Here is a 57699-nt window from a genome sequence, read left to right on the forward strand (position 1 = left end):
ACCATCAGGTTTCTTGCAATAAATTCTTCAAAATGAGACCCCACATGACATGAATATATTTAGATAAAATTTTAATAATGAACATCTATCTTATGAAAATAGAACATTTTGGTGAGACAATGTTCTAGGTTTGAAGAACAAATGTTCCGTCTCCATAAGAAAAATATTCTTATGAAATCTAGAGCAAAAAATAAGAAACATTTAATAGAGAAAAAAATTAAAAATATCATACGAGTACTTTTCAAACATCCTAAAAGTATACTATAGAACATCATATGTGTATTAAGTGAACATCATTAAATACTTCATAAAACATCAAAAAAATATAATAGAACAACACATGTATACTACACGAACACAAAAAAAACATCATAGAACATCACTATATACTACGTGAACATCACATGTATACTATGAGAACATTACAAAATACACCATATAACATCATATTTATACCACATGAACATACAGAAACATCATAGAACATCACATTTATAATACGTGAACATCACAAAAAATATCATAGAACGTCACATGTATATTACAATAGCATTAAAAAACATAGAATATAACATTATATACCACATAACACGACAAAAACCATTTTAGAACATTACATGTATACTATGTGAACATAAAAAAATAGAACATGTTTATTACACGAGCATCGCAAAATACGGACAGAACATTACATGTATACTATTTAAACATAAATAAAAAACATCACATAAATAATACTTAAACATAAAAACATTGAACATCATATAAAAAACAATATAGAACATCCGGAAAAATAAAAAGAAAAAAAAAAGAAAGGTAATAAAATAAAATAAACACCTAAAACATAAAAAGAAAACGAAAATGAAAAAAAAAAGAAAAGAAAAACTAAAGAAAGATTAAAATATAAAAAACATGAATCAAAAGAAAAACATAGTTAGAAAAGAAACAAATAAAAGAAAATCAAAAGAAAAAGGATAAGAAAAAATAAAAATAGAACATCACATTTACGGTAAGTGAACATAAAGAAAAATAAAAAATAAACATAAAATATATAAAAAAAGAATAATAAAAAAATCATATGAAAATAAAAATGGAAAATGAAGCACAAAAATAAAAAAGATAGAAAGAGAAAAGAAATGAAAAGACAACAAAAAATGGGAGAAGAATAAGAAAGAGAAAAATAGAGAACAGAAAAAAATAAAATAAGAATGAAAAAACATAGAAAACTAAAAAGAAAATAAAACGATAAAAATAAAAAGAAGGAAAAAGAATAGGAAAGAAAAAATAAATACGAAAAGAAAAATATAAGAGAAAAATGGAACATTACGTACCTACCTGTACTTTGTACTGCCTCCCACGCGTGGCCTCCACGTAGTGACGTTGTACTTTGTATTGCCTCCCACGCGTGGCCTTTCTCCCACCGCAGCGCGCGGGAAAACATGGTGGGAAACTATGGGACGATGTCTCCCGTCCGAACGTTTGGACCGAAAGATTTCCCACTAAACAGGGCCTGAGCCCTACTGGGATGATTTGAATTTTTATTCACGAATATAAAATGAGTGGAGCACTGTCTTTATTCGTTTAACGAAATATAGTTATAAATGTCATCAGGAGGCTCCAAAAACTAAACATGTCTACATATTAGTAAATTTACAGAGCTTCTAGCTAGAAGATGTGCATCGATATTTGAACTCCGTCCATCGAAAAATTAAATCAATCCTTCAAAGGTTCTCTATTCTAGATTTTATTTCTAAGGGCATGTACAACCCACAGACGGGGGGTCGTCTGTAAGAGTCTCGAATTTGACATATAGACAACTAAAAGAACAAGTCATACAACCCATAGACAAGAGGTCGTCTATAAGCTATTTAATGCTTTGTATGTAGCTAAGATCAACTACGAATACATTTTATATACCATTGTGTTGCTATCATAATTGATCAAGTCAAATAAGATTAACATGATTACATATTTTTTTTTAAAAAAAAATCATCAATATAAATGATATACTATATAATTGTAACATTTTCTTCACGTAACAAAGAGCGTTCACGGGTATTCCAATTCACACTAACAGCACTTATGCTCAATCAAGCATAAACCATATTATTTCAGTAGACTGCACCTTTGTTGAAGCTCCATGTGATTGCTTTTCCATAGGCATGTGCTTTGGTTGTTCCACCGAAGATGTGTTTGGCTTGTTTGTGATCATCCGAGAGAAGGACGACCCAATGGCTCCGTTCAACAACTTGGAGCTTCAAGATCAGTGGCTAATATGCAGCATCGACCCAATAAAACTTAGTTGATTTCTCCAACATCAGCCTCGACGGATTGGAGACCTCTGATGAAGAGCAGATTTTAGAGAACTTGCTGCAGCCAAAAATAAACAAGACATCATCACACCACTCTTCTGCTAACCAAATACACTGGTACTATAAAGCTAGGCTCAGCTGCATAGTGCATATTTGTACATTACATTGTCTTAATGCAGGATGCTCTATATCTTTCTTCAGAGAAGTTATCAGTGGCAAGCTCTATATCTTTCTTGAATACTGCCCTGCAACTTTTGCTCTCTGACAAAATAACATCAACATGTTTAGCATGTCATGGAAGCAAGCAAGTGCATCTCAAGCGTGCCAACTGAATTGCGGCAGCAATAATGTTAATGTTGATTATACTTAAACAATTGAGTTAAGCATACCAGATGCAGAAGCTGCCGCCGAATCAGCAGTACCAGTCTACCAGATGCAGAACTATGAATCGATTGAGGTCATTGAATCAACCATACCAGATGCAGTTGCACATGCGGCCATGGAGGATGTTGTCGCCGAGCCTTCCGCGACCAAGGGTGCGACCCGCAGCATCTGCCCCCAACCCGGAGCCGCCACCATGACCGAGGGAACGTTCCGCCGCCGTCGAGCCGCTTCCATGACGGAGGTAAGGGCCAAGGCTGCAACAGCATCCGCCGCCTCTTCCTAGCCGACGAGGACATCTCGAGCGACGCAAGCGACGAGGATGCCGGTGGTCGGCGCTGAAGAAGGACAGAAGCTGCAGATGGATTTTGGCGCGCGCCCAAACCAGAAACCGCGAGTGACATATGGGATCTGAGCGCGCCGTCGACTTGTGACGACGAGGCCATACAGCGCAGCTCTCCCTGTCGATTCAGCCTCGGAGCACGGGCCTTCGCTGTCGCCTCGCGAGACGACGGGGAGGCCGTCTCCAGCCTAAACAGAGGACGTTTTCGCAAAAATGGCAAGTTGGAGACGGGAAAGCGACGACGTTGTACGTGCCCTAAGATGATGGCACCGTACCTGTCTATCTCCTCGCCCTGCCTTGGATACTTCGAACCACGTTGGCATAATCACTGGTCTGCCTCACTGTCTGCAAACCAAGGCCACTAGCTAGCCAGGGCTAGCTCTTTGCCGTAGGCTAAGGTCATTCGCAATGGTTATCAAATAGCTAGCTAAGAGGAATTTTATTGGCTTTCAATAGCACTTTACAAATAGCTAGTGAGATGACGTATAAAAATAATTTAAAAATAGCACTCTTATTGGCTATCGAGGAGAGAGATCAAATAGCTAGCGACTTCCTAATAGCTAGCGACTCATAAATAGCTAATCTAGCACGATCTTCTAGAAATAATTCTCTCACAATACTCTCCACAGTAGTTAGCGACTCCCTAATAGCTAGCGACTTTCTAAGCTAGCTATTTGCAAATTGCCATTGAGAGTCCATAACATTCTTTCTAGAGATCAAATGGTTAGCGATTTGAACACCATTGCGGATGCCCTAACGCCTTGACCACCTCCGCATCAGTGTTTTCTTCTACTACCAGTGTCGAGGCTCCCAAGAAGTTTCCTCCTTCATCATGCACCACAATAACCGATGTCGAATGCCTCAAATTCTCGAAGATTGTCGCATCCATGTTGATCTTGCCCAGCCCAGCCGACGGTCTGATCCAGGCTGCACCTAGGGGCGGAGGCTCGTGGAGGCGAAACTGGGCCTCCGCCCCCTCTTCCTCTGTGCTTTGGTGCCTACAAATTCTAGTTTTGGTAGACTATAATCTCTTAAATACTTACAGACTACAGGAATAATCATATCTAAAAAGCTTTCATAGCTAGGAGCAACAATGGTTTTTTCTATTTGCTCCTCCTTAATCTTGGTTCACCCTCCGCCACTGGCTGCACCCCGTGAGCTGCCTCTGGCCTAAAGATGGCAATCTTTACCCAAAACCCGAAACTCGATGGGTAATTACCTCATTAGGGTAAAGGTATGGCTATTTTTGTACCCATAGGTAAGATAATGAGAAAAAAATGTTACCCAGCGGGTAAGAGTATGAGACTGCATTGCTCATACCCGTTAACCCATGGGTAATTTTAACCCGATTCAATAAGTTAGAATCATGGGTCAAAATCACTATACACAGTCCAAGCCCAATAAAAATCATATATAATGCTGTCAAACCTTAGGCCCTCACCCATCCGCTCCCTCCCCTTTCCCCTATCTCCTTGCGGCGGCTGCACAGCACGGGAACTTATGAATTTTGCCACTTGATATCTAGTAATTACTTGATTAGGTGTTCATGGAGCTTGTATATTTGATGATTTTATTTATAACTTGTGATGCTTTGGCTGAAACTAGGAGCCTAAATATTTAAATATGTATTTATTTTTTGTAAGTATTCTTGGAATCATGGGTAAGGATAACCCATGGTTACCCGTTACCCGCGTAGGTAAGGGTATGAGAAAAAACTCTTACCCGTACACGGGTATGGTTAAATTAGCGGATAAAATATTTTCTCGTGGGTAAGGATATAGGTAGCATATACCCAACGGCTAATTACCCATTGTCATCTCTACTCTGGCCGACCATGTTTCTTCTCCAACCGGACTTCCATGAGCTCACCAATAAATCGCTCAACAAACATATGGGTTGACAAAGGGTTCTGAAAATAATTCTCATGCTATCACCTTGCGTCTCGCACCAAATCGCTCACAAATGAACGACAACCCTTGTAAGCTCTTCATGCTTAAGCGATCAAATCACCTCTGCAAGCCAAGCCCGAGCATCCAACCATTGCACTTGGCATAAGAACTTGGTAATCTCCTCCCTTTCCAAGGCCCAAACACATCTGGCTAGGTTGCACTCCACTACTCTAGCAATGTGTGCCTCCATGAATCAGCATCTGCGCCGCATAAGGAACAACACCCATCAGTAGCCATATTCCTATATGACATCACCCGTTAGAATTGAGTGCCTAGCCAGTCTCCATATAGGAACACCCTGATCTTGGAAGAAACCTTGATCTTCCACAGCTCGCTCCATTGCTTCTCATGTGATCCAGCTTCCGAACTACTCGGGCGATCCTCCTCCTAAGCTGAATTCGTCTCCCAGCTTCGCACCAGCATGCAATAAGCTAACCTGATCATGAAGACGCTAGATTTCTCATAGTGTCGTGCCTAGAAATCTTCTTGCGGCATCGTGCTAAGAGGAATACCCTCGATGATCTCCCAGTCCATCAGCGTGAAAAATTCCCTTAGCTTCTAACTAACCTAGCACCGCGAAGTCGAGTCAATTAGCTCACTGACCAATTGTGGCAGATTGGGTTTTGTCGCTCCAAGTGGCCGTAACAGTATAGATTTCCATATAGCATTAACCCAATGGGCCGGCTCGAGCACGATACTAAAAAGCACGATCCAGGTACGGTACGGCCCGGTGGTAGTGTCGTGCCTGGGCCGTAACTTCGGCCTGCAGTGCCGTCACGGGCACTGCACGGCACGGCTAATAGGCTGGCACGACGCTAGCCCGATTATTTCCATCGTCTGATGCTTTGAGGATAGATCATGACCATTAGATGTATTCTGAGCCACGTATATAAATATCAGACAACCCTTCCAAACCCTAACTCCTAACCGGTGGCGCAGACGCATCCTTGCCGCGGCCACTCTCTCTCCCGCCTGGCTATACGACAGCGGTGGCGCCCGTCTTCTTCTTGAGGCGGGACACAGTGAGCTTCTCGACTCCTCCCGAAGCCATGGGCCGGCACGGCACGGTTAAGGAGCCATAGTGCCGTGCCTAGGCCGAGAGCTTGGCACGATGACCCGAGACGGTATGGCATGGTAGGACATAGTGTCGCATAGTGCCGTATAGTACCAGAGCCGGGCCGCCCGTTTGGCCAAGTATAGTAACAGTCCATCTCTTGGGAGCCATTGCATGTCCCAAATCCTCGTCGTCTCACCCGAACTAGTCCTGCGGATCATGCGGATTAGGCCTTTTTTTTGGCCTTGACTAACCTTGGAGAAGTAGGTGCCTTTATATATATGGGCTGGACATACATCCACGTTATTATACTACAATTAATAGAGAAACAGAAGTCCCAGAACACTTGGGAGAATGCTACCGTCCTTTTAAATCAAACAAGAAAGAAAGATACAATCTGATGATACAATAGATAAGTAATCAGACACGAAGTGCAGGGGCACCTAAAAGAAATGAGAAGGGTATGTACCCAGTGTGATCCCCAGACAAATCAGACATCATGTTCCTTTGAAAAAAAATGTCCAGCGTGAACCCAGCCAAGTAGCGATAGCATCTAAAATCTTCTGTAAGCCCAGCAGTAGCTGGAAAAACAGAGAACAAATTTATGTAAACAGATATACTGCTTAACATTTCTTGCATATTGGCTAAATCAACAATTGACATTGCTTTCTTCTGCCACAGAAAATGGTTCACAGTCTGAAAATTACGAATTCAGGAAAGAAAACACAGCTAAAATCGATCAGGCAATATTTTTTCCCCAAAAAAACAAGAGGTGTAGCTCCTACTGGTTAATATATGTATAGATTAATAATAGTGTCCAAGCAACAGAAATCAGGAAACAAAATAGGACAAACAATATAAAAAAGATCAAAATTGGTGCTCTAGCCATTCTTCGATAAAAGGAAAATGTTTCTTATTCGCTCTTTGGATAAATAGAGCAAACTCTTTCTTGAAAATGGCTCGGCAATTTGATATGCCTAAGCAGCAGAAATCAGGAAACAAAACAGGACACAAAGGATATAATAAGATGACAATTGGCTCTCTAGCTATTTTTCTATAAAAGAAAATATTTCTTCTTCTCTCTTTGGGTAACCAGAGGAAACTCTTCCTTGAAAAAGGCTCGGCAATTTTGATATAGGCGACAGAATTCCTTGCAAGATGTGGTCATTCCTTGAGACCCAAATGCTCCAGCTCAGTAGTATGATAATTTCCATGTAGAGAGGGACTCCCAACTATTGTTTGAAATGTTCCAAAGTGATAAAAGGTTCAACCCCGGTGTCAACACTAAGATTATGACTGAGACATCAAGCTTGCACGAAGACACACTTAAAGAAGAGGTGTTCCAAGGTTTCCTCGGTAGTTTAGATGCATAGGACACCAAGGAGATCAGGCAACATTTTGCCAACCCAAGAATGAGTAGGATTGAATCACACTCTAACAGATAGGGACAGCAGATACAGAAAACTAGGGAGGGGGGTATAAACAGGGGTCTACATGCATAACCTATTTAGCAAGCACTTTCCTTGTTCTCATTGGTTCTTACTAAGCAGTTCCAGTCTTCCAGTTGAATTAATGAAGACCAACAGTTAACGATAATCAATGGAGGCCTTGAGATCCAGTTATCTATGTACAAATTTCCATTTGGTCACCTTCTTTCAGGAATATATGTATGCAAAACTCATGTTCTCCAAGAAACCAAATTAAGCATCCCCACAGGCATAGAGTTCAATGATCCAAAATTCTTGGGCCCATATATGTTGATCCAACAAGATAAAAATCTCGTGGTGGCTCGCTCTCCTCCAGCCATTCATATCTGTCACCTCCAGGCACTATAGTTGAGCCTGCTGTAAAATGCACCTTTTCAAGTTAGCCGCCAATAGTTTAGTTTTCTTCTAGTACGCTTACAAGTTACAATGTATAATATGATCAGGGAAATGATACAGAAAATTAAACTTAAGGTGTGAGTGGACAATATTAAGAGTACAGTCTTAGCATTTTCAGTTGGGTAGGAGCCTGATGATTTAGAAATAAACAAGGGCATGATGCTTGTTTAACTAATAGAGTATTGTATGGGATTGCAATCATATAATTTCAGGGGGCAGACATACGTAGATTTAATAGATGGGGAAGTACGTGTGTAAGCCTGTAAGGATATGCATATAAATATCTGATTTGTTCTATACCTTTATATACATATTTTTTTGGATCAAGGATAAGTATGCTGAAGCAAAAGACATAAACATATTATGTCGAGGCAAACAGTTGGTTTACAAAACAACAATATTCCAATACTGTGAGTACTAATATATGAGCCATTTAACTCAGGTAAAAATCTTACCAACAGAAATTGCAGAGGAAGCGACATTGTAGTACTGACAGTGCCTTCCACTACCATCATCATATGGAGGGCCAAGGACATCAAGCACTGCACAAGCATTTTGTGCAGTAAAGCAATGCATATTACCACCATCTTCTGGATATAGTACCAATGTTTCATGGGGTGCAGTCAAGATGCCATCAACCTTCACCTTTGCCAAATGTGGTCCTTGCAGTTGATCTATGATCAAAAGAGAGAGAGAAAAGAAAAGGCAAATGTTAAGCTATGTGTGAGAGTGTTAAGCTTAGGGAAATGAACCAACAATACCAGGTGTATCTTGTTGAGCAGCAGCCCAGTCATAAGATTTTATATGCATGGCACCAAACAAAAGCTTGCTGAACACAGTCATGCCAGGGTGATTATGTAGAGGAATGACACCCCTTGAAGGCAAACAAAAGATGCCAATCTGTACAAATAAGTACAACCATGTACACCTTAGCTTACAAATGTGGTAAATTATCAAGAACTGTTGTTAGTAGTGGTTAAGCATACCGAGAAAGCTTCACACTTGTATAGGTGCAAGTAAGTGATTTTTGGAGTACCATGGGGATCAACACGTCGGAAATATGACATGTTGGATGTTAGACGAACATCTGCTGCTGTGATACTATCTGCAGGACATAAATGGTGAAACAAATATCAGCAAAATCGAAATTCGTTTTCATTAGGTGTAACATGATTGCATTGGCGGTCTCTCAAGGATATGAATACCCGTTAGAGAGCATAGGTCTTTGAAATATGAAGGTCTAACACATGTATGAAACTTGTAGTACAACTCTCGTAATTGCAGTTGCAGGCCTATATATGTCAATGAGGTACAGAAGTTGCCACATTTTGGCATGAAACAAAATAGATTGAGGACTTGAGGTGAATTTTAACTGGAACTTGACTAGAAAAAAATAAGCTATATCATTATGAATATTTGCTAAAGTCAGCATGAAAAAAGTTTTACCTGTGGAACTCAAAGAAGGGCCATGCTAGCTCGTATGCAAGGACTCATACTAATTAGCTGCGCACGATAGATCATAGAACTAAAGATAGTCCAATATGTGGGATTGGTTGGCATAAAAGGCCTAAGGATAACACTTTAATAAACTACAGAGACAACAATGAAATGCTCTATCGCCTGGTATACTGCAGGGATTAACGGTGCAGCTTGTCAGCTATGCCGCATAGAACAACTAAAATATAGTGATATGATGTGTGCTAAGGTGTACCCAAAAAGAAAACCAAAGAACCAATTAGCATGCATGTAGACGTAAATATAACACCTTGAGCATCTTTCGCCACAAACATCACGGCAGGTCAATGATGGATATAAACAAACATTATCAAAAGGATGGTACAACAGCTTCCACCGTTGACCTCATCATTCGAGAAATGTGCTCAACAGACTTGGCGAGTTGCCATTAAGTAACTATATTCGTGGTAGTACCTCGCAAGGTTTTGGTGGCCAAATGAAATAAAAGACAACCCTAGCTAGCTAGCTAGTGCAACTCCAAGATGGACGTATAGTCTTGACTGCATCCCACCCTCACACAAAGCGAGACAATACCAGCAGTTACATCATATGTGTATGCATATATACCATGGGCAGCACATGGTTTCTGTTCTCAATTGCCCATCTTTATTTCCACCAGGAACACAAGTAGCACAAGTCAGGTATATAAGTATATTTCGTATTTCATTCTCACCAATAGCATGTTGCTTGCAAGTTGCAATAAATTCATGACATAAATTGGCATTGCACATTTGTATCTAACCTTGGTAATTATATCAAAAGGAAATGTGCTATTCCGATCCATTGGTTGTTTGTTAGTTTACTTGCAGAAAGATTCTCTTCGTGGGAAGAAAGCAACGAGTCTAAGTTAATTAGCAACTGCATCGCATGCAGTTCCACATTTATTAGATGAGTATAGAAAGACCCTCTACATTTTTCTTTTCAGAGGCTGATGAATGTGATCCTTATTTAATTTCCACCAAAGTGTAATTCTCAAAAATCAAACAAATCTAGTTGAGCTATCACAGGATCCACGACGTTCCCCGGCCCAACGAAAAACTACGATGGCATATAATGTCATGTGGGCATATGTGGCTACACAGCTATAACGTCGAATACAAACCACGCATAGTTCACAGCGCACACAGCAGGCCAATGGCCACATGCACAAGACGGGTACGAGTACGATCTCTGATACGGGAACGACGATGATTTGGATGACAGACGTCGGGAATCAATCAGTTACCTAGAACGGACTTGATCCTCTCGACGCCGGCCGGCGGTGGAACCGCGCCTGGACCAGCTCCGGTGAAGACCTCGCGGCACGCCTCGAAGAGCCGCTGCACGGCGGTGGCGGGCGCGGCCATCGGTTGGGGCGCCCCCGCGCCGCGCCGCGGCCGTCGCTGCCGCTGCCGCCGCCGGCCTTGCGCGCCGGCGTCTCTCGGCGCCCACCTGCTGTCTTCCAGCTCAGGGACGCCGCCGCTGGACTCCACCCGCATCAAAGCCCTCGCGGGACGGCGGGAGTGTGAGGGGCAAGGGCTTGGACTTGGAGAGAGCTCTAGACGACGGCAGCCAAAAGTGCCGGCATTCTTGCACTGATTGAGCTGGGAAACTTAGGAGTACCCGAAGATTTTTATAGTCGTCGAAGGTCGTGGCCGGGGAGTATTCTATTACGAAATAGCAGTGCTTTTTTTTAAAAAAAAAATACTAGTGCTTTTTGCTACACGCCCCGGATTGTACCAACATATATACATATATACTCCCTCCGGCCAGACATTTTAGATTGCGTGCAACCGATCACTTTAAATTTTGACTAAAAAACTTTTTGTGTGTATTCATTTTAAACATCTAACTAGGAATGGTATGAGTAGATTTGTTTGAAAAATAGTTTTATAAAAATATAAATAAACACATCCAACAACAAATTTAAGTAGGAGTACTAGTCAAATTGTGTAATGACAAATCAACAACAAAAATGCATGTACTCCCTTTATTCTAAAATAGTTGACACTTTAGCTATAAATCTGGATAACTATTTATCTAGATTCATATCTAAAGTGCCAACTGTTTTGGAGAGAGTATATGTCAATCCACGAAAGACTCAATGTCGATGAGCACATCGCTTTTGAGCAATATGCCAATTCTAGTGCACATACACATCATTAGTGTGTAATCCCGTTCACAGATAACGTTGATCATGTATAAGTTAAACTTATGAATATTATTTTAACCGTCAATGAACATTCAAAATATTTGGTTTCGAAGCACAACGTAGGTTTGGAAACATTCAAAAATAGATGTTGTTAGTAATTAAGAGCTTAGTAGCTGCCGGTAAGAATGCTCGGTCCGCTTTGTTGCCGCCGGTGTACACCAAGGAAATTGGGTTCCCTCTGAAGTTTTATAATAAGCTGCTGCCGGCTGCTGGAGAGGAAGAGAAACCAAACCAGAGACCATCGCATCAGATATTCCTGTGGGCTGGGCAGCCAAGCCAAACAGCTCTGGAAAAACTTGCAGGGGCCTGGCCTGGGGTCCTTTCTGCCTTCTTGTTGCATGCCTATTTTGTCATACAATGCAGAACGAGGATCCGCGTGCCCATGGCCGTGAGTGCTCGCTCTGCAACAAATATATGCCGTGGCTCTTGTCGCCTTCCACACAGGATTCCAATGGATAAAAGGCCTGTGACGATGACCTGTCTGTGTCTGTGTCAATGCAAGATATTTCCTCCATTTCAAATTGTAAGTCGTTTGATTTTTTTTACCCCAAGTTTGACCACTCGTCTTATTCAAAAAATTTGTGCAAATATAGTCAAATTTAAGTCATTTTTAAAGAACTTTTATTAATAAACCAATACACAACAAAAAAAATGATATTTTGTACAAAACTTTAAATAAGATGAGTGGTCAAACTTGATATTAAAAAAGTCAAACGACTTACAATTTGGAATGGATTGAGTACCTTTTTTAAGCTATAAACGTTTTTGCATTTCTATAAAAGTATTTTTGCTGCATAGTATAAAGCATAGGCATATTGTCTGATTGTTCCACGAAGCTTTGGAGTTGCAGGCATAAACAAAGAGCAAAGCGGAAGCGCATTACCAGTAGGCAGTAGCATTAGCATTATCCTCACCAAATCCAAAGCAACACAAACACGACACACAGAGCGGTATACTTATCAACACCTGCGGCGCCCATGGTAATGTAACCTCTGGTATTACTTCTAGCATCTTGTAGTACCCTGCAGACGTGCACGCATGATGCAAGCACGCCGTGAGCACTCAGGCCCAGTTGACAGATGCTCACTTCCTTTTAACAAGGGATGCCCCACTTCACTTGGCACATATATATAATACTGCATTATCTGCATAGTCCAGGGGCCAGATGTATGTACTCCACTTATTAATCTTCGCAAAAGAATCAGAAACCACGCTCACATACAACAAACTTATCTCTCTTGTAATACAAGTTACAACTGCAGGAAACCAAAACTGAAAGCTCAGAGAGAGAGAGAGAGAGAGAGAAGAGAGAGAGAGAGAGAGAGAGAGAGAGAGAGAGAGTGCATAATTAATCAATAGTCTTCTTCCTCACTATCGTCCTCGCTGTCCTCGGATTGCTGGGGTCTCCAGAACCTGGAGACCTCCTTCTCCTTGCCCGGCAAAGATACAGGGGCAGAAGACGTCGAAAAGTCACGGTAGTGCAACACGCTGCCTTCTGGAGACCTGCCCGCCATGGCAATCCTGCACCCATCCACAGCCATGGCTGACACTGTGCTCCGCACGCCTGCAGGTTCGCCAAAGCCCAATGTGTTCAGCAAGTCCCCTGTCTGGGTTTTCCAGACATGGACCTCGCCGTCCGACAGTACTCCGGTCACCACCTTGTATGGATCCAAGTGAAGCAGTGTCACTGGGCCATTTGATTGCATTTCCGCCACTGTGTTTGGGAGTTCTTGAGCCTTACGGATGTCCCACAGAAGAGCCCTGGTCAACAAACAATGATGAGTAGTAATTTAGGTTTAACGTTCTCAATCAAATCTACAAGGATAGATGAAGTCCAGTGCTTACAAGGATTTTGCGAGCTTACTTGTCTTTCGTGCCAGTACATATTAACCATTCAGAAGGCAGCATCTCACAAGAAAGTATTCTATGGTTGTGGAGTGAAAGAACAGAAGCCTTCTTCATTGTCCTCAAGTCAATCGCTGTCACTTCAGGTCCAGCAGCGATATAGCAAAGGTATTCATGGCATTTCATAGCAATTGGTGGCCCATTTGAGATGAGGTGAGTACTGCCTACACATGACGATGAACCACTGGAAGGAGCCACTGTGTCCCAAACTTTAACCTGATGCAATATACCAGCATGAAAAGAATGTAAGTATGATTCCTAAGGAAAAAGGACTTGCATTGGCATCAAACCACTGTCTGAGATGATAAACATACTGCTAAGGTAAAGCCAGTCAAAAAGAAGAGAAGAGAGTCATTGACAAATTTATCTTCAAATTATTTTTTTCTTATTGTGGTTTGCTAGATATATTTGCGACAGATGTCCCATTACCTTTGAGTCTTTGGAACAGCTCACCAACAGGGAGGACTTATGCCTGGAAGATAAAAGGAAAGGAAAAGAAAGGTTAAAACTAATTTGTTTTCATGACCATGTTTGAGGATGTCATAGCATACTATGAATAGCTTTTCTCCTTCAACATATAATGGTACGTGAAGCAGTGTGAAGTAAGAAACATATGCTGAAGGCAACTATTATGAGAATCAAATTATATGAAAATTATTACTTGAAGCAAAGTAGCAGAACATGTATGTTCTGGATAGCAGCACTGTACACATTGTAACATAGTGAACTTCATTCAGATAGTTTGACAGTGCATACCACGCAACAGATAAAAATGACAGTGCCTTTTCATGCCCATGAAATGTTGCTATAAGTGGGTGATTTTTCGCCCTCGTACTCATAGACCATAGCCGAATGGTGCAGTCTTCCCCTCCACTTGCAAGTACTTTAGATTCACCATCTATAAGCAATCTGTCAGCCAGAGCAGTGACAGGCGCTGAATGGCCCTTGTAACAGCGTGAGTAACCCTACGTTAAAAAAAAATGTTGAAGGCCAATCTAACAGCAGTTGATGTGTCCAATGAGGATAAATGTGAACTAAAAGGCGTGTATGCAATGCACTCATACTATGCAAATTGGACAATGTTTTAAGTAAAATCAAGTAGAAAGCTTGTGATAGCCAATCATGAGGGTTTGCATTATATATCACATCACAATGGGCAAAACCTGTATCAGAGGGGATAAACCCATACCAGAGGCTAAGAAAGGAAGCTTATCATAAAATATAATGGAGATTTGAAAAGGGAAGCAAAAAAAAATGGAAGCAGTATCCACATTCATCTGTGTACCAGTGGGATTTGGAACTAGAATCGTGTCTCGAAAGAAAGAAAAGGTTTAAAATATATTCTTTCAAAACCATGGAGGCATAGAACACAGCAGGTGTGCTTTTATAACTTTCTCTGTCCAAAATTCATGCTACTTTGGAAACATGTATATGGGCATTGTTATGCTTTCAAATAGTACTTTGATGCCATGGCAGATCTACAAGCACCTAAGCATACTGGGAAGAGGCTCGAAGCAACTAAGCATACCCTGTAAGAGGCTAATACTTAAAGGAGGAAGAAAAGATGTCATACAAAAGCAAGACCAGCATGTTCACATGGAATGCTGATAAGGCGAGGTGAGGAAGCACAGCAGCACAACTTTATATAATAGCTACCAGAGCTGGTGCAGAGTGAAGGTCCTCACAATGTTGTACTCCCTCCGTTCCAAATTATAAGTCACTACTTTTTTTGGTACATAGAATTTGCTATGTACTCCCTCCGCCCACGAAAGAATCAATTTCTAGAGTTGTCCTAAGTCAAACTTTTTAAACTTTGACCAAAATTCTAGAAAAAAAATGCTAAGATTTATGGTATCAAATTAGTATCATTAGATTCATCATAGAATATATTTTCATATGATGTGCATTTTATATCATAGATATTATTACTCTTTCCTATAAAGTTAGTCAAACTTAAAAAAGTTTGACCGACATGGATTCTAGGAATTGATTCTTTCGTGGACGGAGGGAGTATCTAGACATGCATTATATCTAGATATATAGCAAAATGGATGTACCAAAAAGGTCAAAGCAACTTATAATTTGGAACGGGGGGAGTAGGAAGAAAAATAAGATCACAGTATACATACAAATACACAACAGAAGCCAGGAATTAAAAGGAAAATAGCATTACAATATGTGAGGTGGATGCAAATTAATCTCACTTATTTAAGATTTCAAAACTGGGATGGCTTTCTCGTTGTTGTTTCGTCATTATGGGGATATCCCTTCAAAGCATGTTACAAATTGCAGATGTTCATAAGCAAATGCACATGCTGTAGCCTGTAGGCAAGGAGAGCAGTGCCAGTGGGGTACTGTAATGTTGAAATGAGGTACCTTCCAACAAAGACGGATTGTTCTGTCTGTGCTTGAAGTGACTAATGCTTTTTCATTTTTTTGTGTATCACTTCGAAACAGTGGGGTATCAATCAGAGAAAATAACCTGCACAATTAATAAATAATACGTTAGAGATCTCAACCGCTGCTATTTCAGCTATTAAAGGAGTGAATCTAAGTAGCAGTATAGCATTGTCTGCACTAGCAGCTTGGTCATTGTTTTATAGTTGAATAAAATCAAGGGCTTAATTTTCAACCCTTATAATTCTCCTCACAGGTTAAGAATAATTATGATTACATGAGAGTGAGCAATACTGCAGCAGTTATTTGTTTTTCAGTTACCTCAGACAAGTGATCCTTGCACTATGATTCCTGTGGTTTTCCGTCATTTCAGTTTCTGGCCAATTAATATTCAGTTTTTTGGCAGCTGGACCCTGCAAAGAAGAAATTACACATCGTGTGTAGGTTCAGACAAAAAAAAAGTTATATTTCAACTCACTTGACAAAACCAGATGGAGTTCCTATCCAGCATTAGATGGCTTGGTGTTGTTTCCGCAGAATCTAAGTAATAAAGAACTGATACGGGGTCACCAAATTTCATCTGATGTATATCAGTGTGCCTATGGATGTATAGTTCTCTTATCCCCAAAGCATCACAAGGCACTTTCTCAAATGGCCATTGATCCCTGAATGTTTAAATAATTATACGAAGAAATATAAGTAGGCTATAAGATGAACATAGCAATTTTTATGAGCAACAACAAAGCCTTCCATTCCCAAGCAAGTCAACAAGAGACACAAACAATGAGGACATAAAATCTAAAGCGATATAGATAGGTCGATTTGCTATGAGTGATGCACCCCCCCCCCCCAACGGTGTTCTTGCTAACATATGTCACTATCAAATTTCATGTAGCTTAGAATTAAAAGTAAACCGTGTGCATAGTCATTAAAAATAACATCATAACATCTCAACCCCTGGACAGAATTACATAATCCATTTGACATTGTTCACTGCTAATTTGAAGCTTCAACATCCTAATTTGTCATGGACGACAGCATTGTCATTCCCTGTCCCCAACATATAGGTACTTCGCAACAAACTCAAAATGCATGGTCAGTGCTGAAAGACACCAAAAACAACTGATCTTGTTCTGGCACTACAAAATTGTGTACATTTGCTGAAGGTTAGAGTTGTGTCCTAAAATAAAGATCATGTTAGGACACTTAATTGTGTTCGATAGCAAACATATGTAATTCTGTAGTGTCCAGCAGCAAAGATCATGTCTCATGTGAAAAAACACTGGATTATGCAACACTGAATTCCAACTTAATTGCTCAAAGAAGGCATGCTAATCATGAAAAAATCGCAAGTTTCACAAGGATGACCCTCTACAGCTACAATAGTACAATGCTGAAATTTAAAAAATGTGGAATTGAAAGATTTCTCCCACTACATTTTATGAACTGCAAATTAGGGATTAGCCGATCCAAACAACTAAAAAATAAGGAACCCAAATGATTGTCCTCCCCTCCATGTTTGTGCCTTCCTAGGCCCAGCTGCCACCAGAACAATTAGCATAGGACTCGGAAGGTAACAAAACTCTGCCCAAGATTCAACCCTGCTCCATCTCCAAAGTCCAAATAACAATCACCGATAACCCAAGCGGAAACCATGCTCCCTAGATTTTGCCCTAGGCGAAGGCAAACGCGCAGCGAGATGTACCAGCGGATGATGAATCCCAGATTCTGAATCATATACAAGAGGGGAGCGTCAGAGTCACGACCTGAAGAGGCGGTACCAGACCGCGTCGCAGTAGGCGGCGGCGCGCAGGGGGCGGCAACACATGGAGAGGCTGGCGACGTCGCGGGCGCCGAGGTAGCCAGCGCAGTGAGCCAGCACGTCGCCATCAAGGTCGGCGAGCGTCCGCACAGGCGGCGCCGACATCGCCGGCGGAGAAGACGAGGCCTGTACAGCGGTGGGCCGATGGCCACAGTTCCAGGCGGCGCGGCGAAGGCTCGAGCGGCTTTGGAGCTGGGCTAGTTGCGTCCTCTCATTCCCTGGAAAAGGATACATTTTTTTAACATGGAAAAGATACAATTACCACCCTTCGAATAAATTCTAACTCTATTCTTAGTCAAACATTATAAAGTCAACCAAAATTATAAAAAAAATACAACACAATATATATTATGCTATAAATATATCATAAATATTGAATTATAAAAAATTTACAACACAATATATATTATGCTATAAATATTGATTTTTTATAAACTTAGTCTGATCAAATACTTTCACTCAGTAGTTACTATAGTAGATTTATATTCTTTTTTCGTTTGAAGACCGGAAATACCACTTGTCACTTAGTACTCATTGAAAAAAACAACAACTAAAAAAGCCCAAAGAACATAGTCTTACAATCATTCATCACAAGAAACAGAGTACTAGATAAACTGAGGTCTTGTTTAGTTCACCCCAAAAACCAAAAACTTTTCAAGATTCTCCGTCACATCGAATCTTGAGACACATGCATAAAGCATTAAATATAGACGAAAACAAAAACTAATTGCACAATTTATCTGTAAATCACAAGATGAATCTTTTGAGCCTAGTTAGTCCATAATTTGATAACATTTGTCAAATAAAAACAAAAATGCTACATTAGCGAAATCCTAGTTAGTCCATAATTTGATAACATTTGTCAAATAAAAACAAAAATGCTACATTAGCGAAATCCGAATTTTTTTGGAACTAAACAAATCGTGAACCTTGACATAGAACACACTAAGAAAGATTCAAATCATCGCATCAAAAGTCAATCACTACATCATGGTGGTCCGAAGAGACCTATTTAATGCATGTTGTCTTCACCACCTCGTTAATATCACCAAGTCCGCAATGGTGTGTTTAAATCACTAGCTATTTGATCTCTAGGAAGAATGTTATTGGCTTTCAATGATAATTTGCAAATAGCTAGCTTAGGAAGTCGCTAGCTATTATAAAATCGCTAGCTATTGTGGAGAGTATTGTGAGAGAACTTTTTCTAGAAGATCGTGCTAGATTAGCTATTTATATGTTGCTAGATATTAGAAAGTCGCTAGTTATTTGATCTCTCTACTTGATAGCCAATGAAAGTGTTACTTTTTTATTATTTTTATACGTCATCTCGCTAGCTATTTGTAAAATGCTATTGAGAGCCAATAGAATTTCTTCTAGCTAGCTATTTGATAACCATTGCAGATGGCCTAAGGCATTTTTTAGTTCACCCAAAAAAATCAAAAACTTTTCAAGATTCCCCGTCGCATCGAATCTTGCGGCACACATGGAGCATTAAATATAGACAAAAACAAAACTAATTGCACAGTTTACCTGTAAATCATGAGAGTCCATGAGAATAATAATTATCAAACAAAAACAGAAATACTACAGTACCTAAAATCAAAAAAAAATTCGAAACTAAACATGGCCTAAATCAAATTTGTACTCCTGATGAAACTCCAGTGCGCTTCTACGTAGTAGACGATCAATATTGACTAATTACAATAAAAAAAATGACTAAACCAGAGCTCCGACTAGCAAATAAGCACCAAAATGAGCTCACTAAAATTCAAGCAATTCAAGCTAGTTACCACAAGAACATGATTTTAGGAAAAACCTGAAACTAGTTTGATAATTTTCTTTGGTAAAACAAAATTTCTATGAATTTTCTAAGATTAAACCAGATTTTAGGATGTTTAATTGTATTACTTTTTTATGTAAAAATGTTTGGATAAAATTTTGAACTTCATTTTTATGATTTTTTTGTTAAATTTTTTAAAAGCAGTCTAGTACCTCCTTAAACTTTTAACATAGTCCGATTTACCATCAACGTATGATGTGGCGCCACGTTAGCAAGACCACCATCAAAGTCATCCAAGATACAAGGTGCAACAGCAAATGGTCGAAAAAGTTAAGGAATGGTTAAAAATGGATTTGTAGTTTAATCAGAAAAATCAGACGGCCATAATAGTCGAGGAAAGCTTGGGAAAGGTAAATTGATTTTCTTTTTCTCTAGCTTATCGTAGCAAGGTTCGAGACATGACACGGCCCAAAAATTGATCGCGACGTGCCGTCGTGCTGCAGACAGCCCTAAAATAATACGACGTCGATATTTGTCTGTTCTATAAAATTAGGCCTTGTTTAGTTCGCAAAAATTTCCAAGATTTCCCGTCACATCGAATCTTTGGTCGCATGCATGGAGTATTAAATATAGATGAAAATAAAAACTAACTGTACAGTTTATCTGTAATCTGTAAGTTGAATTTTTTGAGCCTAGTTACTCCGTGATTGGACAATGTTTGTCAAATAAAAACGAAATGTACAGTAACCAAAAATAATTTTTTTTGCGAACTAAACAGGGCCTAGTCAATATTGAGTTTCTACAATTTGTGCCTAATATTTCTCTGTTCCAAAAAATTGATTGATTGAGTGAGTTTCTACAGTTTGTGCCTAATATTTCTCTGTTCCATAAAATTGTTGTACAATACAAGAAAGATCATCAAACAACCGAAAAATGGACAGTATACCCTTTTTATTGTCTCTGTCTCATATCAAATGGTACAAATTAAGATCGAATTTGCTGTCTAAAGTAGTACTGTATTGACCAAGATATAAAGTGACAAATAAATACAACCAAAATTAACAACAACATTAACCAAACAGAAGCATCTTTATGTCACCATTCATCTCAGTTTCCCCGTCTCATCATGGATCAGCTGTATGATAAGCAACATCAAAGTGTTATTCAGGGCAGGTCTTCCTTCATGCCACGGGCGAACTCGTCGGAGTGCTCCTTGGTGACGCAGCTGGCGAGCATCCTGGTGCCGTCCAGCGGGAGCGGCGCCTTGAGGATGACGACGGAGGCAATGAAGTCATTGTTGACAAGCGGGCCGGCGAACATGGGCGGGCCAAAGCCGTAGTCCACGTCGGAGAAGCCGAGCTTGCTCCAGTCGGAGACATAGATGGACTCGTAGTTGAAGGTCATCTGGAACGGGTCCTGGTCCGTCTCCTCCTTGGCGAAGCGGAAGAACTCGACGGCCATCCTGTCCTTGGCCTCCCGGATCATGTCGACGACCTCCAAGATGGAGGAGGCGAGCACCTTCTCAGCCGGCGCGGACATCTTCACGGGGAAGATGGAGTTGCCATAGTACCCCCTGTCGAGCTTGAGCAGGTGGCGGACACTGGCGAAGAAGCAGAGCTTGACCTCGGTGGCAGGGTCCAGGGCGAGCGCCCGGGTGCGGCACTGCCAGAGCTTGGCCGTGAGCACGTCGAAGCCCGAGCAGAACTTGCCGCTGTGCGCCTTGTACTGCCTCTTGAGGTCGTCGATGTAGGGCGTGGGGAAGTCGAGCACGACGTAGTCCAGCGCCAGCACGGGGAGCTCCGGGAGCGGTCCGGGCTTGATGTTCGGGTTGGGGAACTTCTCCCGGTGCCACACGGGCAGCACCTTGGGCTCCGTCAGCCCCCGCGCCATGTCGCCCACGGCGTTGATGAACTGCGCCGCGCCCATGCCGTCCGCCGACGCGTGGTTGAACCGCAGACCCATCACGAACCCGCCGCAGGTGAACTTGGTGATCTGAGACAGACGATGGAACGCAAGAATGTCATTCAGCACTGAGCTTAGAGGCAAGCAATGGCATGGTAATAGTAGTTTGTAAGGAAATTTTTGCTTGGAACTTCAGCTAAGTTCCTGTAAATCATACCCAAACATAATTCTGTAGGCAAGCATTTTTATTTCTTCCTACAGGTTATCTTTGTCAAATCTGAAGTGCGCAGCTTAATCATCTGTCAGTGGCAATCAGTTACACACAAGTACACAACAGTAAAGAAAGAGTATGTAATCGGTGGCAACTACTCGTCGGAACAGTAAAAGGTGTACTTGAAAGATCTATACGAGGATCTCACACATGACACAGCTGTTGACCAACTACCTACTCCCAGCAAAGCTGTCGGTGAGCCGGTGGACGAAAGCAGGAAAGAAGCCAAAGCCTTGGCTCAAAAGCAACATCCATGTACGAGTAAACTACCGCTAGTATTCTGGCAACGACAACAACCGGTCGGCTACTGGTCATGCCCGGTCGGCATCACCCATCACCACAGGTACAGTTTGTGCGTTATGGTAAGATCACCACTACCAATCTGGAGTAATACCATGGCAATTGGAACGTCGTGGTCAGAACATGACCAGTTCAGTACGCCTCTCCCGTTCTTGCCGCATCCTCCTCCGTGGTTCACATCGTGGGCGCCACTTTCGGGCACCGAGTCCGGACGCCGTCGGTCTACGCCAGTGCGGACCTGCCTACCAGCCCGCCCTCCCCTACCCACCCCACCACCCAGCCCCGTGCGTAACGACACAGGCACACCGAGGATCGGAGTCGACGCAAAGTCACGCTGCTTGTGATGCAGTGGTTTTTCTGTCGGCGGAATTGGTCTGGTCGCCGTGTTCGGACGGCAGCCGCATGCGCGGCGTTGGCGTGGTCTACTGGCTATCCACGCTAGTACGCTACAAGTTCTCATCTGCCCACCTGACGCCATGTCCGACGACCAGCCTGGGGCTCGGGACGGGGAACACGGACGCGAGCCCGCGCGGATCAGCCTCACCGCCGCATTCAGTACGGGGCCGATCCACTCCAACCGCCAACAACCACCGCCCACCGCCACCGCCACCGCCCGCCGCGGCGCTCTCATCACACAAAGAGCCAGTGCCCCGTGCGAAACGGAGGGAATCTCCGGCTCCCCAACTGATGACTGCAGCTAGTGCTACCAGAGTACCATTAGCCGTTAATCGTTCCCTGCATTTTAGCCGACCCCACGCCGCGCGGTGCTAATTCTAATTTTTAGATTCGAGTGAGGAAAAAAAAAACCCAAAAAATTAGGAGAGGGCGCGAGGTGATTATTATGCGACGGCGGGAATCTGGCAGCGTTGGTCCCACTTGCCAGCCTCATTAACCGACACGGTCAACCTCCCCCAAATGACCTGGCTATGGCGAACGCGCCTTCTCTGACCCTGCAGGGGCTTTTGACCTGTCGCCCGCTCGCCCCTGCAGCCCTGCTGCAGTGCTCCCCAGATCTAGCGCGCGGATCTGACCCGACGAACAAGGAATCAATCTGCAATCGGGGCAAGCGAGAGAATCGGTCGAGGCGAGGGGTGGGGATGAGAGTGAGACGGCCGGCCAATACACAGTACCTGCATCATCATGATGGTGTTGTGCGGCTCGACGGTCCAGCGGTCGTCGCCGGGGTAAGGGACGAGGTCCTCCTTGGGGAGCAGGAGGGGCCGCTCCAGGAACCGCACGTCCTCGAGGCTGCAGTCCGCCACGGCCTCCGCGAAGTAGACGCCGTCGGCGGTGCACCGGATGGCGGGGCACCCGGGCTGGTCCCCTTCCACGATGCGCCCCGCCAGCGGGTAGAAGAAGGCCAGCGCCTTGCCCAGCGCGGCGCGGATCACGGCCGGGGCAGCGTCCGCGCCGGACCGGAAGATGTGCATCGACTCCACCAGCCCACGGTGCGTCGGGTACCGGTCCACCCACGCCAGCGGCAGCGTCTCCTCGGGCGTCGATGACGCCGGCTTCACCGGACCCTCCGAGATCCGCGTCACCTTGAACCCCGCCATGCTTGCTTGCCTGCCCGACCGCCGCCGACGACGACGATGCTCTCTGCTCTGGTGGTGCTCTTGGGTTTGGCTTCGTGGGGATGGTGAGAATGGCCGGCGTCTATGGAATTTGTTGGGTGGAGGTGGAGGTGGTGGCTTCGATGAGCACCGTGATGAGCTGGGTGGGCTTAAATGGAGGAGGAGCTGGAGCTTGCCTTGCAGGCTGCACAGTGCAGCAGTGGAGTCTGGCGCGTGTGTCGCTGGCAGGCGGGGCCCGCGTGGGACAGCGCGTTGAATTTCCGGTGCCGGTTCGGTGGCTGCGACGGCCGAGATCGGCCGCCGGATGCGCGGATCGGATGGATGGAGGGATGTTTCACGTACACACGCCGCTTGCCGAACGTGGAGGCAGTCGCAGCTGCTGTTGTTTAGTTCAGACAAAGGCCTTGTTTAGTTCGCAAAAATTTTCAAGATTTTCCGTCACATCGAATCTTTGGTCGTATGCATGGAGCATTAAATATAGATAAAAATAAAAACTAATTGCACAGTTTATCTGTAATTTGTGAGATGAATCTTTTGAGCCTAGTTACTCCATGATTGGACAATGTTTGTCAAATAAAAACGAAAGTGCTACAGTAGCCAAAAACTAAAGTTTTTGCCAACTGAACAAGGCCAAAATTTTATTATTCTGGAGGAAGTGAATGGACGTTATTCAGTTATGGATTATGGAGAAGTGAATATTCCGTGCCTTTGCTAAGATAAAATTCAGAGGGAAGCCTTTTGCTAGAGAATTCAGAGCAGAGCGCGTCAAGCTGCCAGTTACATCACTGACCACTCTAGCGTATTGTATCTTTTTTTTCATCTTATTATCTTCCATAGCACCAACTTGACCAAACATTGGAGCTGACAAAAAGGACACTGGAATCTCCCAATGAAGTCTCTCCTTTTCCTAATCCTGTATTATACGACATGATACCATCGCAAAGTGCTTTCATGTGCTTCCCTAGTAGTAGAGTATAATGCCTAACCACCAGTCGATTGTGCATACTTTACGACGCGATTGTATACCTAATGCGCCGAAAGAGGTAAAGAAAAAACAGGGCTTTGGTTCCTTTTCACAAATGCCCGTTAGGCACGACTGGATCGACACGACAGTGCAATCTACTCATGCAAGACAACTTGCAAAATTCTATTATTTTTTTCAGAAAAAAACGAGGAAATTAAATAAAGAATGGTTCCGAGGAAGTGAGCAGCATGCTTGTATTGTAGCTAGACGTATGCATAAAGGGTTGGTCAAAAAGTTTTAACATATGATAATTTAGTGTAGTTTAATTGATTAGATTTTTGTTCCAAGGTTAAGCTATATTTTTCTAAATTTATTATAGTATTTGATGATTTTAATATGTTTCTTGTTTTTCCTTTGATAGATGACTATGTCTATCAACATTTGAGGCGCATATGATGATTAATGAATATTAAAATCTATCGACTGAGTATTTTGAAAATCTTCATATCTATGGTAGTTGACTGTTCTGTCGATAACGTGGTGCATGTGATGACTCGTGAATTCTAAAATCTATTGTCTTAGTAATTCAAAAGTGTTCATAGTGGAATAGGATGTTTGTTTATTCATAGAAGTGAATGTGTGTGCATATTATGAGCGTCTATATCTATAATATGATTCACAATAAAAAAGAATGATCACCAAATTGTTACTGCTAGTCGAATATGCATAAGTAGAATATAAAGTATAGTGAAACATAAGTATTTTAGTAGAGCCAAAAAGTTCAATAGGTGTATATCTTCTAATTTGGTAGACGAACAGTTAAAATAAAATCAAAATATTTTATTATAATTGTATTCAATTGTGTTGTCTAGAAGATATTAGAAGACATATATAACAAGATTTTATTTATTATACCTTTCAATATAAACATAGACTATTAAAATCTATATACATTATAAAAACAAGTTTATATTGTTAGGGGGGCCATGGCCCCCTAGCTCCGGCAGTGAAATTGACATTTAATCGAGTTTGCAAACTTTTGGTCAAATTTGATACAATAATATATCATATCTGGCGGCCTTCGCTCGCTTCCTTTTTGAGCTTGGCACGGATCACCGGTATTGGCTTAGCAGCTTGGAGGTCTTCCTTTGCGAGGAGTCAAAACTATCTCATGAGAGCAAAGGCGATACTCTCCGTATATAACTAGTGGGTTCTCGAATCAAATTGGTGCTAAAACGAAGAAGGGAAAAAGGCTGGGAGAGGAAAGAGAAGGTAAGTAGTGAGTAGGTTGCAAACTTACACGGACCCCAAAGAGACATTATCTCAATAAGGAATTGTCGTGTATTAATGGTGTGGTATGTAATAACATCTACTAACTATTACTTATATGAGTGGGCTACTATTATATTGACTTAGCTAGAAACATACTAAATTAATATGGTTGCCAAACAATTCACTCTGGGTAGTATATGCATTTAACTATATCTATATCTAATTGTATCTAGGTAGCTACTAGGTCATACTTCATCGTTAATATATTGGCCCACTATATTAGCTGGCATGTGCCCGAGTGACAGTAAGCTTTTATATATATGACTAAATTTTTGTTATGGACAATAAATATTTAGATTCATCTTGCGATTTATAGATAAATTATGCAATTAGTTTTTGTTTTCATTTATATTTAATGCTTCATGTACGTGGCGTAAGATCCGATATGACAAAAAAAATACTACTCAAATAATTAAAACAAGGTATTTAGATCGACTTGTTAAAAAAAATTGGAAACTAAATGAGGCCTTAGCATACGACTAAATACTGCTCAAATAATTAAAACAAGGTCGTTCTTTACGTGTTGCATGTTTGAACGTCGATCGACTTGTTAAGGGTATGTTGCAATACATATGACTAGTTACTAGTTAGGTTAAAAATTTGTTCAGATTAAGTGTGGTTAGCTAGCTAGTTGGTTAACAATTAGTTAAAGATTTAAATGAACTGTTAGCCCACCTAATTTGTTCGTTTGAATTTATCTGTCGAATCTGTTAGCTATTCATCAATGTTTTTATCTCACAACAAATCAGCGAACAGTATTTTTAATCATGACTTATCATCCAAACGAACAGGCTAGCAGCTCTCCCATTTAGATACACTAGAACTAATTTAAGCTAAAATTAGCAAGCTAACAACTAGCCTAACTCATGCTTATTGGTATCGTGCAGGTTGGGTGAAGTAGTTTTCTCAGATGATGTTGGCACGTACGGTCTCACTGCCTGCACTGTAGCACGCAACAAGTCGCGGATTAACTAGCTAGCTAGTACCAGTTATATAGATCATATATATATAGTCCATCGTTAGTTTTAGGCTATATATATGCATCATTGCAACGTGCGCCCACGCATCCTGTCCTGTTATGTCCTTACCCGCTAATTAATTGGGAGTGCTAATCAAACAATCAATCGTCTAGCCATTTGGTTAGGTACATGTATGGCAACCACTCTCCATGTGATCGAACGTACGGAACGGGACGAACCAATGCAAGCAAGTTAGCAACCACCGCGACCGGACCGCGGCAGCAGCTTCCTCCGATATCCGATCCGCCGTTTGCTGTCTCATCCGATCGCAACGTGACGAATCGACGAAGCCGTAGACGTGCCATTATTTCAAGTGATGCCAATATAGTAAACAGTGCCACGCAAGCGTCGCGGTGCGTGCGTGTGTACGTGAAACTTTCTTTCCTTGCTGGTCCAAATCCTATTTTCCTATATATATAAATAGCCACAAGGGACGACGCAGCAAAAGCAACGAAGACCAAGTTCCAGAGGAGAGGGGCGACCGCGTGCGTGTGTCCATGCACGCACACACGTACACGCGCAGTTGCGAGAGCCAGACGTACGTTGCAAGGGACGTTGACTACTGAAGGATAAAACGACACATGCCTTATCCCTGTGTCGATCGTGTGATGATAACGGTACGTGTCTGCTGCTGCCGGTTGCCGTTTCCCTTTCGTCTTTTCTTTCTTTTCCCCCCTTTTTTGTTTCCAGCAGCAGCAGATGATGTAGCACTGGCAACGACCAACGAAGCTACCATTACACTCCATCACACGACTGGTCCTGATGATATGCGGTCTATTTGGTTATTTATTATGCCTTTTTATCTATATATGCTGAATTGCTGATGATAACTGGTGCATGTTTACGTTGATATGATGCGTATGTAACGTGTTGCTTTTGGAGAAAACAAACATGCATGCTATGCTACGCTTCCTAGCTAGGACCTACGTACTTTGCTACCTACCATCGGTCGTCAATCGTCATAGTGTTTATTTAAAAATTGACTAGCACCTGAGAGCTCCTTGTCCTTGGCACCCGCTAAATACGTTAGGTGTTTATCCTAGTCTGCTGAGAGCGACTGAGCGAGTACAATGATGGGATTATAGCTAAAGCTAATGTTGATGTAGAGGAGAGAATAGATAAGAGAGATGATAGCTTGATTTTAATCATGTAAACACCAAATTAGCCACGAATGTATATGTAGTGGTGGGACCAAATAGTAAGTGTTGTAAGAAGAAATATGAAAAAGAACATTTTCTAGAGACAATAGAAAACAACTATTGTATGAGTTAGCTCTTATACATAAGCTAAGTACTTGGACTCTATTATATTAACCTTGCTTTGAGGTAGCTTAATAAGCTGAATCACACACGGTCTACATATATATTAGCATGTCGTAGCCTGAATGTCAGTGTAGCGCCATATATATCTTCATTGTCATTGAGCAATTTTTGTTTCACAATGTCTGGAGCTATATATTTGATTTTTTATGAATTTTACAAGTTCATGCAAGCATATGAAATGATTACTGTGTTTGTAGTGACGGACCATCTGACCCTAAGGGGCAGACTGAACACAACAGCACGTACACAATTTTCACGGGCCATCCCTAGGGGATCAAAGACATCCGTCAACACGCGTCCAGAACTCCGGTGAGGTCGTTGAAGATGATAGAGAGCGCTCCCTCCTATTTTCCTTATATTTTCTTCTTCTGTTTTGGTGGATAGAGAGAGAGAGAGAGAGCAGGACTGCATATGACACCTAAACCCATGTGTAATAGTATAATTTTATAATCTTATTTAGACAAATATTTTAGTAAAATACAAGTTTAAAAAAATAAAAATAAAAAAAGTTCTTTACATTTTTGGGTTCGGCTTATCTCCTTTCTTTCCTTCACAGCCGAGCTTGGGCCTGACTTCTTTTTGGGCCAGCCCGCTAACCGCCGAGCAGCAGAGCCCGTTATCTTCATCACGTATTCACGTCCCTCCGTTCTCCTTTGACTCGCTGTTTTGTGGGGCCCGGTGTCAGCGCCCCAACTCCAGCAGAACAACTCGACCCGGGTCCCGGGTTCAGTCCGTTCTACTCCGCCGTGGCCTCCAGCACCAGCAGCGGCGGCTCACGCATCGCTCGGCGCCTGCCCCGGGCACCGGAGCGACGACCGGCACAGCGCAGCCCCACACCGCCGAGGAAAGGAGAAAGGCGCCGAGTCCAGGAGCGCGTCGCCGCGGGGGCTCGGGAACGCGGTGTCGCCATCGCGGAACCCTAGCGAGATCGCCGGGAAGGTCCGGAGGCCAGCACGTTGTTTCTGTGTAACCTTTCTTCCCTTTCTCCCTTTGCCGGCCGGCCCTTCAGCGGCGACGAGTGCCCACCAAGGTATGCTCAACGCCCCCCGCTTCTCTTCCCTCCCTGCTGTTCGAAACCGTGCTGCCAAACCCTAGTGTAAACCATTTGTATTCGGATCTGATCTAATTACATGTGTTATGCCTACTAACTTCGATTTTCGTCGGCTCCTGCTTCGGATGTGTAGGCGGTGGTTTACCGTGAGCTGAGGAAGATGTCTGGAACTGTGAGTCGCTCTTACTTGGAGCAAGAGGGGAATCTCTTTTGATGTGTGGAGGTCCGTGGCGCATTCCATCTGATCTCTTGTATGCTGTGTGCAGCCAGTCGGCGTCGACAACACTTCTAGGAGGAAATTTGACAAGGAAGAGTACTTGGAGAGAGCTCGACAGAGGGAGCAGCGGGAGAAGGTTGTAATGTGTCTTGTTCGTTTTAAATTTTGTCAAGATTGAACAAAACTATGATCATACTTATCTTTGCCTCTATGTATTGCTAACTTCACTCTGCATTTGTCTGTCGTTGATCCAGGATGAAGCGCGGAAAGGCAAGGGTATGTGGTCCAACTTTTAGTTCAATAATAAACCTGTAGTTGTACTAGTTTTTGGTGATATGTGAAACTTCACTCATTTCATATGAATGCAGAAAGGGGTCCTCCTGTGCAAAGACAGCCTTTGAAACACAGAGACTATGAAGTTGATCTTGATTCTCGTCTTGGCAAGACCCAGGTTTGTAAATATCTTACTATATGCTTTGTACATCTAGGCCGTGTTTAGTTCCTCAACCAAAACATTTCGTTACACTGTAGCTTTTTCGTTTGTTTGTGGTAATTATTGTCCAACCATGGACTAACTAGGCTCAAAAGATTCGTCTTGTCAATTTCGACCAAACTGTGTAATTAGTTTTTATTTTCATCTATATTTAATACTCCATGCATACATCTAAAGATTCGATGTGACGGGGAATCTTGAAAATTTTTGGGTTTTTGGTAGGAAGTAAACAAGGCTACCATGCTTTTTCTATGTTACTTCAATACTTCATGCTGTAGGAGCTACTTCATCAATTAGTTATGCCCTGGTTTTCTTGCCTCTAGTTTCATCATTATTTTTGTGGGTTCTTTGCTACCATTAAATGAGTTGGAAAGCTGTGTAGTGTGTACAATTAGAGGCAGATATGGATTCTGACTTCATTCAGTCCTTTACTGTGAACAGTTTGCTTTCAGGAAATGAATACCTTTCTGTTTTTCAAAGTTAATTAACTGCGCCTTTCATTATCTATTTTTCCAGGTGGTGACCCCGATTGCACCGTTGAATCAGCAGGTTTGTGCATAAATCCCATAAGGCATGTCATGTAGTGTTTACAGTGATCTTTTATCATTTTCATCATATCTTAATTCTTGACAAAAACTGCTAGAATGTAGTTGCTTTGCTCCTTCCATGTAAAGTAAATCTTAGTAGAAGATACTTTTGTGTCTTACCTCTTATTCTTTTATCATGTTGGCTTGATTTCATCTTTTCCCAGTTCATTAGTGTTCATTTCAGTCTACTTGTTCCTACGTGCATTTCATACCAATGCTATTTACGGCCTTAGTGTTTGTACAGAAATGAACCTCTCTTACTTTGACAATAATTCAATACATAAAAGTTTCCTTTGAAGTTTACCTACTTTCTGACAGGCTGGGTACTACTGTTCTGTATGTGAATGTGTTGTTAAAGATTCAGCCAACTATTTGGATCATATAAATGGCAAGAAGCGTAAGTGGATGAGGCTCTAGTTTATGCTCATTTAGTGCATTAAATTTTGCTATCATCATCTTCATGTTTCATGGGTCATGGTTTTAACATTTGACAGATCAGAGAGCGCTGGGCATGTCTATGCGTGTTGAAAGGGCATCACTTGAACAGGTAGTACACTTGAGCCTGGTATTGGATCTGCAATTGGAAGTCATAATTTTATTCTTGTCATATGTAGTAGCAGACCCAAATTCTTGTCATACACTGGCTCCCTTTGGCACAGCTTCTGGTTGTGCAGAATCCAGCTTGTAGGAATAGTTTGTGAGAAGCAGAAGTTCAATTTCAGCTCATAAGCCGCTTTAGAATCTATTCGTTTGGTAGTACTCTGCCTTTTGTTTTTCCTGTTAGATGGTGAAGCAGAAACTATGCCAAAGAGGCACATCATGTCGTAACATTATTCTTATTGGTTCATGCAAGGCTAGTGAACAAATGCTTGAATAGGTTTGTCATCCAATTTTCAGCCAGTGGTATTGTTTTAACCATCTGCTATTTGTTTTCACTCAGAATTTTCTGGCTGCAGGTTCAGAAAAGGTTTGAGGCACTTAAGAAAAGGAAGGACCCAAGCGCCTTTACTGAACAAGGTGAGAAAGAAAATCCCTCATATATGGTGTCAGTTTCGTCATCCCATTTAATTCAGAATGAAATTTTTCCACAATATAACTCTAGGGAGTAAGGAGTATAACAGGGATCATAAGAAATTGCAAGCAAAATCATCCCATTGTTTTCATAATATTTACAGATTTGGATGAGAGAATAATGAAACAACTGCAAGAGGAGGAGGAACGGAAGCGGCAACGCAAAGAAAAGAAGAAAGAGAAGAAAGTAAGTGCAGTCATGCAACACAGATCCCAACCTGTTGCCAATTTTTTCTTTTCACTTTGAACTGAAAATTATAACTGACAGTCCTTTGGGGGTTTGCGAATCAGTACAATTCACACTCGCTATCAAATGGTTTCAGAGAGAACAGGCAGCCCAACATGAACCTGAGGATGTTGACCCTGACATTGCTGCCATGATGGGTTTTGGCGGGTTCGGTTCCTCAAAGAAGTGACCGCTCTGTGTGACCTTCATGGCTTCGCCCCTGAAGATATTGCTCGACCCCATAAACACCTTGCTACAAAGAATCATTTTGACAGATCTGCGATAAGATTTGAATGGACTGGATGCAAGGATACTGCGTTTTGACACTGGGATATTGAACTTTGTGCATGGGAGTTGATTGTCAAATGGAGCATCTATGGGTGTTTTGGAGTAAACATGTTTATTTGTTACTTGGGGGATTCCGGCCATAGAAACCGTTGGCAGTCGTGATTATTTGTTGTGGCAATGCAGATGTACCAAGTAGAATAACCAAAAAAATTGCTCTCCTTTTCAACAAGAAAAAACTTGTGTGTTGCACTTAGCAGGTCCCTTGATTATGAATCTTAATTTTCCAAGACGCCTGAACTTGTGTAGTTGTGTAATGGGTCACGCTCCGGTGTTATGACAGCATGGTCTGGTTCTGCTACCCTCGTGTGTGTCGCTGTCTCGCTGAAGAACCAGTGTTATCATTGCAGTCTTTGGTTATCTTCATTCAAAGCATTGGCTGAATGGGATTTATGCTGAAGAGCTGTGGTGTTCGATCTAGCTTCCACTGCATGCGTGACTTTGGCTGACAGTATATGCTACGGAGTATCTCGTGGCACTAGATAATCACTCCAAAGTATGAGTATAATAGTTGGAAGTATGATGAAATGACACTTAAGTGGCTCAAGATTAGATGGAGGCTGCCGGCCTATATAATCGTTGTACTCCAAAGTATGAGTAAGTGAATTTCGGCCCATTGTCACTTAGGCCCAGTCAGATAATTTAGCTCCGAGCTGATCGCCACTTCCCTGCTCCGTCTTTGGATGGGCATTGGGCATTGGGCAAGGAGCCGCCTCCTGGCCTTTTGGAGCATTTGGTAAAGCATTAATTCCTAATTTTAGCTTAAACTCCTTAATTAATTCTCTTGATTTGGGCGGGGGCGCAGAGTCAAATGAGAATTTGGAGCATTTGGTAAAGCATGAATTCCTAATTGTAGCTATTCTAGTTGATTTGGGCGGGGGCGCAGAGTCAAATGAGAATCGATTGTAGAGTGATTATGGCGGGGTCCGAATAGGGAGGGGGTGACAAGTGGATCTTTTTTAGCTCTCTGTTCTCACTATAAATGGAGAAATGATTCTTGTCTTCCTATCAGAATCTGCGTGGAATTTTGTTATTTGGCTGAAGAGCAGTGGATCTTTGGAGATAAGATCACAACAACATGCGCTGATATCTAATTTGAATGTAAGACCGCACCCCTAAGTTCTTGAGTGGGGATCGATACGCATGGCTATAGAAGGGAACCAAAGATTTGGATGGTTTTCTGAATAAGGTTCATATGTTTGCTATACTGGAACAGCAGGATTCGGTGTCCTGAAAGGCTTGTTCTTAAAAAAAAATATCTCTGCTGAATCAAAGAAACCAAGATCAGGGGATGCACTGCAGGAATCATTAAATCATCTCAAAATTAGAAAATAGTTTGGACATTCAGGAATCATTAAATCACCCTAATTTCAAGTTTTCAACAAATACTCCATCCAACCAATCAAACGAACCAGCAAATCAAAGATTACACAAGATGACTGCAGACGGCTGGATGTGTTGAAGGCCCTGGCTGCTGGACCCTCACGGTTGGCTGCCGTTCTCGTTGTTCCCAAAAGCATAAGGGCAAGTTTAAATGGAAGTAAGCATATAAAAAAGGGTTTTGTCATTGTCAACTCCAATCAAACTGTAGATACAGTCCATTATTGGATGGTAGCAACTTGTTTCTAGTGAGTCACACAACTAACATCATCTTATCTTATCCTAACTCCATCCATTCACATCAAAGTTGCATAATCGTTGTCTAGTTCGTGATTGAAACAGCAACTGATTACAGATTTAGCTCTACTCCTTCTATCCTACGTATAATACGGTGCGTTCTAAAAATTTTAAGATAATTTAAGGCAACAATCAAATTACACATGTACTCATAGATTATTCGAATTATAGAGTTTCTCCTCAAATCATGATTTCTTTTTTAACAAACCTTGCCAAATCAAAATATTGTCATTACGTAGAATGTATTGTATTTCAATACAAATTATAAAAGTCACGATGCACTCAATTTCAAAACCGAGAGAGTATTTCCAAAACCCATGACTAATTTTTGGCACTGAGTTCAAATGCTCCCTTAATTAGTTCTCTTTACGTCACTGTCACTGTGCACATCTTGTACTCTTTGGTTGTGGCGATGGAGACCCCGGCCGGCCCCTTCGATGTCTCTGGATCGAGATCGCGCGATGCGCGTGGATCACGTGTGTCGATCGGTATCACACCATACGGTATGGCCGTTGTTTGGGTTTATCTGGGAGCGCGCGGCACAGCGCTAGCTCAAGCTCAACCACACACATGCATGGGCGGCATATTGTCGTCCTTGATTTCTTGCGTACGTTGGGCCATGCAGCATGTGCAACTTGGCAACAAGCACAGCCTGCATTATATTGCCGTATATCATTGGGCATTGGAGCGGCATTGCTCGCTACGATCACCAAGGCGACCCCACACAGTACGTGACTACGTGAGAGCTCCTCCGATCCAATTTCCAAAAACCTATCAGTGAGCAAACTGTTGCATTGCATACTGTTGCATAAATACTACCACAAGCCATACAGGGACGTGTCTTGTTGGAGAAGTTTCCCACCAAAAAAATTTCCATCCATCCCATCGAATCTTTGAACACATACATGGAACATTAAATGTAGATAAAAAAAATAAACTAATTACACAATTTAGTTGAGAATCGCGAGACGAATCTTTTAAGCCTAGTTACTCCATGATTAGCCTTAAGTGCTACAGTAACCCACATATGCTAATGACAGATTAATTATGCTTAATAAATTTGTCTTGCAGTTTCCTGACGAGCTATGTAATTTGTTTTTTTAGTAGTTTCTAAAAACCTCTTCCGACATCCTTCCGACACATCCGATGTGACACCTAAAAATTTTTTATTCCCAATCTAAACAGGCCCTAAGGCGCAGTCCCCCGTGTGGGCCGTGGCAAGTGGCATACTGGCACAAGCTAAGCTAGGCCTTGTTTAGTTACTGAAAAGTTTTGCAAAATTTTTCAGATACCCCATCGAATCTTTAGACATATGTATGGAGTATTAAATATAGATGAAAATTAAAACTAATTGCACAGTTTGGTCGGAATTGACGAGACGAATCTTTTCAGCCTAGTTAGTCCATAATTGGACAATATTTATCAAATACAAATGAAAGTGCTACTATTCCTATTTTGCAAAAAAATTTGGAAGTAAACAAGGCACTAGTATGCCACTGCAGTTGTCGTGGCGCATGCATTTCCATGTTTTTTCGAGTGTATATAAAGCTCTCTTTGAGGAACGAACTCAATTAAAGATTGATCGGATGTTATTTAGGCCAGTCTTAATGCATGTTTTATAAGAGTGTTATGCACATTAAATAGAGTGCCACATAAGTAAAATTACTGACTTAGCAGGGTTATTAAATAAAGGAGTTTCATCATATGAGAGTTTTATCAGATGAGAGACGAATTTCATCCCCATAAAACTCATGTGGCTCGGTTACCTAGTTTATAGTTTTGGTAACTGTGCCATAAAACTATGCATTGGGACTGGTCTTAGGCCTTGTTTGGTTCGCAAAATTTTTGGTTTTTGGCTACTGTAGCACTTTCGTTTTTATTTGACAAACATTGTTCAATCATGGAGTAACTAGGCTCAAAAGATTCATCTAACAAATTATAGATAAACTGTGCAATTAGTTTTTATTTTCGTCTATATTTAATACTCTATACATGCGACCAAAGATTCGATGTGACGGGGAATCTTGAAAATTTTTGCGAACTAAACAAGGCCTTAGAGCACTCCCAATGTAGAAACCATCATGGTTTCTATAGATATTAGTTGCAGTGTCACCTAAGCATTTTGCTGATGTGGCAAGAGAATTATTGAAGAGAGAACAAAAATCATAGAAACTGGGTCTAAGTTAGAAACCATGTCTACACAAAATCCAAGACATGAAGTGATATGATTGGTTAAGAATGGAGAGAGAATGAATGTGATTGGACAAAAAAATATTCTATAGAAACTATCCATTGGGACCATAGTTTCTATATATATAGTGTCTATAAAAATTAATAGGTACAAAAACTACATGTGTGTTTCTAGCATTGGGAGTGCCCTTAGGGCATTTACAATGCAGACTCCATAGAGTCTAAAGTTATTTATTACCTCAAACAATGTAGACTTAAAGTCTAAATAAGATTTAGAAATCATTTATATTCGTTTTCTATAATCTATTTATATTTTAATTAACACCATAAATATTATCCCGTCTTTGTCCAATTGAATAGGCTTTATTTACCTATACTCTGTATAGTAGTACATATACTTCTCCATCCCTCTGTTTTTAGCTATTACACACTGTCGTGATGAGTTGAGTTTACTGAGCCAACGTCTTTTTGTTTTGGGAATTTCTAATATTAAACTTTCTTCTAACATGGCTTGTGAGAGTTACTTCAACAAGAATCTCCAATTGACAACAGTAGGCACTAGCTTATTAACCTTACAATGCAAGTTACAATTAGGCATAATTCAAAGATGCTACAAACAAATATACAAAAAACATGACCATAAATAAAGCATAAAGCGCATTGGCTACAAAGGATCGAGCAGCTGCAACTTACCCCATCAGTACGTTCTCATCCCATAAAGGCATATATATGGATGGATGTATCGATGGCGAGCTGCTCCTCCTCCGAGCTACGAGCTCAAACACGCCAAGAAAGCAAGAAAACTGTAGCCACCGCGCGCACGACGGCACGACTAGCTAGGCCACGTTGACGTTCAAAACAAGCATAGCGTCGTCGTCTGATCTCTGATCGCGTCGACGACAACGTTGAGTCGGTGACCACACCAAGCAGGCGGTGATGGCAGCCACCATATCTTCCTGCCTGAGCCTCCTGCCCACCGTGCACCACCGGGGCTTCCCCAATGCGGCACTGACGAACACGGTTCAGCGCCGTCGTCGTTCTTGCCGCTATGTCGTCGTCGCCTCGGCGTCCACAACCAACCGGGCGGCCCCTGTGATCGGGGAGACGGGCAGCGGCTCTGATCAGGCAGCGAAGCCGTCGGGGCATTCTGACGATCACGGGGAACTGGCCGCACGGTGGCGGGAGATCCATGGCAGCAACAACTGGGAGGGTCTGCTGGACCCCATCGACGACGTGCTCCGCGGCGAGCTCATCCGCTACGGCGAGTTCGCGCAGGCCACCTACGACAGCTTCGACTACGACCGCTTCTCCCCCTACTGCGGCAGCTGCAAGTACCCTGCCAGGACCTTCTTCCACGACGTCGGCCTCGGCGGCGTCGGCTACGAGGTGAGCCGCTACCTCTACGCCACCTGCAACGGCCTCAAGCTCCCCAACTTCGCCAACCGGAAGCACACGGCCGCCGACGCCAAGCTGTGGAGCGAGTCCGGCACGTTCATCGGGTACGTGGCCGTGTCGACCGACGAGGAGACGGCGCGGCTCGGCCGCCGGGACATCGCCGTGGCGTGGCGCGGCACGATCACCCGCCTCGAGTGGGTGGCCGACCTGACGTCCGACCAGATCCCTCTGCGCGAGACGGGCGTCCCGTGCCCGGACCCGGACGTGAAGGTGGAGAGAGGGTTCGCGGCGCTGTACACGGACAAGGACGCCGGCTGCCGGTTCTGCAGGTACTCGGCGCGGGAGCAGGCGCTGGCCGAGGTGCGCAAGCTGGTGGAGCTCTACCACGGGCGGGGCGAGCAGGTGAGCGTGACGGTCACGGGCCACAGCCTGGGCAGCGGGCTGGCGATGCTGTGCGCGTTCGACGTCGCGGAGACGCGCGCGAACGCGTCGCCGGACGACGGCAGGGTCAGGGTGGCGCCGGTGTGCGTGTTCTCCTTCGCCGGCCCGCGCGTGGGCAACGTCGGCTTCAGGCGGCGGTTCGAGCGGGAGCTCGGCGTGCGTGCGCTGCGCGTGGTGAACGTGCACGACAGGGTGCCCAAGGTGCCCGGCGTGTTCTTCAACGAGGCGGCGTTCCCGGAGCTGGTGCTGCGGGCGGTGGGCAGGCTGGGCGTCGGCGGCGTGTACACGCACCTGGGCGTGGCGCTGGAGCTGGACCACAGGGCGTCGCCGTTCCTCAAGGAGACCCTGGACATCTCGTGCTACCACAACCTGGAGGCGCACCTGCACCTGCTGGACGGCTTCCGCGGCTCCGGCGAGGGGTTCGAGCTCCGAGGCAGGGACCCCGCGCTGGTGAACAAGTCGAGCGACTTCCTCCGGGAGGACCACATGGTGCCGCCCGTGTGGTACCAGGCGGAGAACAAGGGCATGGTGAGGACGGAGGACGGGCGGTGGGTGCTGCCGCCGCGGCAGCGGGAGCTCGACCAACACCCGGAGGACACTGACCATCACCTCCAGCGGCTCGGCCTCACCCTCACCGCGTGAAGGTGAAGCTAAACGATGCGAGGCCTGCACGCTACGGAGTACCACTACTACTGTAGTGCGTGTACAAACATAGCGTTGGCAGCTCGGTGGCGATGGCGCGCTCCAGAGCGCGTCGATGGCGTGCATGATGCGGGTGACGTGCGTCGGCAGTCGGTTACTCTGTTGCCGTGCGCGTTCGTGCAGTGGCAGCAGAAAGGTCGTGTGGTTCGATTGTAATTCCCTCTACTTGTGTTTGCAAATTGTCAGAAAAGCTGCTGCTTGCAGCGCCAAAAATCTCTGCGATTTCCACCCGTTCTTCCGTTCTGTTTGCCGTCCGACTAGAGTTAGGGCGACAATTGGCATCAAAGCCGAGGCTTGGGAGAAGGCAGCGTTCTGTTTGCACGGCAGCTAGTGTTAAATTGTTACTTTTGCAACATGAGATGCTTTGTTATCTTGCCTGTTTATGTGATAAACACTACGCTAATGTTTGTGCAAATACAGATTCCCAATGAGGAAAAGACACATCGTAGATCATTGGTCCTCCGTTCTGCAAATGGCTAGAGCAGGGCAAGGATAGAAGATAGAGGCATTCATTTTCTAATTTCCTTTCTTAGCGAGCTATCTCTGTTGGTCCGGGTTGAAACCCCGACAGCAACATGGTTGACTTGAACCAACAGATAGTGGGCAGGGGTTCTCAGGCTCGTTCCCTGAAGGCTCGTATCAGATAAAGTGGCAGGCCTGCTGTGTCGACGAGAATGTGTCCTATTTTAGCCTCCTGCCCCTGAACGATGGCTCCATGTTTTCGGTCCAGAAGTCCTGACTGAATGGCTGCTGCAGTGACCCGAATGGAAGATGGAACATACTCTTCTTGCTCGCAGTGTCTGTTCTTGAGTTCATTTGTATGCCCGCAAAAGGCTTGTGTGTCTATGATCCGCCTATCTGGTCTGGGTTTGACATGCTCACTCTATTGCCTGTGTTTTTTTTGAAAGAACTGGAGAGACCAAAGGCCTCTACAGGAATTTATTAGAAACCAAAGTAAGATCTCTATGGTATTGGGATTAGCATAACAATTTGTATTTTTTCTGAAAGGGGTTGAGTGATGCTTTCCCCCATTAACTCCTTGATCTTTGTGATAGCATCCTCTGATCACTATTTTTATTGTCATCAGGATGCAACACAACAGCTGTACTTTTTCTGCTAGCCAACAATGTTTTTATCAAAATAAATTAATAAACAGTACTTTCAACGATAACTTTTTAGACTAGCGAAAAACATTGTCAACTGGCAAAAAAAAATATAATTTATAAGACGAGCGAACGAAGCCTTTATAATGTTGGAAGCAGAAGCTGCATTCATGTATTGTTGTGCTTCTGAAAATGCCAATTCTTTTGTAATCAAAATTTGTGATCTTGAAAACTGTGCGGTAAGGAGATACAATCATGGTAAGGAAGTCTCGTGATATTAGTAACCATTTACTGGTACCTCCTTATGCAATATTTTTTGTTCCTTCAGATACATGGTTTTAGTTTTTTTGCTTGTTTTCTGTTGCTTGCTATCATGATCGATCCTGCAAACAAATCGCCAAATAAGATGTCCCATGATTGGATCGACTTCATTTTGCAGATCAAGTGCTCCATCCTGTGCCCCAAAGGATCCTCACAACGTTGGTTCGTTAAACATCAATCAAATGCCCCATGTTTTTGACCGGAGAATTTTTTTTAGGGAAAAAGAAATCAGAATGTTACTTTTATAGAGTATGTTACTTTTCTAGAGTATAAGAGAGTACTTGGTAGTACAAATTACGCTAATACAAAGGACGTTTTCGCTTGTTTCAGTCAAGCGGCAGGCTCACATCAGTCGCTTTCAGCTTCCATAGCACTCTGGACGCGAGACAAGAGATTCTGGCAACGTGGTGGATGGATTCCAGAATCCGATTCCGGTCCGACAGATTCCGTGGCAGCCAAGTCCTTGATCTGGTCCACACTCATCCAATTCCTTCGCAGGTCAGCCACTCCCGCGTATAGCAGAGCAGTATCTTGGAACTCAAGTTTCGATCCATTTCGAAAACAAATTTCAAAAATATCCGGACGGCCCAGATCGCACGAAGCAATACCACAGTAGTCAAAAAGATACGATCCCAGCCGTCCTTTGCGTCACGGAAAGCGGAAGCCAACGGAATCCGTCGCACGCCGTGCCGCTGACGCACGCGCCCCCGGCTTCCGTCCTCGCTGGTGGGCCCGGCCTGGACAAGTGGGCCTCGATATATACCACTGGGGTGCCCTTCACTTGGGTTTAGTCCAAATCCAAACCCACATCACACCCTTCTAATCCCAATCGCAGCACGACTCACGAGTCACGAGCTCCTCCACCGCCGCTCCGCTGCGCCTTTCCTCCCGCCGGAATCCTAAACCCTAGGGAGCGCGAGGCGGCGGCTGCGGACGAGGACGAGGGGAGGATGGGCACCGGGGGAGACGGGGACAAGGCGGGCCCGGCGCTGCCGCTGGAGGCGCTGCTGGCGCTCGGGCTCGACCAGCGCACCGCCGAGAACGCGCTCGTCAACAGCAAGGTCACCGCCAACCTCGCCGCAGTCATAGCCGAGGTGAGCCCTCGCCGTCCGTTCGCGCTCGCCGCACTGGGTGTCTCGGCGGGTGCTGGGTTTCAATCGTTGATGCGGAGTTTTGGGGTGTCTGATTTTGATTGTACTAGCTTTGTTGCTGGTGTAGGATTTGGCGCTTTTATAGTTCTGGATGCAGACTAGCTGCACAAGTGTTTGGTGCGCCTTGTATATGTTATATGTTGCTTAATCCGTGCTGCCCAATTTAGTTACTCCCAGCTCCGATCGTTATTAAACTGTAGCGTGTAATTTTTGGTTGCTCATTCTGCAAGTCTGCTGCCCGCTTCACAGGTTCTATCGCAGCTCCATTTTGTCCACGCTGGCTTAATTTCGTCACTTTTGTTTCTATGATCAGCTTGATGTTTAAAGCTACATACATAGGAATTCAGACATTATGTCTAGTTGTTACTGCCCCTTTCTCCATTGAATTATCCTAACCCTAGCTTAACCTTGCTGATATTATTTTAACATTTTGTTACACTGAAAATATCTTCAAAATGTGCAGCCTTCTTCCCTTTAATTAACTGGTCTTGTTTGCCTGTCGACAGGCTGGTATAAAGGAATGCGACAAGTCTGTTGGCAATCTTCTATATGCAGTAAGCACCTAGACCATTGAATCATGAGAAATGTAGCTGAAGATTTTTTTTCATGTGTAACTCAGCTTACTCATGGGTGCAACAGGTTGCCACCAAGTACCCAACTAATGCGCTTGTTCATCGTCCTGTCCTTATTAGCTATGTCTTGTCAACAAAGGTAAACCCCTTTACCCCTGTTCACTCTTGACTTCTATGAGTTGATTTTGCTGGTGCTGACATAGTGTTTTTCTTGTTTCACCACCCATTGCCTTGATGATCTGAAAATTGAAAAATTCCCCTTTTCAGATAAAGAACCCTGCACAGCTAGATGCTGCTCTGTCATTTCTTACTAATACTGGTCCTGATTCTCTAGATGTGGGCAAATTTGAAGAAGCATGTGGTGTAGGTATGTTTCCTTTGAATGGCTTGTATCAATATGCTTCTTTATATTCCATGCCATGCATAGTTCTTAGAATTTTCTAATACGGCTTGGCTTATCTGTTCTTTTGGTACAAGGAAAAGTATTTGCTAAGCTCTCAGGAAATAGTTTATTCTTAGTCTATCGGTTTATTTCATCTGAAAGTTATCGATGCTAAGGGAATATTGGCTTTCGGACAAGAAATAGACACTACTTTTGTTAATAGTTTATCCTTAGTCCATATCACTTGGCCATCTTATAACTACCACAATGCTGTGCCTGCAGGTGTGGTTGTTTCCATTGAGGAAATTAAATCTACTGTTACTGACGTTCTTGAGGAGAATATGGAAGCTATAAAGGAGCAGCGGTATCACATAAATGGTTCGGTCTTTGAACTTTGATTCAACTCACATGATAAATTGCAAGCAATTTTATGAACCAAAATCCACATTATGTTTACTGTTTTATATCCTATTGAATATATAATAACTATGCTCATAGTTCTTAGTTTAGTAATTTACTGATGGATGATTGTTGAACCTAATACTTAATCCTATCCTTTTGGCTTTTCTTCAGTTGGTATGCTATGTGGACTGGTTAGGAAGAGACACCCCTGGGGTGATGCTAAGGCGATAAAGGTACAAAGCAATTATCTATACAAACCACACGATTTGTTTTGGTTTTCTTTTAGTTGTTTTGAACATCTGAATATTCTGCTTGTACAGGAGGAAATTGACAAGAGGCTTGTAGAAATCCTAGGTCCGAAGACAGAAGCTGACAATATAAAACCAGTGAAAAAGAAGAAGGAAAAACCAGCAAAAGTTGAGGTTGGCAATCATATGTACCATTCAAGTTTAAACTAGTGCAGTTTTATTTATTGGACCACTTGGTTATGGTTTCTGTAAAATGCAGGAGAAAAAAGTTGCAGTGGCCACTGCTGCACCACCAACTGAGGAGGAATTGAACCCATATACTATATTTCCTCAACCAGAGGAAAACTTTAAGGTATGCTCCACTATTCTCTTACATACAAGTCATAGTTGTGGCACTCACATTGATCAATATTCGTTGATTTGTTTCTTTTTTTCATCATATAGTAAGTTTTGTTCAGTGATTTTCTGATATCTTTTTATGATTCTAGGTTCATACAGAAATATTTTACAGCGATGGGAACATATGGAGAGCACATAACACAAAAGAAATTTTAGAAAAACATCTTAAGGCAACTGGAGGAAAAGTGATGACCCGTTTTCCACCGGAACCTAATGGATATCTTCATATTGGTCATGCCAAGGTTTTCATAATCTCCTTCCTGAATGCATTTCCTTGCACACCAAATTTTTAAAATTGATGTATATGCTTACAAGCTTCATTACACAGGCTATGTTTATTGATTTTGGTCTGGCTAAGGAGCGAAATGGCCATTGCTACCTTAGGTAATAAGATTTCTTTTGGGAATGGTTTGCTCTAGCTAACATACCTTTCTACAAGCATTCATGGCTGTTAGTGCTGCTTTAGGTTAATCTTTGGTGTAGTTGTAGTATAAAATAGATTAGAAGAGTTTTCCTTTCATTTTTGTTTCCTCCTAATCTTCTGTTGGTAGGTCTTGGAAATTTTTGGTTGTCTTGTTTATACGATATTTATTTACCCCTACATTCCTGTGAGACTTGTGCTCAGTTCTGCTTGATTTGTTTCTTTTTTGTTACTGTTTGAATATTTGAACAACAGGTTTGATGACACAAATCCGGAAGCTGAAAAGAAAGAATACATAGACCACATTCAGGAAATTGTCCATTGGATGGGATGGGAGCCCTACAAAGTAACATACACGAGTGACTATTTCCAAGCTTTGTATGAGCATGCTGTTGAATTAATACGGAAAGGGCTAGCCTATGTGGATCACCAGGTATATTTCACCTCACCTGTTCATTATCTGCTCCAGCAGTGATTGAAGTGCACATAACTGTGGTACCATGGAAAGAAGAATATTGATGTTGAGTCCTTGAGAAATAAAATGCCTGCATGCTGACTTGTATATAATTACCAGACCGCAGAAGAAATCAAGGAGTACAGGGAAAAGAAGATGAATAGTCCATGGAGGGATAGGCCAATTGAAGAGTCACTGAAACTATTTGAAGACATGAGGCGTGGGTTGATTGCGGAGGGTACAGCAACTCTCCGAATGAAGCAGGACATGCAGAATGAGAACAAAAATATGTCTGATTTAATAGCATATAGAATAAAAGTAAGCGACAGTGCTCACTGATAATCTATTGTTCATAATATATATCATCAGAACTAATTGTTTATACACATACAGTTCACCCCTCATCCACATGCTGGTGACAAGTGGTGTATCTATCCGAGCTACGACTATGCTCATTGCATGGTGGATTCTCTTGAAAACATCACACATTCGGTAATTTCTTTTCTTTTTCTTTTCCAAAATAATTTTGAGTTGGTTTAACAATAACAGGAACTAAGTCTTTTATTTCTTTTTTGTTAGCTGTGCACACTTGAGTTTGACATACGTCGCCCTTCATACTACTGGCTACTTGTTGCCTTGGGCCTTTATCAACCATATGTGTGGGAGTATTCAAGGCTAAACATATCAAATACTGTGATGTCTAAAAGAAAGGTATATATGTTATTGAAGCTAAATGAGGAGATCAATTCTATGATATTTGTTGTTATGATGTACTCCCTCCATTCCAAATTATAAGACATTTTGGCTTTTCTAGATACATAGTTTTTGCTATGCACTTAGATATACACTATGTCTAGATACGTAGTAAAATCAATGTATCTAGAAAAGCCGAAATATCTTATAATTTGGAATGGAGAGAGTATTATCAATAATTTCATTGTTCATTTGAACTTGTTGTCATGTTCTGCTGCAGTTGAATCGACTTGTGACAGAGAAGTGGGTAGATGGGTGGGATGATCCCCGCTTGTTGACATTGGCAGGACTCCGGCGACGGGGAGTATCATCAACTGCAATTAATTCGTTTATCCGTGGAATTGGCATAACGAGAAGGTAGAAATACATATTTGCTGTTATGGAACACTTTATATAGACATGCCCTGTCATCTATTATTCTGTTTTTTTTTTCTGATGTGTCTGTTGTATTTTCTATGCAGTGACAATAGTTTAATTCGCGTTGATCGTCTAGAATACCACATCAGGGAAGAGCTTAACAAAACAGCCCCTCGAACCATGGCTGTTTTGCGCCCTCTAAAGGTTTGGCTTTAAGTTCCTGTTCCAGATCAAGTCATCCTTTAGTAGAACACTATCACTCATTGTGCTACCTCTTTTAACATAACTTTAGGTTGTAATAACTAACTTGGAAGAAGGAAAAGTACTAGACCTTGATGGGAAAATGTGGCCTGATGCTTCTGATACTGATGCTTCCTCCCACTATAAGGTACCTCTCATTTCCAGTTTAGGATACAAGAACACTCTCATAAACTTAAATGCTGTGCGAAATTTGCAATAATTAATAATTCATAAGTTCACTGATCTTTGGACATCAAATATTCATACTGATTAGATGTATCAAATTTTCTTATATTGCAGGTTCCGTTCTCAAGAACTGTCTACATTGAGAAAACTGATTTTCGCCTGAAGGACTCAAAAGACTACTATGGGCTAGCCCCTGGCAAATCTGTCATGCTAAGGTACTTTTTTCAAGAGAGATTTGATCAGAATCTACCTGCTTATCTATCGTAGCCACTCAATATAATAGTGACATGCCATGTTCCCTTAAATTACTAGGTATGCATTCCCCATAAAATGCACAGATGTTATCTATGGTGATAGTCCTGATGATGTTGTTGAAATTCGAGCTGAATATGATCCTTTGAAGACTTCTAAACTTAAGGTATCAGTTTACTGGAATTTCTTGAAATCTGGGTTTGATTCTGCTCTTTGGAGATTTTTTAAGTAAAATAAATCTAGTTGGGAGACTAAAAAAAATGCAAATCTAGATGGCTGACTGGCTCACGATTTGTACAGGGTGTTCTGCACTGGGTTTCTGAGCCAGCACCTGGTGTCGAACCATTGAAGGTGGAAGTAAGATTATTTGAGAAATTGTTCATGTCAGAGGTATTGTACTCCTTAATATCATACTGTCATTTCAAGGGCTTGCTCCACTGAAATAAAGCTTTACCAACATCTTCATTGCTCACCATACAGAATCCTGCTGAATTGGAGGATTGGCTTGGTGATCTTAACCCTCACTCCAAAGAGGTGATAAAGGACGCTTATGCTGTACCATCACTCGCCACTGCAGTTCTGGGTGACAAGTTCCAGTTTGAGCGGCTTGGTAATTTCAAAGCTGAAGAACCTCCTATACAATACGTCATTCAATTGGTTTTCACAACTCAACTAATTGTCCTAATTTGATGTGGATTCTAGGCTACTTCGCCGTGGATACGGACTCCACTCCTGAGAAGCTCGTGTTCAACAGAACTGTTACCCTCCGTGATTCGTTTGGGAAAGCTGGACCCAAGTGATGACTCCAGTGTAATTTAGGGAGGGCATGGTGTTTTGATCGGTTGCAGAGGCACACCGGAGCTATACACTCTTAAGAAGAAAATGATCAGTTTAAAGGCCTTACTCTTTGTAAAATTTACATGTGACTGCAGCTTGTTTGCTTTGAATGAATCAGATTTTGTATGATATAGTGTTAATGTCCAGGTTCGCAATCAGGTTTGATGATGTCAAGGGCTACTCGTATTGTCATGATGGTAGTTCTGTTGTCTTCTGCGTCCAGAAACGAATTGTTATTGTTCTTTTTTTTTTGGCACGTCCTTAGTGTATGCCTATCGGCACGCTCACGTGGATGATGCCTGAGGCACATATTAAAATGCCGATTAGTAGCCTATCGGCTGCTGGTTTACCGATTAGTGGCCTATCGGCTGCCGGTTTGCCGATGGGCGGCCGATCAGCTTCTAAAATTTGCAATTTCACTATTACAGCTTCTAGATCTGCAATTAAATATTAAAATAATTTTGATCAAACTTAAAAATACTTTGACTTTCTAAGATTTTTGGAATGACTTATAATTTAGAATGGAGAGAGTATTATTTTAGAAAAGAATTCCGTCAAAACCAACTCTAGGTGCAATCTCGTTTAGATCTAGGAATGTTCTGCCGCTTTCCCTGCTTGGAGCATCATCTTCTCTACAGGCTACAGTTGTGGTTGCTCCTTCAGCTCCTCATCCGGTTCTACTTTATTTTCTGCCAAAGCGTGGCACTTATCCATTTTATCACTCACATTATTACCATTTCCATCATCAGGACTATCCTCCTCCTCTTCTTCCTCTTGCTCGACACAAATGTCGCTAGCCCCGTATCACATTCTCGGCATTGGAGCTAGCATCAGTACCTGATGCATCAGATTTCCTTGCTTTTCCATGCTCTGTATCCAAGTCCAGAAAGTCATACTGGCGATAGTAAATACGAGGACGAGAAGAATGCTTGCTGCGTCTGAGAGCTGATTTCATCAACAGATCTCAGCTTGGTACCTCGCCAGTCACGAGTTTCCAGATTTTTTTTATGCCGTTGTGGCTCTTCTAAATCCTTCATCATCTTCTTCCAACCAGAACTGTTCATCCTCTTCAGAAGCACTCAATATCTGCTGCTGTTTGCGACTTCTCAGGTTTTCCTCATCATACACTGCTTCTCCCATGACATCATCATTTCACACCAATATTTTCTTCCAGGTACGCTATATTCAGTTCAATCCAGGAAGCTAGCCAACCTATACATGATTATAACTTGGCTGGCATGAACATGGCCATCAAAACAAGTGTTCCATACAGCAGTGAAACACTAGATGGCACCGTGAGGAATGGTTCCAATAAGTTCAATTACTAGAGTACCAGTATTACTAGTCATGAATGTACTCTGTCCACATTGCTCCTATAATGTGTTACCCTATATATATGACAACCGGAAAGTTTTCCCTTTATCTTGCATATGAATCATGGTTGGAACCTATGTAAATCGTCTTGCGTTGAAGGAAATGCTGCATATGAGTAATAATTAAAAAGAAATGTTTCAGGTGGGTATTATAAGATCTAAGTGTGTTGGGAAACAAATTGCTCTAGTTCAATACAACAAAGGAAAACTCCAGGAAAACATATAGTAGCATATTTCGTTTAATTGTTGTATTTTCTGCTGATTTAGTAGTGCTTGTACAGACCAACTCTAAAAATATGAATTCTGGCAAACACAGCATGGTCAACCTCCACTACTGTTCCACTGTTTTGGTCATCTCCAAGCTTTCCACAGTAATACAATTTTGAACCGGAAATGAACCAAACAAAGTATTACAAACAAACTACTAAAGAAACTTTACATTTGAGGATATCTATGTATAAACTATCAACAATAGTCATTTTTTTGGTAATGGCAGAATAAAACCAATTTATAATCATCATATCTAGCATATAATTGTCCACATGTTACATGATGAAATGTCAATACATCATTAGCACACAAACAATCAACATTCACATCAGCCTTTACAATAATAACACACTTTATGTTTTCAAGCTCTTATCTGTGGTAAGAAGTGCAATGTTGGGGTCTTAGGGGAAAACAAATGGCACTAATAATTCACTCTACGCCTCTATGGGAAATAAAAAGTCAAAACTTATTGCAACATCATCAAACTCGTCAAAGTTGAAGCAACAGTTTCCCGCTGGTAGGACACAACTGAAGCAGCTAAAAGTTCTCCTTTAGATATCTTTCCTGGCTCCTTGTTGACCTGTTCAGCTCGTCTAATTTCATGATACAATCTACGTCTGAGAACTCATCACCATACAGTCATACCTGTCTTGCATGTGAAACCAAAATAATGGAAATTCTTCGCACTGAAGATAAATAATTCGGTACCAGTATGAGGGGCTGTTTGGATTAAAGGAATTTTGGAGGAAAAGTACAGGAAATGCAAAATGAAGGGAAAAAAAAACTTGGAGAGAGTGTTTGGAATGGAGGAAGGATCGTTTCCTTTCCTTTGGAATACTGTTGTCAGCCTACCATTTCTAACAAGATATATTGGAACATTACAACAACATATCTTTCAGGAAGATGTCAAGTTTTTAGAAACATCTGCTGCATATCCTCTTATATCAGGCACATAACCTTTCTCTATCATTCCTGAGTTTATTATTTCATAAGTGATCCTGTTTGGAACTAGGCCTTTCTCCAACATCTCATTCAGTACCACATTAGCCTCATCCATCTTCCCCATCTTGCAGAAGTACTTGAGAAACACATTGCATGTGACCACATTCGCCCGTTTCTTACATTTCTCCATCCTAATCCTAATGTCATGGGCACCCTTAGCATCCCCCTTCTCACAGAACCCATTTATAATGGCATTGTACGTCCTATGTTTTGGCTCCAAACCAACCTCTACCATCTCATCCAAGAGCTTTACTGCTTTCCGGACCTCACCCTTGCAACACAGCGCACCAATAAGCACATTATAAGTTACAAGATCTGCTTTCACACCTGTCTCCTTCATCTCATCGAGAAGCCCTGAAACACTCCTCCAATCCGTACTAGTGGTAAACCCTGTTATCAAGCAATTATAAGTTTTTACATCTGGACTAATCCCTTTCCCTGCCATTGCACCCTTGGCCGCTGTTGCCTCCTTCATTTTTCCAAGCCGTTGGTATCCATCGATCAAGGTATTGTAAGTAACCACATTGGGTTTCATTCCCTTCTGTGCCATGCCATCAACCCAACCCTCAGCTTCCACCATCATGCCTTTCTTGCAAAACCCATTCAGCACACTGTTCAGGGTAGGCAGGGTTGCCAACCCCAACTCCTCCATCTCTTCCACCAGCTTCATGCTGTCCTCCACCTTCCCCTCTCTGCAGAGCCCCGAAACAAGTGAAGTATATGTCACCATATTCGCAGGAATCCCGTGTTGCCTCATCTCCTCGAAGACCTTGATTGCAGCTGTAATGTTGGACTCCTTACAATACCCATTAATCAGCACGTTGAATGTGACCACATTAGGAGAAATTCCAGCTTGGTTCATCTCTTTCAACAGCATATCCACATGGTACATCTTTCCAGCTCGTCCCCACTTGTAGTAACCGTCGATGAGGGTGTTGTAGGTGACCACCGAGGGCATCAGCCCCCACCCTCTCATGTCCTTGGCGACGTCACCGGCCTTGCGGAGCTGCCCAGTCTTGCAGAGGCCGGAGATGACGATGTTGAAGGTGAACTTGTCCGGCGACACGCGCCGCCGCAGCGCCGCCCTGAACGCCCGCTCGGCGAGGTCGACCCGGTCGGCGCGGACGAGGGCGGCCAGCAGGGCGTTCACGGAGAAGGCCGAAGGGCGGTAGCGCGGGTAGTCGGCGCCCGCGAGGAGAAACGCACCGTACGCGGCCAGCGGCTGTGAGGCCCGGGCGAGCGCGAGGACGAGCATGTCGGCGACGAGCGGGCGGGACGAAGCGGGGAGTGCGCGGAGGATGGACGCGGGCGAGTGGAGGCGCCCCGCGGCGAGGGCGTGGAGCTCAGAGCGGAGGAGAGAGTGGAGGCCGCCGCCGGAGGCGAGGCGGGCCAGGAGGAGCGTGTGGAGACGGAGCGGGAGCGGCGCGCGGAAGTGGGCGCGTGACCACCGCGCGAGGGCGACGAGGCGCGGGAGCGGGGGCGGCGGGGAGGTGCGGAGGAGGAGGTGGAGGACGCGGTGCGCGGCGGACGCGGTTGGCGCGCCGCCGCTCGTGAGCGCCAGCACGCGGTCGAAGCGGCCCGCCGCGAGGTGCGCCAGCAGCGTGGCGAGCGCCATCGGGCATCGGGGTGGGTTTGGATGCGGGGGTGGACTGCCTCGATTTCATGGCCGCCTCCGGCTCCGCGCCGTAGGAAGGCGGAGGCGGGGCATAGTGGATCGAACGGCGCGGCTGCTGTACCTGTACGGCGACGACCTCTTAGAGGGAGTAGTGGAGCCCGTCCCCATCAATTTTCATTGGAGGATTTGTCCTTTACCAGTTCACTTAAACACTCTTTCAAGAATACTTAACAAAAATTCCTTTAAAAATTAGAAATGCTATACAACGCTCGGTTGTTATTCTCTCTCTCAACACTCGATTTCTCTCCTCATTCTCCTCAGGCTCTGTTTCGTTCACCCAAAAATCCAAAAATTTTCAAGATTCTCCATCATATCGAATCTTGCGGCACATGCATAAAACATTAAATATAGATGAAAAAAAATTAATTACACAATTTATCTGTAAATCACGAGACGATTTTTTTAAGCTTAGTTACTCCATGATTGGACAATGTTTATCAAATAAAAAACAAAAGTGCTGCAGTATCGTTTTTTCAAAACTTTTTGGAACTAAACAAGGCCTACATCTAGCACTCTTTCCCTCTTCATCAACAAATCGGGTGACCTTAGAAAGAGAAATCGGGGGAGGTATGACGACAAGGCAGTGAGGACTGAGGACGGTAGAAGGGTGTCGTTTAGGTCACCTGGGCTAGGTCGGGCAGGAGCACCCATAGGAAGGAGGTCAAGGAAGGAACCGTGAGCTCAATCGCCTTGCTAACCCTAGCTTTCTAAAATACCTTATATTTCATAAAAACTTTACTCTCTCGGTACTGATAATTCAAGTCGTTTTAGATAAGACTTGGTCTCGTTCGCTTGAGCTTATCTACCGAATCTAACAACCATTCAGTAGTGTTTTCTTTCACAATAAATCAGCAAATAGTATTTTCTGCCATAGTTTTTCTACCAAGCGAACAGACTTTTGGTAAAAACATTGAAAATATAAATCATGAATAGCTTTTAAGTTGTTGAGTTTGAAAATGTGAAAACTATATAAATAGATTTAATTTTAAAAGTATTTTTATAAAACTATACATATATCATTTTTTAATAAATACTTTTTTTTAAAAAAAGTTAAAGTTATGATTTGGAGACCATATCGCTCCCTAAAACGATTTGAATTACTAATACATGGAGGGAGCACTATTTTTGGGTTATAATTTACTCTAGTGCCAAATCACCATGCTAGTTTGTGCATCAAATACATAAGAGATCTGAATTGAAAGCTTGGAAACATCGGTCAGCAGCAACGGAATGAGTATAAATAATGCTTAAATCAAGCATTGTCTATTCCTAGCGGGAAACAAAGTAGCACAGATGTCCTACGATGCTCGAGGTCACACATACGTAAAAAAAAATAAAAAAATTAAAAAAACAGCCAGTGACATCAGGTGTGTTGCTGGAACCAAAATTTTTGGGCGTGGCAAAACGACCCTTAAAATTAGGAAATAAGTGTTTTTGAGAAACATAAACACATCATCATTAGAACCTTTAAAGATAAAAAATGCGTGAAAATAGATCAAAACTAGAATCCGAGATTCAACTGGCCAAAGCGGCAAAATAAGCCAGTGACGCAGAACTGGGCTTTAGTTCCTAAAAATTTTTACAAAATTTTTCAGATTTTCCGTCACATCACATGCATGGAGTATTAAATATAGACGAAAATAAAAACTAATTGCACAGTTTGGTCGAAATTGACGAGACGAATCTTTTGAGCCTAGTTAGTTCATGATTGGATATTATTTGTCAAATATAAACGAAAGTGCTACAGTATCGATTTCCCAAAATTTTTTGGAACTAAACAAGGCCTTAGAAAGACGGAACACGCCATCTAATCTAACACCTAAAAAACAGTCACAGATAATCTACCAGCCTCCCTAAATCAAGGTGTTTCCCTGTACAAAATTTCACAAGGCGTCGGTAAATGCATCCATGCATTGCTTGATCTCTCTCACCGTCAAGGCAGAATCAGACGTGCAGAGTTCAGGCCTGCTGATCGAAGCATTCTTCTACTGCAAGGGTTTGCTGATTCGGTGGACAGCAGTTGCCCGAACCCCCCCAGCCCCTGTCGAAAAACAAAGATTTCCATATCAGCCTCCAGCAAAATGAAGTGATTCCTTCTATAATTTAGACGTCGGCCATTTCAATGAAACAGTTCAACTAAGAAGAAACAAAGTGACAGGACTGTACCGGTGGCAACTCTGAGTTCTTGTATCCTATACGCTTTACTGTTTGTTGCAATCCTTCCTGGGAAAAAGAAAAAAGAGAGAAGAGAATCAGATGAAAATGGCCTTCGCATACCAGCAATGCTATTGAGGCAAACAATGACCACCACTTGGAAGTTAGAATGCATTGCTTATGCTCCAGGGATCCTATCCCTCAAAAACATCAACACCAAATTTCTTCTCCTTGGTTTCTTTCTGACAGTTTGGCATTTGGGTTTGTCATGGAGGCAAGGGGGTTTCGGTATGAAAAAAAAGGCTAGAGATATATTGAAATAATGTCATGTTTTAGTTCAGGTGGGATTAGGAAGTGCAATGTACTGTCAACAAAATATACATGAAAAATTTACTAGCTCAATGAGGTTTTTATATTGGCCATAATATAAGTCATTTACCAAGAAACATTTACAATACTTACTATTGAAGTATATACCTATAAGATTGATACACTTACCAGCTGTTCCGGCAGCTTGTCAACCCTTTTTTCTATGAATTGGCAGAGATAATCCACGGCCACACGTGAATAATTCTGTTGATAAGATATTGTTAGTCATCATGGAAGAAGACAAGCACTTTATTTGTATCATGCATTGAGGAAGAAAGACAATGAAATCCTCTACTTCCACTATTGTATAAGAAAAATTTGGATCCATGATCCAAAACAGAAAAGCTTGACACTAAATTTGCGAATGTTCAACTCGAGAAATTTATGCTAAGACAACTGGAAAAAGTTTACCTGTTTTGCTTCAATTGAATCTATCTTCTCATTCTGCACAACAGATAAATTTATGTTAAGACAACTGGAAAAACTATAAAACTAGTATGAAGCAAATGCAAGTTCAATATAAGCTCACCAGGCCCGTAACCATATTTTTTATTTTATTCATGTCTGATCCAATGTTCTTGATTTTCAACTTTGCACCAGTAACCTGAATGAAGAAAGGCGGATATATGAGACTATCCACAATATACACTAAAGACTCCATCGTCTAGCTCATTCGCATTAGTAGTTGAGTTTGTATAATCAATGAAATATGCAAAAATCACATATCAACATTTCAGTTCACTATAAGGTTTTGACAGTGTAGTTCATTGTATAACTCATGGAAACTAGTTTCGCAGCAGTACATATGTTTCCAAATCTGTTCTTGCTGTTTGAATGAACATTGAAACATCCGGGGGTTCTCTTTCAAGCAAAGAAGTACTCCTACCTGATCTTTTATTTGCACCGAAATCTCCTTCTGCTGTTCCAATTTATCATCCACGCGCTGAATGCGCTGTGATAATTGCTTTTTAGCAGCCTGCACAAGTTGTGGCATTTAATACACTTAAATCATTTGAAAATCCCACAAGCTAGTTAAGCAAAGTGGTATACATTCAAACAGGGCAGCATTTTTAAATCCGTGTTGGAGACCCATTTGATCATAAAAATGTGCATTAATCAAAGCAAAAATTGAATCCTATCCTTCAACCATAGGGTTGATGAAAATATCTAATCATGCAGCTATTTTTGAGTAAACAATTAGATCAAGGCTTGTTTACAACTGAGACTACAAATCTCCAAAGTTAGTTCAAAAGAATAATATAATTTTTATTTGTTGAGATTACTTCAGTTAAATTGTAATTTAGCATCCACCTAATTTACTAGACATAGTTGTGCGGTTCAACATTCAAGTCACCTAAATTTATTAGACATAGTTAGGCCTCCGTCTGCCGTTCTTGAGTTGCTCTGTTGTTGGTTGTTCATGATATTTTCAGTGGCACATGGTCTATTTCAGAATTAATTTTTTTTTAAAAAAATCGCTTTGGGTGCTTTGTAGTTAAACTTCGTTCTTCCTTAATGCAATGAGCCACAACAGTCCTACACGTTCAAGAAAAAAAAAACAGTCACCTAAATATGAGCATAAAGAGTATCATTATCTATTTCAGAGAGGGATATGCTGTCATCCATTTGACAGTAACAGTGAGTACAAGTTGTGGTACTGCTGTCTAGACTCTAATCTAATCAAATAATGTTCATTCATTCTGAATAATAAAGGAAAATGAGATAATGACTTTGCTAGGAAAGGGATGCTGGTAGTACTTACGGCAAGAGAGCTCTGCACTTGTTGCAGATGCTTAGTCATGCTTGCAACAGCATTAGCCATATTGCGTTTAGTGACATACATCAAGCTAGAAAAGGAGATTCCCTGAAAGGCAACAGAGAAGTTACAGTTAATCAAACAAGCCCTTTTCAGTGCTTGTAGACAATCAGAACAGGATAAGCTCAAGTAAATAGCAAATGGCCTAACACATTTTTTTAGCATTTTTATCTGTCTATATGACATTTAGCTATATTTTGGGATTGTAGTAGACTTTATATAGTTCAACAAAAATGGTATGACTTCAGAATTAGATCACAAAAAAAAAGGAATTAGATCACAGTGGCCGGAAAGCAGGCCATTAATTGACTGTAGTGACACGCATAGATACTGCAACTTGGAAGAAGGCAAAAGCCAATTTCCAGTTTTTATTTTATTTCTAAAAGAAGAGTAATCGTATTGTGCCTGAAAACATGGGTGTTCGGAACATCATGTTGATTTACTTAAATACAATGGGATTATATCACTGATGAATGAAAAAAGATCAACATCAATTGGGACTTACTTTCCACCACATGTAACAGTAGCCGACTGTTCCTACAGCAGCAGCAGGTACTATCAAAGCTGATCCAGCTGCAAAGAGGTAAGATTAATATACTTAAGGAGGGACCATGTTGACACAACAGCTTAAATAAAAAGATATATCAAATTTACATATAAAGATCTGAAAAAGCAATCCATTTGTAGGCTTACTTTAACACATGTTCGCACGTGTGCGTACAATGTTTGGTACCATGCATATATATTCTAGCAGGTGGTGATACGCAAAGTAGCGAAATTACATGACTTAGGTTTGACAATTACTACTGTATACTCATAGCAGTAGCAGGGAGAACAAATTGATCTTTTGTCCGATCAAACCGAATGTTTGGACACATGCATGGATCATTAAATATAGATTAAAAAATTACTAATTGCACAGTTTGCATGTATTTTACGAGACAAATCTTTTAAGCTTAATTAATCCATAATTAGACACTAATTGCTATAGTTACAAATGTGCTACAGTATCAAAAACTTTCTTTTTACGAAGTAAACAAGATGCAAAAGGCTGGGTTGTTGTTGTTTTTTAAATAAAAGGCCGGGTTGGGTTTAGTAATAAAGCATAAAAGCATGCACACGCCACATGAACCCAACAACTAGCAGAACAGCAGTACGTGACAGACCTCCGTTTCCTGTATCCACCTGAATAATAGGTCTTGTCCCAATGTGATGAATCTCCTTTTCCAATAGAGCAAGTGCTTTAGCCACCTAAATAAAAACAGATTGGGAGTTAAAAAAACCCAGCATGCTACATTAATTATGCTAGCACACAAGGTACACGCATGCATGCTGCGTCTTCATCATATACAAAAAGCAGCAGTCTTCATATAAAAAGAAGAAGAAGAAGAAGCAGCAGCAGGGCGTTGTTGATTGCGCAATGCACGGTGCACGCATGACGTACTATGTTGTTAGTGTCGTCGTTGATGGCGGGCGATTCCACTCCTGCCCCCTTCTCTGTAAGAGACTTCTGCGAAAGACGGCCGGGCATCATCAGGAAATCAGAATTCAGAGTTGAAAACACAGAGGAGTAGATCGATCGGCCGGAGCGGTGCGCCGCCGCCACGCCACGCACCTGAAGATCGCGGAGGAGCTCGCCGAGTTTGCCGTTGCGGGCGGCGATGGGACCGCCGACAGCACCTGCACGCGACGATTGATCCAATGGTAGATGAGAAAAAGGAGGAGTAGAATTGGAGGAGGGAAAAAAAAAAGAAACAAAGGCACGAGCGTGGGATCATGCATGGGTAGCAGCAGATGGATCGACGGGCCAGTGCATGCACAATGGGAGTATGCATGGGGCGGCGGCGGCTGCGTTACGCACCGATGCCGACGAGGAGGACGAAGCGGGTGAGGCCCATGCCGGCTTGTACCACAGCCATGGTGTTGCGTGCCCCGCCGAAGCGGCGGTGGACGGAAGCGAGGCGGCGTGTGGTATCTTTGGCTGCGTGCGCCCACCGCGGCGGCGGCGGCGGCGGACAGGAGCTCAGGCGGCGTGGAGGGGAAGGAGCGAACAATAAACCCTGCACCCAGGCTTAGGCGAGCGGTCAACGATTATAACCAGCGGGCTGGATTGCGCGCGAGCGGTCACGGTTATAACTGTGGACTTCAACCATAAATAAGGGCCTGTTTAGATTGGGGATGAAAATTTTTTGGATGTCACATCGAATATGTCGGAAAGATGTCGGGAGGGTTTTTTTGAAACTAATAAAAAAACAAATTACATAGCTCGTCAGGAAACTGCAAGACAAATTTATTAAGCATAATTAATCTGTCATTAGCATATGTGGGTTACTGTATCACTTATGGCTAAT

The 57699-nt window shown here is 42.5% G+C and overlaps 8 protein-coding genes across 9 annotated transcripts; 3 read left to right on the forward strand and 5 right to left on the reverse strand.

The window, feature by feature from the left end:
• LOC8084369 (plant cysteine oxidase 2) lies at positions 6936–11066 on the reverse strand. Of its 2 annotated transcripts, none has more exons than XM_021455835.1 (5): positions 10663–11066; positions 8909–9027; positions 8684–8822; positions 8378–8596; positions 6936–7880 (listed from the first exon to the last, which is right to left on the reverse strand). In XM_021455835.1, exons 1-5 carry the CDS (start codon positions 10913–10915, stop codon positions 7765–7767), a joined length of 846 nt encoding a protein of 281 aa, XP_021311510.1. In that variant the 5' UTR covers positions 10916–11066; the 3' UTR covers positions 6936–7764. The 2 variants fall into 2 exon arrangements, with proteins under 2 accessions (XP_021311510.1, XP_021311509.1); XM_021455834.1 differs by having other exon boundaries at positions 6936–7883; positions 10663–11064.
• LOC8084370 (katanin p80 WD40 repeat-containing subunit B1) lies at positions 12799–17965 on the reverse strand. The gene is made up of 8 exons (XM_002457168.2): positions 17697–17965; positions 16409–16595; positions 16252–16343; positions 15910–16015; positions 14290–14498; positions 13963–14005; positions 13493–13749; positions 12799–13389 (listed from the first exon to the last, which is right to left on the reverse strand). Exons 1-8 carry the CDS (start codon positions 17855–17857, stop codon positions 12981–12983), a joined length of 1464 nt encoding a protein of 487 aa, XP_002457213.1. The 5' UTR covers positions 17858–17965; the 3' UTR covers positions 12799–12980.
• LOC8084371 (acyl transferase 9) lies at positions 20451–23725 on the reverse strand. Its single transcript, XM_002457169.2, has 2 exons — positions 23136–23725; positions 20451–21524 (listed from the first exon to the last, which is right to left on the reverse strand). The coding sequence occupies exons 1-2, from the start codon at positions 23559–23561 to the stop codon at positions 20697–20699; spliced, it is 1254 nt and encodes a 417-aa protein (XP_002457214.1). The 5' UTR covers positions 23562–23725; the 3' UTR covers positions 20451–20696.
• On the forward strand, positions 28905–32438 carry LOC8084372 (zinc finger matrin-type protein 2). The gene is made up of 11 exons (XM_002454993.2): positions 28905–29246; positions 29401–29439; positions 29534–29620; positions 29739–29760; positions 29853–29935; positions 30494–30526; positions 30883–30961; positions 31059–31111; positions 31521–31581; positions 31740–31822; positions 31959–32438. Exons 2-11 carry the CDS (start codon positions 29428–29430, stop codon positions 32049–32051), a joined length of 606 nt encoding a protein of 201 aa, XP_002455038.1. The 5' UTR covers positions 28905–29246; positions 29401–29427; the 3' UTR covers positions 32052–32438.
• On the forward strand, positions 36738–38846 carry LOC8078746 (phospholipase A1-Igamma1, chloroplastic). The gene has a single exon (XM_002454994.2). The coding sequence runs from the start codon at positions 37010–37012 to the stop codon at positions 38549–38551; it is 1542 nt and encodes a 513-aa protein (XP_002455039.1). The 5' UTR covers positions 36738–37009; the 3' UTR covers positions 38552–38846.
• LOC8078747 (glutamine--tRNA ligase) lies at positions 40825–46884 on the forward strand. Its single transcript, XM_002454995.2, has 22 exons — positions 40825–41129; positions 41693–41740; positions 41826–41897; positions 42026–42125; positions 42423–42518; positions 42714–42775; positions 42863–42964; positions 43050–43142; positions 43279–43431; positions 43518–43573; positions 43866–44043; positions 44185–44382; positions 44458–44556; positions 44644–44775; positions 45038–45174; positions 45279–45378; positions 45467–45562; positions 45715–45815; positions 45913–46018; positions 46153–46242; positions 46333–46462; positions 46555–46884. Exons 1-22 carry the CDS (start codon positions 40986–40988, stop codon positions 46650–46652), a joined length of 2391 nt encoding a protein of 796 aa, XP_002455040.1. The 5' UTR covers positions 40825–40985; the 3' UTR covers positions 46653–46884.
• Positions 48983–51097, reverse strand: LOC8078748 (pentatricopeptide repeat-containing protein At1g09820). The gene has a single exon (XM_002457170.2). The coding sequence runs from the start codon at positions 50947–50949 to the stop codon at positions 49228–49230; it is 1722 nt and encodes a 573-aa protein (XP_002457215.1). The 5' UTR covers positions 50950–51097; the 3' UTR covers positions 48983–49227.
• On the reverse strand, positions 52672–57438 carry LOC8084373. Its single transcript, XM_002457171.2, has 12 exons — positions 57210–57438; positions 56964–57028; positions 56793–56858; positions 56515–56599; positions 55854–55921; positions 55295–55396; positions 54419–54508; positions 54062–54136; positions 53944–53976; positions 53662–53736; positions 53176–53232; positions 52672–53050 (listed from the first exon to the last, which is right to left on the reverse strand). Exons 1-12 carry the CDS (start codon positions 57265–57267, stop codon positions 52943–52945), a joined length of 882 nt encoding a protein of 293 aa, XP_002457216.1. The 5' UTR covers positions 57268–57438; the 3' UTR covers positions 52672–52942.

The sequence above is a fragment of the Sorghum bicolor genome, chromosome 3 (genome assembly GCF_000003195.3).
Source record: "Sorghum bicolor cultivar BTx623 chromosome 3, Sorghum_bicolor_NCBIv3, whole genome shotgun sequence".
Classification (NCBI taxonomy): domain Eukaryota; kingdom Viridiplantae; phylum Streptophyta; class Magnoliopsida; order Poales; family Poaceae; genus Sorghum; species Sorghum bicolor.

Bases quoted from the DNA above. Each gene is read 5' to 3' on its own strand.
- LOC8084369 (XM_021455834.1), bottom strand. From the start codon at position 10,915: ATGCGGGTGGAGTCCAGCGGCGGCGTCCCTGAGCTGGAAGACAGCAGG. The intron at 9,028-10,662 runs GTAACTGATTGA...TATGTCCTGCAG, and splicing joins GAGGATCAAGTCCGTTCTAG to ATAGTATCACAGCAGCAGAT. The intron at 8,597-8,683 runs GTATTGTTGGTT...TTTTGATCATAG, and splicing joins TGCTCAACAAGATACACCTG to ATCAACTGCAAGGACCACAT.
- LOC8084370 (XM_002457168.2), bottom strand. From the start codon at position 17,857: ATGTCGGCGCCGCCTGTGCGGACGCTCGCCGACCTTGATGGCGACGTG. The intron at 16,596-17,696 runs GTCGTGACTCTG...TTAAACATTCAG, and splicing joins GTCTGGTACCGCCTCTTCAG to GGATCAATGGCCATTTGAGA. The intron at 16,344-16,408 runs GTGAGTTGAAAT...TCTTCTTTGCAG, and splicing joins ACTCCATCTGGTTTTGTCAA to GGTCCAGCTGCCAAAAAACT.
- LOC8084371 (XM_002457169.2), bottom strand. From the start codon at position 23,561: ATGGCGGGGTTCAAGGTGACGCGGATCTCGGAGGGTCCGGTGAAGCCG. The intron at 21,525-23,135 runs GTACTGTGTATT...CGTCTGTCTCAG, and splicing joins ACACCATCATGATGATGCAG to ATCACCAAGTTCACCTGCGG.
- LOC8084372 (XM_002454993.2), top strand. The intron at 29,936-30,493 runs GTTTGTAAATAT...CTATTTTTCCAG, and splicing joins CTCGTCTTGGCAAGACCCAG to GTGGTGACCCCGATTGCACC. The intron at 31,823-31,958 runs GTAAGTGCAGTC...AAATGGTTTCAG, and splicing joins AAAAGAAGAAAGAGAAGAAA to AGAGAACAGGCAGCCCAACA.
- LOC8078746 (XM_002454994.2), top strand. From the start codon at position 37,010: ATGGCAGCCACCATATCTTCCTGCCTGAGCCTCCTGCCCACCGTGCAC.
- LOC8078747 (XM_002454995.2), top strand. From the start codon at position 40,986: ATGGGCACCGGGGGAGACGGGGACAAGGCGGGCCCGGCGCTGCCGCTG. The intron at 42,965-43,049 runs GTTGGCAATCAT...TGTAAAATGCAG, and splicing joins AAAAACCAGCAAAAGTTGAG to GAGAAAAAAGTTGCAGTGGC. The intron at 44,557-44,643 runs GTAATTTCTTTT...CTTTTTTGTTAG, and splicing joins TTGAAAACATCACACATTCG to CTGTGCACACTTGAGTTTGA.
- LOC8078748 (XM_002457170.2), bottom strand. From the start codon at position 50,949: ATGGCGCTCGCCACGCTGCTGGCGCACCTCGCGGCGGGCCGCTTCGAC.
- LOC8084373 (XM_002457171.2), bottom strand. From the start codon at position 57,267: ATGGCTGTGGTACAAGCCGGCATGGGCCTCACCCGCTTCGTCCTCCTC. The intron at 55,397-55,853 runs GTAAGTCCCAAT...GTTGCCTTTCAG, and splicing joins ACTGTTACATGTGGTGGAAA to GGAATCTCCTTTTCTAGCTT. The intron at 53,737-53,943 runs GTAAACTTTTTC...TCTTATCAACAG, and splicing joins ATTCAATTGAAGCAAAACAG to AATTATTCACGTGTGGCCGT.